The sequence below is a fragment of the Adiantum capillus-veneris genome, chromosome 26 (genome assembly GCF_014529385.1).
Source record: "Adiantum capillus-veneris isolate H3 chromosome 26, ASM1452938v2, whole genome shotgun sequence".
Taxonomy (NCBI): domain Eukaryota; kingdom Viridiplantae; phylum Streptophyta; class Polypodiopsida; order Polypodiales; family Pteridaceae; genus Adiantum; species Adiantum capillus-veneris.
This window is the reverse complement of record NC_140956.1, coordinates 53304646-53376734: the sequence shown is the minus strand read 5'-3', so window position 1 is coordinate 53376734 and position 72089 is coordinate 53304646. Positions and strand designations below refer to the sequence as shown.

The window sequence follows — 72089 nt, the reverse complement described above, 5'->3', positions numbered from 1 at the left end:
TTGTCCTCGAAAAGAAAAGTGGGAAACTTCTTCTTAAGAACACTAATGTTTTCCCAAGTGGCACCTTCTTTAGGTCAGTCTTTCCACTTGATGAAGGCTTGTTGACGTACGTGATGATGTGTACACAACTCATGATAATCAAGAACACGTTTAGGTTCATGCAGCAAGGTAGGAGGTTCAGTGAACCAAAACCTATTGGTCAATGACATTGTCGTCCCCATGTAACCGCTTACGTAAACGGCTTACATGAAACACCGGATGAATGCGATAATGTGAAGGTAGTAATAATTTGTAGGCACGATCACCTACTCACTTGAGTATTTTGAAAGGCCCACAATATCATGGAGATAATTTAGGCGTTGCCTAGTTTTCAGACTTTCGGAATGTTCTGGCACACACAAAAATACTTCCTCCCTTTCTTCGAAGATAACTTGCCGACGTTTCTCATTAGTGTACTTCTTATACCGATCCTGTGCTTGTCGGACATTCTAACGAGCAAGTTTCAGCATATCCATGTGGTCTTGGAGAAAATCCTTAACTTGTTGGAGTTTTTTGGTTGCCAACCCCCCCGTAACTGGTGACCTAGGTTGAAACCCGTACATAAGCATGAAAGGCCTAAAACCTGTTGTGACATGCTTAGCACTGTTGAAGGCAAACTCAAGAATAGGTAAGTATTCTTTCAGTCTGACTGTTTCTTGCTGACGTATGCTCTTAGCATATCCCCTAGCACCTATTTAACCTGTTCTGTTTGACCATCTGTTTCTAGATGATCAGATGTACTGAGGTTTAGTTGTGTACCCAATCTTTTAAATACAGCTCTCCAAAAGTGGTTGTTAAACTTGGAATCACGATCACTAACAATGTTACTTGACAAACCATACAATTTGTATAGGTTGTCCACAAATAACTTGGCTAGTTCTGGTGTCTCAACCATTGATTTGGTTGGAATAAACTTACATAGTTTAGTCAACCTGTCTACGACCACCCATACTGAGTCATGACCTCGTATAGTGGTTGGTAAACCTACAATAAAATCCATAGAGATGCTTTCCCATTTTCCATTGGGAATCTCCAAAGGATGTAAGAGTCCTCCTGCTTTCAGGCGCTCTGCCTTGTTAACTTGACATTTTTGGCAGTGCAAGACATAAGCTTGAACAAAGCCATGTAGACCTAGCCAGTAAAACTGTCGTCGTACAAGAGCATAAGTTTTTCTAATCCCCGGGTGCCCTGCACTTGGACTATCATGACATTCATAAAGAATCTGGCGCCGAATGTCTGTGTCTGTCGGTACACAAACTCTCCCCTTGTGGAGTAGGTACCCATTGTCGATGGTAAAATGCTTCCATCACTGTAGTTCATCACTTGATAAAGGAGAACTAGGTGTGGAGGTTAACTGTACTCTACCGTCATTGGAGTGAGAAGGATCCCTCTTTTGAACATGGCTCCACACTTTGGAATATGCTTCATCATGCTCATATTTGCCCTTGAGAGAATCTAAAAATTCACTACGAAGTTTCGAACAAGAGCGAATTGATCTCTGGCATTTAACTTAGAGCGTCTGCCACTACATTGTATCGGTCTTTGCGATACCACAGCTTGGCATCATATTCCTGAAGGATCTCGGCCCACCTAGCTTTTCGACCCTTTAAATCTGTTTGTTGTGTAAACCATTTGATGATTTCATGGTCAACCACAATCTCGAATTGAGCACCATACATATAATGCCGCCATGTTTTTAAGGCAGGCACTATTGCATAGATTTCACGTTCATAAGTAGAATAGTTATGCTGAGTTGCATCAAGCTTCTTGCTTTCAAATGCAATCGGCCGTCTGTCTTGTAACAGGACTGCTCCAATAGCACGGTCACTGGCATCCGTTTCCAAAACAAATGGTTTCAAAGGATCGACAATAGCCAGTTTAGGAGTTGTAGCTATTGCATCCTTGAGCGTATCGAAACTGTGCTGTTGAGCGGATCCCACTAAAAAGCTTTACCTTTGCCTTTTAGTTGATTCATCATAGGAATAACAATTCGAGCATAGTTTTTAACGTACCTTCGATAAAAACCTGCAAATCCTAAAAATATATGTAATTCTTTCATATTTTTAGGAGGAGGCCATTTCCTTATGGTATCCACTTTGGATTGATCCATGTATAGGCCATTAGCTGAAATAACATGCCCTAAATAATGAATTCCATCCTTTAGAAAATCACATTTAGATTCCTTGGCATATAACTTGTTTGTGCGTAACAACTCAAATACTTGCCTGTGATGTTGTAAGTGTTCTTCTTCAGAAGCACTATAGACTAGGATGTCATCGAGGAAAACAATGACAAATTTGTCCAAATATGGCTTCAAGACACTATCCATAAGTGTCATGAATGTTGCGGGTGCATTGGTTAACCCAAAGGGCATTACCAAAAACTCGTAGTGTCCAAACCGTGTTCGGAATGCAGTTTTAGGTATATTGGCAAGCCAAATACGGACTTGATGATATCCTAACCGCAAGTCGATTTTCGTAAAAATGCGAGCATGAGTGAGCTTATCAAGCAACTCATCGATTCTAAGAAATGGGTATTTGTTCTTAACTGTAACCGCATTTAAGCCCCGGTAGTCTATACACATGCGTATATTGCTGTCCTTTTTTGTTCACTAAGAGGATAGGCGAAACCCATGGCGAAGAACTGCGTTGTATAAACCCTCTACTAAGGTAGTCAGCAAGCTGATGTTCCACCTCAACAGCCTCTGAATAATTCTGTGCGCTCCTTGCCACACTGTCGAAGCAAGGGACTTGCCAATACACCGTATGCGAGCCACAAACGGCTCCAAGCACACAACAAGCCTAAACTAGTAAGCTCAAGAAAACAAAGGGTGTGTCACTCACCGCTCTACGCTCGCCTTCGTGATGGATTCCTCGCCGCGATGAAGAAGAAGCTGCAGTCGTGCCGCGCTCAACCGCTTCGCCGCCGTCGTGCCTTCGTAATGCTCGATCGCACACACACTCTCCCTCTCTCTCTCTCTCACACACACACACACACACACACACACAAGGAGGTGAAGAAGAAGAAGATGGAGATGGAGCAAGAGCACTCTTCAATTGCACAAATGAGAGAATGAGTAAAAATTAGGTTTAGTTGGCTTTTATAGGAGCTCACCCCATTCACACTTGGGCGCCCATGCTTAACCAACTAATCCCTTGAATGTCCAAGTTAAAGTGCGCCTCTCATCGACGATCACTCTACCTTTCCCTATTGGTCCGACAAGCCCGGTACCTGACTCTACCAAATACATAATACACGTCCGTCGTAGGTGATGGGGTGTCCGTGTGCCGTGAGGGTTAACATGCCCCCCTTCCTGATGTAGATTCCGTCCTCGGAAGCTATTGAGTTGAAGCTGGTTCGTCGAGGTGGAAGAGCATTTGAGATGAATGTCCTTAGCCTTCTTCAGTCACTGCAAAATCAAACAACATTGGCACAATAATGGCATTCTCTTAAAAAGCATATGCAGTTTGAGGTAGACACATTGATTGGTCAAAGAATTTCAAACAATTTGGTAGCAATGAACATTAAATTGCAATGTAATCAAATGCATAAACAGATGTAAAGGTAAAAAATTAAACAAGTCTGGGGTCGCTAATTTGACGGTAGAAAAGCACTATAGATCGAATATTAATACCATGGGTAAGCTTCTTAATTTTCTGTGGTCAATTAAGTTGTTTAATCGCGAGAGCCAAGTATTCATGTTCGAGGGCTGACTAGAGGCTATATCTAGAAAACCTTGTAGTTAAGCTACCATAAAAGGAATTTCTCATGAAATCATCGCCTGACTGATTACTTTTTCTTTGACCCCCCAAGGTCTTTTCACATTGATTCAATTATGATGTGTGTGCTTATTTTGTATGCCTTGGGTTTTTTGCTTTTCAAGGAAAAGCGCCCACGCTGGGAACCTCTAGGGCTCTAGTACCATAGGCGATACATGTGAGTGAAGTACCAAATCAAGCTGAGATTTCTCTTCCAGCTTAAAATTTTACATTGTGGCACTTTGATTTTTGCTTGTTCATTTTCAACATTTAAATTTTGTAACTTTGGGAGGTCATATAACACTGTTACATTCCCCAGGCTCATCACATTAGTAAACTCCCTTTATAATACTTAAGCTAAAGGTCGATACGGTTAAGCCCACTAGAAAGCCCTAGTACATTTCATACAATGCTGCCTAAATCGGATTAAGAACCTAAGTAACCATTGCTTATTAGGAAGGCATTCCCCATGGTATTAAGAGAAGATTTCTAATACCTAGCTTGGTCAAACTAGCTTAGTCGGACTGCTTGATTTTTACACCTAAACAAGTGATTATGACAAAAGATTGCATTGAATTAAATGTTTGATACTAAGCCAATGCGCTGAATAGTATGCTACCAATCACAATCAAAGCAGACAAACATGGATGCAAAAAGATAAGGGCAATGCTAATGGATAAGAAACACCTGTTTGTGTTGATGGTCGTGCTTGATTTGAAGGTTCCATGAAGATCCAAATCCTATCAATGGCAACACGCTCCTGTACACACTAGGAAACAAAAGAAATACCTCCAGGAGGCACATTAGTGGGAAAAGAGAACTTCGCTAATCTCTCAACTCTAAAACAGAAACACTCCTATCGTACTAATCTTACCTTACCCTCCATCACTCAAGTGATGAGGATCAAAGGTGTTTTATGGCATAGGTTTCTGTTTCACTGTACCAAATGTGACATGTGTAGGTCTGAGTCAATGTTTTGACTTTAATGTGCATACTCGTTTGCTAATTGCTCTTGCTCTTTATTTTTTTTTTGTGAGTATAAAGCTTTATATGTACATTCCCTAAGATCAAAGATTAAGAGGTCAGGGAAAAAGGTTGAGAGGGAAACAAATGAATGATGACTGTCAGCAAACACTCCCCCCTTCCTTGGGTAGATCATACCGTTTGAAATGACCTTGTCACCCTTTGAAACCAATTGTTCCAGTTGGTAATAGGTGTGGATTTTTGCCAGTAGTTTGCTATTACCCTAGGTGCCTCGTCAAGCTGCAAGGGTGGTAAGGTACTCTCCCAAGGTCGAACTTGAAGTGGTTCATTAGGTGATTCTTGAACACTGGGAGGTGTGGATTCTTTGGTAGCTTCATGGAGGTCCACTACTATAGATGGAGGCTGTGTAGAAGCTTTTACCTCTATGGATGTATTACATGAGGAGCTAGAATCTTCATGGGACTCCCCCCTTCCTGAGCTAGGTGGAACAAATCGTTCTTTCTTTGGTACCCAAACTAGCTCTAGAACGGGTGTATAACATTCCATGATTTTTTCCTTTCCGCGATCATTGATTCGTTTTGGAGCTACGGGATTGGGATCACTTGGGTCAGGTGATAGGTAAGAGCACAATCTACGTTTTGGCACCCAGATTTGATCATTTCCTTGATAGTAGCCTTGGGCTTCCAATAGTCGTTTAGGGATCCATCGCAACATTTTCTTACTTTTCTTGGAGCGAGTGGCAGGTTTCTTACAAGGCTTCTATTTTTTAGCACTAGCTATGGTCACTAAAGAAGCTTTAGGGACCCACTTGTATGTTTTCTTCGTGACATTAGGATGAGTCTTGTCGGAAGCGATATGCATTGCTTGTAGCATATTGAAGGGTACAGGAATTTCATCCCCCTCAGGTGTTACCCAGGTCGTCCCCCTATTTCCCCAAGTGTCTATGGTTGATGCTAGGTGGACCCAGTCTACATTGTCTGATTCCGTCATACCCGGTAACACATCCATGTAAGGAGAATCTTGGCCAATGTCTGTATCCTTCTTACAAGTGTAACAATATTGTAGTGGGGCCGAGTGAACTGTGGTGTCAGAGCGATGATCAATAATGGTTTTACTCCCTAAGGGGTGTACCTTACCAGTCACCAAATCCACTCTAAGGACAGAGTCTTGGAATTGCAAATAGACATGATTTTTAGACCAATCATGAACCATTTGTGCTTCCCTCATGAATGGTCGTCCTAAAATCATTTCATATGATATAAGGTGTTTAGAGAAATCCATTACAATGAACGTATGTCGTACCTTGTGTCCTAGAACTTTGATCTTAAGATCCTTGAGCATCCCCATAGGTTTGGCTATGGTACCATTTGCCATCTTTACCACAATGTTAGTAACACTGAGGCGGGGTTTTCCCATGGATTCCCAACAATCTTTTGTAACGATGCTAACTCCCGCACCACCATCAAGAATTCCCTTTATAGTTAATCCCTTGGTAGTGATGGGTAGGGTCGCATTAGACTCGTCGCCTTCAAAATACTGCCCTAATTCGTTAATGGGTACCTCGATCACAGACTCGTGTCCATCTAAGTCAAGTGATTGCACATGATTTTCCTCATCAATCATAATCGAGTCAGGCCTATTTGGTTGCGCAAACTGCGGTAATCCCGTTCGTAGCTCTCCGTTAAGGAATGCTCGAAGTGCAAGGAATAACTCAAGATCTCCATACAGCTTTGCTATGATCGTGGTTCGGACCTCAGAAGACATGAAGTCCACTAGTTTGGCAACATTCATTGGTTGTAGGTGTAGGTCCTTGACTAGGAACTGGTGAGGATGGAATCTCATATTCCTCAATGGGATCAGGTATTCCTTCATTAAACATCCTTTCCAACAAGAAGGGTGTATGCTCACTTTCTGATGTCCTGTCCTCACTCCCTTCTTGGATGATACTAGATATGGCTAACGGTCTATGGTTCATGTGGGGTGGATGAACTTGCATGGGAAACACTGTGTCATGAATTTTGACCTGCATGGGTTCTGGTTCTAGTTTTCTTTGAGTCTCCTCCACTAAACCTCTTAGATGTTTCACCTGCTCAATCTCGTCTACTGGGTTTGGGTACGTCCCAATCTTCTTTTTACGATTCTTCCCTTTTTGCCCCTGCGGTTTATCTTGGGGGTCTTGGATTGGATTTGGAAACACTTGTGGTGTTTTGAGAGGCTCTTTATGGTTTTCTCTCATTCGGTTTTCATTTGGTTCCATGTTACGGTTTTCCTTGTCGGTCTTTCCCTTTGTGGTATTGTTTCTAGTCTCCATTGTCTCGACTGAATCTGAATCATCCTCGAGGTCATTCATATACACGGGGTCATCTCCTGTTCCTATGTTTGTTTTGGAACTTGGCTTTGAATTTTCCGTATTCTGCGACTTCTTCCTTCGTGTCTTCTTTTTCTTTGCTTGGATAACTGACGCGGTATCTCTCTCTTCGAGGATATGTCCTGGCCCTTGAAGCATGGACCGTGTAATCGCATAAGCGGGTGCGACGGGTGGTATTGGCGACGTCACACTAGCAATTTCAACCAAATTCAGGGGTGTGATTTTAGGCGCATTTGGGTTATAGGGGCATTGGGCAATCAAGTGATCTATGCCACAACGATTACATGTGAGTATTGGCATTGCAGACGTTCTCCCTTGATTCATTTGCATCTGTGCAGCATTCTTTTGCAGCCTAATAGGGCACTCCGCTACTCGATGTGGTCCACCACACTCGTAGCATTGAAGAGGTGGCCTCCTAGCCTGGGTGTTGATATTTTGACCTCTGGATGCGAGAGCAGCAGCTTGATAAACCGGCTTGACTTGTCCCCAACAATCTTCCATGTAGTATATAGGACACTCTTCCAATGTATCAAGTCCGTAGGCAATACTAGTGTCTATTTCCTCCTCACAGCCATCTGCATAAGCATTTGATGGCTCACAACCCACTTGGTTCATAGGGGCGACTCTTGGATGCGGGGGCTGCGGTCCTAGCACAGGAGGTGGTAACGGTGTAGCTTGTACAACATTTTGAGATCTAGGGACCATGTGTTGCGGTAGTTGCTCAACAGGTGGAGTAGGCATCAATACAGGAGCTCGAGGTGCATCCGTCCAGGCTACAGGTGGTCTATTTGCCATCATACATTTGATCATTAAACAATCCTTAGCTTGGTGACCATACCTACCACATGCGTTGCAAGTTCCATTAAATTTTACTCTAAACGTAGGGCACTCACTAGTGCTATGTGGACCTAAGCAAATGGAACACCATTGTTGCTCCCTTCTTGGATACATGTGACTATTTTGAGGGGGTCGATTATCCTTAAGAGACTCTTGGATTGCCTTGGTGAGGTCTGTCAAGAATGTCTCAAATACCTTTGGCTCATTGGCAATGGGCTTTGCAGTCATGGGTTCATACTCAATGGCTTGTGAGCTAGTGGATCTCGTGTCAGTAGACACCCTCATGCCTGCTATCATCAAGTTGTCCTCTAATTGGATTGCATTGGCAGTGACATCTTCCCAGGTTGTGATACCTCTAATCACTAGTCCATTATAGATTCCTTCATTCCTCAACCCTCGAATGAATCGATCAAGCAGTTGGTTATTGTTGAAGCGCTCATTTACAGGACAGCGAGAGTTTAAGTGCTTTAGACGACTAATGAAGTCCCTTACTGACTCTCCTTCCTTACGTTCGGCCTTCTGTAGCTGAGATGCTACACCCCAAAGCACACCTTCTCGTATGTACTCCTTTAGAAACAACCTTCGAAGGATAGGGTAGATTGTTTTCTCGTCCACCCTTAGGGTTCTATACCAATCTCCAACCTTCCCACTTAATGTCAAGCTTAAGGCATTGCACTTATGTAGTTCGTTGCGTTCCCCTAAGGAATCACATACTTGTTCAAACACTTCAATGTGTTTCCTAGCATCTTCGTCCCCATTGAATTTTTGCGTGAGTTTGGCAATTTGTACTGCCTTACTTCTAGGCTCTCTATCAGATGCGTGACGCATATTTTCTGCGATAGATCGACCTATGGTTTGAGCAAACGCTGCCAAGTCACCTATGTGAGGAGGCAGGGCCGGTGGAGGTACTCTTGGAATCATATGTGGGAGAGGAACGGGTGCCGGTCTTGGCATATGTGTGGATGATGCAGGATATGGAACATAACCGGGCATAGGTCCACTCGGATAAGAGCTAGGGAGCGGCACTCGAGGAGCATAAGCAAGTGGTACAATTGGAGGTGTGGGGGCCATGTGTGCATAAGGGGCTAGAGGCACATATGGTCGAGGCCCCATATTAGGTACTACGACACTAGGTAGTGGCACTGCGCTAACCGTAGATGTCATCGGTACATTCTCTGTCAGGCTTATCCCTGGAGTGAGCACTGTGTTTTCCTTAATAGAGGGTTGAGCCAAGTTAGGGAAGCTAAAGTTTTCGCTCGGAGGCTCAGATTGCATAGAGACCCCAGGTGAAATGACGTAAGATGGGTCCATGGGGCTCATTAGAGGAGTCTCCATTTGTGATAGAGTAGGCTGTTGAGCCTTACTCGTATCCAGAAATCTCATGGGGCCAGTTGAGAGTATATTTACCCCTCGGTTTTGCCTTTCTAATTGAATAATGCCATGGATAACATTACAGATCATTTTCTGTTGATCTTCGATGCTCGTGGCACTAGAGGTGGATTGTACAATCTCTATCCATCCTACATGGTAGGCGTGGCCAGAGTGTAGATCCGTCAACACCTCAGTGTGGAGGTCGTATGTCCAATGATCATTAATGAACAATCCTTCTAGAGTCGACGTGTTAACGGTTTCTTGTGAGGTAGAAGCAATGTTGCTCCCCGTGGTTTTACTTGTCACCAACGGTACTCTAGAGGGAACTTCTGAAGGAGGCAGCTCAACAGGGCCTTTTTGGTAAGAAGTTGGTAGGATATCCACATGGACACTCTTTGGGGGTGTGGGGTCCACGTGCGATGTGAAAGGAGAGTCCACTTCCCCACCCCCTTCGTGTGCTTCATTTGCATCAGGTTCCGAGCGAGTAGCTCTACCTAATGTTTCCATGAAACGGCTAAACATACTAGTACTAGGCTGTGGAGCTTCGGGAGGTGCATGGCCTTCTCTCTCAGTGTTTTGGGTAGGGTATGCTTCCATGATTTCTGAGTCGGAGGAGGAATCACTAGCGGCTATTTTAGGGTCTTGGGTGGTGCTACCTTGTGTCCCCGCTGAGGGTCTAGATCCTATCGTGGATGGGTAATGGGTGTTCGTATGAACAGAGGCACTCTCAATATGCTCGTGTTCTAGCACCCGCCCAGAGCGTAAGTGCATGTGCTTTTGATACCCTAAGGTGTCAAAAAGCTGCTCTAGGAGGCCTTGTGACTAGTTTTTAGCGTGTTTTTTGTTTGTTTTTTTGCTAGATTTTTTAGAGCGTGTCGTGGAATGGGCCGTGTGATAGCTCGAAACGAGCGTATCGGTCAGAGGGTCGTGCCGTGCTTTACAGCCCTCCGTTTGGTCACTCTATGCCCTCGGAATCCCTAAAACTGTCAATTTCCAGTAGGGAACTAGGCCCAAACTAGAAAGTCTAAGGGTGCAAGTGGGAAGAGAAAGGAGGAGAGTGGAGGACTTGTCCCACATGCTCTCATTCTCTCTTGAGGGAGTAGGGTATATATATAAGAGTGAGTTTAGTACATATCATAAGATTGAGGACTGAGGCCTGGGCCTGGGCTTGGGCTTGGGCTTGGGAAAATGATCCCGATCCCGATCCCGATCTATCTTTTATACAAACCAACCCGTTCGTTTTAAGAGTCACGTTTTTAGCCGCCCGCTCGCTCGCGTTTTTAATTTCCGATTTTATTTTATTTTTTAATATTTTTTTCCAGAAATTTTTTTTTCTCTTTCTCTTTTTCCAGAAATTGAAAAAACGCAGAAATGCAGAAAATGCAGAAATTGCAAAAAATTAAAAAAAACGCAGAAATGCAGAAAATTGCAGAAATTGAAAACGCCGAACTTGAAAATGCAGGAATTGCAGAAATTGAAAAAACGCAGACAATAGCAGAAATTGATACTTGACAGCAAATGTAGAAAACGCAAAAAACAGAAATCTCCACACACTCCTTCCCTGCCTTTCCTATGATAGAAATTGCACCAGAAGAAAGCGTAAAGTGCTAACCGAGCTTAGTGTAGGGCATATCCCCGGCAGCGGCGCCAAAAATGTGCGCTCCTTGCCACACTGTCGAAGCAAGGGACTTGCCAATACACCGTATGCGAGCCACAAACGGCTCCAAGCACACAACAAGCCTAAACTAGCAAGCTCAAGAAAACAAAGGGTGTGTCACTCACCGCTCTACGCTCGCCTTCGTGATGGATTCCTCGCCGCGATGAAGAAGAAGCTGCAGTCGTGCCGCGCTCAACCGCTTCGCCGCCGTCGTGCCTTCGTAATGCTCGATCGCACACACACTCTCCCTCTCTCTCTCTCTCTCTCTCACACACACACACACACACACAAGGAGGTGAAGAAGAAGAAGATGGAGATGGAGCAAGAGCACTCTTCAATTGCACAAATGAGAGAATGAGTAAAAATTAGGTTTAGTTGGCTTTTATAGGAGCTCACCCCATTCACACTTGGGCGCCCATGCTTAACCAACTAATCCCTTGAATGTCCAAGTTAAAGTGCGCCTCTCATCGACGATCACTCTACCTTTCCCTATTGGTCCGACAAGCCCGGTACCTGACTCTACCAAATACATAATACACGTCCGTCGTAGGTGATGGGGTGTCCGTGTGCCGTGAGGGTTAACAAATTCATACGATAAGGTGGTTTACTAACAGGTTTACATCCTGCAGCCACGTCAATGCTATGTTGTACTGATCGTGTCGGTGGTAATCCAGATGGCAAATCATTAGGGAATACATCTTGAAATTCCTTTAATAATTTTTGTAATTGACTAGCAACGTTTGCTTGTTTAGAATTAGCAATTGGTTGAATTGAGGAGAGAGAAGCATGCGGCATTGAGGAGTGTTCAACATACTCAATGTTAGAAAGAACATGAGACAATGAATAACACAAGAAAACCTGATCTATTTCATTATAAAAAATGAGTTGCATAATCTCAGCGATACAAATCGGTGGGGTGATGAAGGGATATCTTTTTCTCCTAACAACAACACATGTGCGCCATGGGATTCAAACATCAAGCTGTTGTGCTCGTGGCTACGCTTCAGTGATGGTCCCAGGCTATGCAACCACTCCCTACCAAGAACCACATCATCCCTTTCCATGTTCATAACCTGAAAATCCAAACAAGTAGAGTACCCTTGTACCTCCAATGGAATAGCTCAGCATTGAGTATCCCATATTTCAGTATCATGTCCATTTATCATTGCTACCTTGTAGCGGTGGGTACTCGGAGTTTGAGGCAGTTTGAGCTTTTTCACCAATCCGTAATTGATGAAATTGTGCATAGCACCGTCGTCTACCAAGATGTGCACCTTGTGCCTTTGCAGATATCCGTGCATACGTACTAACTCATGTGGTCCAAAGGTTGGTTTCCACATGGAAGCTATGAGACAACATTCATACACCACCTCTATGTGTGTTACTTCTACTGTAGAGAATCTTGAGGAAGACTCGAGAGGCAGCAATTGCACCATGTGCATTGCTTTCTCCTTGCCTTGAGCAGCAGATTTCCCCTTGGGACAATCCTTTTTGCCATGACCTCTTCCTAAACATTGAAAACATAACTTTTCTTTCTTTGCTTTATCAAAATCCTCAAGAGAAAGAGGACCCCTAGACCCCTTGGGATTTTTAGATGCATCCGAATTTGCAACTAGAAATAATATTTTATTGTACCCATATTGAGTGCGTGTATTACCATGTATACTAGCAGGCACATGACTATTATTTGTTTTCTTCTCATCAAGATCATCATGAATATGTGATTTCACTATGGCTTCCTCAAGTGTTTTTAGGGTCTTGGGTCTTGACATACTTTTTAAGCTCGGGTGTCAGACCTTGTATGAACCCCCGTAGTTGTTGAAAGGTATCCAAGCCTTCCAACTTGAGGATAATGTCCCGATAGTGAGAGATTTATTCAAGGAGTGATGGGAATTGGTGCATGGAACATGTGTCCCAAGCCGTCCAATTTCGATCGGCCTCATTTGTAGGGAAAAATTCCTTGCTAAACATTGCTTCAAAAGCTTTCCAACTCTGTGGTATGATGTTCTTCTCCTTGAGAGACATCCACCATTTGTAGGCCTTGCCTTCTAGAGTTAAGCTCGTTTGCAGATCTCTGACTGCATTCGGAGTACACCGCAAGGTGTGAATTACATCCCACTTACTGAGAAAGATATTCACTGCATCCTTATTGCGATCTCGCTCTTCTGCCTTAAAAATTGGTGGTTTAAAGTTCTTTAACAGGTCATCCACCTCTTTGGCAGAGAGAGTATGCAATGTATCAGTTGTTGGGCCTTGCCCTTGTGTGTCAACGTGCTCATACATGTGGGTGTCAGTAGGACTCTTAGACTACTGATGCATTAATTGAATTACTAATGTGGATAGTTTAGTAACATTTTCATTTAAACATTTAAAATTTTCATCCATGACTGTCATGCGTGTTTGAAGTGCACAAAATTCTTGAATATCAAGCAATTCATAAGTATCTTCTCATGCCGTAGCGTCGCGGGTACTCTCCTTGAGAGGATCCGACCGCGGGCCATCATTGGTAGGATCAGGAGTACTTTGCTCAAAATCGAATGTCATATTGATATCTAAATCCATGGCTACACAGTGCGGTGAAAGAAATACTCAGAAAAAATACATGATAGTGAGAGCACTCGCAAAGTATAGAAGCCTTGCTAACTCCGTCAAAATTGAGAGTAATCCGGTGAAAATTTATTTGAATTGTCCGTCGTCTATGGAATTCCACTAGCTCTTGATAGTCGAATCAATTAGACTTGAAAGCGGTAATTGATGGCAACAAAAACTTGTACTGTCTTGAAATTTCTGAGTTTCTGCGTAATACGCAAGAAATTTTGTTGGAATGTGTGCCGGATTTGTTGATGCCGCCTTGCTCCACCTTGCTGTACTTGCACGTAGTGGAGTAGAGGGGGGGTGGGGCACCCACTGTGGGTACCACCCCTTAAGATTAAATTTATTGGGTATTGGCCACTACCCCTAAGGGGGTGGGCGCCCTTCAAGTGGGAAAAAACGAGCTCCACAGTCGGCTATGGCGAAATAGGCAGCGCGCATAAGCTTGAGAGGCCAGGGCGGTCGATGTGAAGCCCAAGGGGCTTCGGCCCTGTGTCGTAAAATCCCCAGAACGGCGTTGCACCACTAACGAGCCCAAGGGCGCTCACTCTGGTGATCCTGCACCCGGCGGTCCTGCCTTGCCAAGGTAGCGTGCCCACGGGCTGCGGCTTTGCCGTCTCCCTTGCTAAGGGGTGCTCCCCACTGTGTATGACCCCGACATGCAAGCCTTGAGTGGCTAGAAAGCTCCACACCCTTCCCCCTTTCCGAAAAATAGACCTAAGCTTTGATACCAGTGTGAGACAAGGGAAGCTAGAGCCTGAGATTCCACCACCCAACCACCCATTATATAGGCAATCCCCTGGCCCTTTGCCCTAGTTGGACTCCCCGTTCCACACCGCCTAGCCCGGCCCTGTCCTTGTCTAGTCCGGCCTTGCCAGTGTCCTGACATCCTGAACATGGCTACTGTCTGATTATCCCTTGTCTCTTTTTTTTTTGCGGTAAGTGGATACCCCCATGGCCTTTTTTTTATTTTGTGTTTTTGTTAAGGGGGTGTCTCATGCACCCTCTTATTTAAAAAAAACAAGGGAGAAAGAGGGAGGAGAGAGTAAGGGTGCGGACATGCACCCTCTACCTGCTAGTGCTCCCTCTACATGTGTGTGTTGGGCGTGTTTCTTTGATGTCGCCATTCTTGGCATCGACCAATCACAAGTCCACGTGTTCTTTTAGCAAAATGAATGTCTCATTCCCATTCCTCACATGAGATGAGCTCCATGATAGAAAATCAAGCTTTGCTCTGGTATTTTGTTTACCCTTGGCTTTGTTATTTATGTTGAACAACTACCCTTGACAACCTCAACATGAGGAAAAGACCTAGCTAGGCATGTTTTCAAGTATCATTTAGCAAACACATGCCTTTCTATCATTGAGAGAGAGAGGAGAGGACACCTAGAGAGAGAGAGAGAGAGAGAGAGAGAGAGAGAGAGAGAGAGAGAGAGAGGAAGGGGCAGGGGCTAGAGAGCATGAGGGAAAGAGAGAGAGTGGGAGAGGACTGAGAGAAGAGGAGGACCTTGAGTAAGGGAGGGTGGTTGGAGGAGGTGGTGGAGGAATGGAGGGTGGCTAGAGAAGGAGATGGATGAAGGAGGTAAAGGAGAGGGATCATGTTGGAGGACAAGCAAGGGAAGAGGAGGAAGCACATGGGCAATGAGAGGAGGAGGAGAGCTAGAGAGGGTCTCCCCAAAAAAAAACATCACACGATTAAGCTCGTTAGAACTCTTGACTCGTAACTCATCTGTCAACATCCTGATATTATTTGAGTTGTGTTTGGCATCACAATTTGACCCTTCTTACACATTTGTGGAAATTATATCTTGGAACTAGACATACTCTATTATTGGTGCCTTGATTGATGGAGTCCTTGACTTAAGCATCAAAGGGGGCCTCATAAAACCTAGCCCCAAACAAATTTTCTTCTCCCAGCTAACATTAGAAAATTTTGGAGGTCATTTGGAGGGCCTTTTAAGAACATTTTTTATTTCTCTCTCTAGAAAGTTTTCTTAAAATACTATGAGGGCCATGCCAAGGACCACTGGCTGCACCATCTCCAAATGGATGCACCACGATTCTTGACATCCCTCCCACTTGAGACCAACACAAAGACATGAATCCTCTTGCTCTTTGATCCAACTCAAGGGGGTGATAGAAGTCACTTTTTCTCATATGGAACCCTTAACCCTAAGATATCTTTCTTTATCGATTCAAAACTTTACAATCAAAGCCATCAGACAAAATTTGAACTCTACCTTCCCGGGGTCAACTCGTGAGAGTTCTCTAATTCACCCTTGGTTCAGGGTGACTAACACTTTTTTCTCGGATATGACCGAGCACAACCGTCAATGCGTCCCCCTAATACGAATGTATTTACTAGCTACATGAGTCCCTTGTTCTCAAGTTTGATCCCCACTCCGTAAATCAAAATCTCTTTCCCCGTTCTTAACTCAATGGACAACATAAAATTGGGTTTAACTTTCCGGCCAACAATTTAAATCTCTTGAATCCACTCTCCCTTGAACGGTTTGGTAAATGCACCTTTCCAAGGTAGTACTATGATACTAGGAAAACAATATTTCAAAAATGTCAAAACAAGAATACATTTCAAGGATTATCACATCGTTCCCACCCTTTTTTTAAACTTCCTTTTTTCTTTAGTATTATTAGAGCTATCTAGTTATCTTTCAAGCAATCACATATACATTTCTAGGCATATCCTTGTTATCGTCCTAGGACTTGGGTATCCTGCCTCTTCCACCACGTATGGAGGCAACGCCTTTACACAATTTTGAATTCTTATTTTTCATTATTTTGTTTCGGAAAGGCTTACAATTAATCTACCTTAAGTACCTTAAGCGCGCGCACACACACACACACACACACATGCACTCACTCATCTCCTTGGGTTTCATTGTAAGGTTTGCATAAGCTTCTAATCTTTGACATACTAGGGAGATTAAACACCACTTTTCCTCTAAAACAAACTTCTTTGTTATATCTTGTAGGTAGGTTCTTCAAATCCATGCTTATTGGAGGTGGGTAGTCTCATCATACTGTATTTTTTAGTATTGTTTAGTCCAAGTTAGATGAAAATACTTGCAAATTTGTACATAATATACTTAAAAAGTGTGTTTATTATACAACTTGCAAACGTAGAACTCATGTGTTTTTTTTTTTTGAGCAAGTCTCTAAACCTTCAGGGTACAACGTGACCTCTTACTATGTTAGTTGAGTGGTGGTCCTTGTGACAATGTCTCAAGCTATTGGCATAACATGGCTCACTTCTAGTGGCACAAAGCTCCCCTCAAGAAATTTCATTGTATAATTTAATGCAGCTCCAACCACAACAACCATTATGCTAACATGGAGGGATCCTTAGCAAGGAAACAAATAATCTTTCCTTGAGAAAAACATTCTTACCTAATAAGGAACACCCCCACCATAGATAACTTTATGTAATAGGTTACAATGAGTACACTATGTCGTGGAATGGATGCAATACTATGACTACATTGTCCCTTGTATAGTCTTCGTCATGACCATATCTTGATCAAGATGAATAAGAATTAATTTGGACTCTATTGTTTTTGTTGTTGTGCAAGAGTACCCTAACTCTACCATACTTTGGTTTGTCAATAACTTAAATTAGATTTGTAACATTTTAAGTATAGATTGCTTCTTGATTTGGCTATTTTGTACATAAAAAGGTATAATAAAGCAGAGTCCAATCTCTAGATGACATTTGAGGAATAAACCTTGGCAGAATCCCCACCATGCAATTGTGCCATCCAAAACTTAGCATAAACACAAGATGGGCTATCGATTATAGTGTTACACATTTTACATAGCATCATCATCAATGTCATGTAAAATCTTCAATTAAAGACGTTCGGGGACATTAGGAATAACAAGGCATTCTTGAGGGGCATGTGGCACTTGTTTGATTAGCAAGGTATATGCAATGCTAGGCAACACTAGATAGTACACCAAAGCCACCAACAAAATATCACACCCTAATGGTATGATGAACTTTGCTTACTTTTGCTGATAGAGGTGTGAAGCCCCAAGTGTTCAAATCCATAAAGAGGTTGTTTGTCTCTAGCATAATAAACTTAATAATGGAGATGCTATCAAGCTCTGAATGTAAGCTACAAGGACAATTTTATTACCATTTTATTGTTATGTTGGAGGCGAACCCTTGAAACGCCCACTCACCACTTGCACCTCCTATTTTAGTGATGTACATGTCCTTTGAGCCCATCCTTTTGCTTCCTTTAAGAGTAGAGGTTTGCATGTAGTGTGAGTAAATGAGAATAGGAGGAAGAGGATCTTGTTTCATGTTGCACAATGGAGGTCAGAGAAGAGGGAGGAGCTTGTTTGTTGCTACAATGGAGGTGGAAGAAAGCTAGTAGAGAGAGAATGTGTGACAATAGGGTGCATGTGGTTGTTGTAGCAAATGGAGAGTTTGGGAAAAGGTTTGTAAAGAGAGAAAATCAATTTTAAGCTATAGGACACATTTGGAGAGAATTTGGAGGGTGAAAAATTATGTTTTGAATTTTTTCAATATTTTTATTTTTTTTGGGTTTTTAAGTACACGATTTTACTTTTAAAGGTCAAGAAATGATTTTTTCACCATAAAATAGGTTTTGGGGGCTTTTAAGGAGGGAAAATACGAGTTTTTAGTTCTTTTTATAACTTTCAATTTTTAGTGTATTTTTGAATCCAGGCCAAAAAGTGAGGGAAAAGAAGTCAAAGTGGTCCCCTAGCCACCTCCCTTACCTTCTCACTAGGTAGGAGTATCACAAGAAGGGTGAGCGAAATATTTCGAGCGATTGAAAAACTCGGGCGAGTTCGAAAGCATAGAGAACCTCTTTCAAATGCAATCCTTGGCTCTAACTTTTTAACACAACACATTGATACAAACTGACAAATTTAATGTATCCAAAGATCAAACCATTAATCTTTCAACCTTGAGGCACACAATAATTTTACATTGCCAACTTTACAAAAAGAGTACATTGCAAAATTTCTGAAATTGGAACTTCTATAGGTTAAAAAATCTATCTTTGTTGTATCTCTTAACAAGTTCATTGTATATTAAGATCTTGGTTCTTGTCTTGAGTCCTTTTCTCTGATTTTTCTTGACAGATATAATTAAATTTATTCTTGGCTTTCTATCTGCATGCCATTCCAATAACTAAACGGACTCAAATAGCCACGAAACTTAAAGGGAAGCTATTTTAGGTCTAAGGGGATATGGTTACAAAGTCTGGTTGCAAACAAGCAAGCACATAAACTCAACAAGTGAATCATCACTCTAATACTGGAAAGTCTGCCTATGTCATATCTCATCGCTCTATGTCATCATGCCATTTTAATGACTAAATGGACTTAGATAGCCACAAAACTTTAAGGGAAGTTGTATTAGGTCTAAGGAGACATGTATACTAATTTTTGTTGCAATCTGACAAGGTAAAAAAATCATGATCCATCATATACTAGGTCACAAAACTGCAACAAAACAGCTCGAATGAGTTACCCTAAGGTCTAATACACTCTCCTACGGTCAAAATGTCAAAAAATAATGATGTAAGCACTTAAAACTAAAGAAAGGGTTCGCACACGTGTAGTCACTGACCACAACAAAACTTAATGTGCTTACACTTAATTGAAAGAGCAAGAGAAGAGGAACACAATGCAACTTTTGAAATTGAAATAGGATTGCACAATCATGAGAAAAGTTGATTACAAATCTAAGTTACTTGGCCGCTTGAGCATACATACACAAAGCTTCTTTTGTTCTCTAAAAGATAAGCCTCCCTTTCATACTAACGTTATTATCTTTTATACCTAGGGCTATCTAAATGGACAATGGCCAGGCTCACATGGGCTTTTACAAATATCATGAAAGAATTGCAGCTCATAGAATAGATCTATACTCTAGAATCAAGATCTACACATAGTATCGCTACACTAGCTCCAAAAAATAATAGAGTTTATTAAAATTGTGGTGTCAGGCTACGTGGGTGCATGTATGTTGAAATGGCCAAACACCTAGCTACATTTTAAGTTGATCAAAGGATCTTTGATACATAGATTCTCTTTTTGTTGTTCTTCAGACTTGATGATTTGTCTTTTAAGCTCTACCTCCAGACAATTAACATCAAATTGCTTGATGGGACTTTAGATCATTTGACCTATTGCATTAACAATGGTGTTCCACCCACCTAGATTGTGGTAACACATTTACCAAATACTGTGTTTGTGTCTGTCCGATCAGTCTCATAGGTGAGTACATGCATCTTATATGGAGTTTAAGATGTGTTTACAACTAAACTATCCATGTAGGCATGTCTATTGATGTTTCCACTAAAGAAGTCAACACCATAGTTTGTTCAGAGCCTAATTAGAGTTCTTCAGAATTTCAGTTATAGTTTTTTGTGGGGTTCTTGGAAGCATGATTGCTTTGTCAATTGAAGTTTCCGGGGTCTTACCGATGACTGGCATTGTGGTTGTCTAAACAATTGTTGGCATGGCTTTACTCTGAGCTCTAAGTTGGTCCCAAAATTCCTTTGTCGGGTTTTTCTTTTTGGATGTTGGCTCAGATGTTCCAGCCTTTGTGTATGCTAGACTCCTCTTCATTCCTATTGTTACTAGAGAAGTCATTGCTCTTGTTGGGATTCTAGACTAGCAGTCTGGTCCCTAGGTTGTTCCTCCATTAAGTTTTGCCAAAGCATTATGGACATTTACATGCACTAGTATGTTGGTTGGCCAGTAGGGAAAATGGCTGACATAGCAAGCTTTGAACAAACGTTGGTTCTGCACTTTGGTTGTTTGAGTAATTACGATGTTAAACAAGATTATACTCAAATTGATTGTTGCCTTTGTGTTCATTGTTCTGGTTAGTAACATATTGAAAAGGTTTTTAGAGACATAAGTGGGGTTATTTTTTAGGTTGATAGCTTCAACAAAAAACTTAAGTGTTGCTTTTTATTCCAGTGTTGAACCAGGATACCCAGACCCACGTCCTTTCACTTCTTTCTAGTCTGAGGGTTTTCTTCAAAAACAAATCTAATGCAGGGGTGATTGGGGTTTTAAATCAAAAGGAAAACTAAAAACATGGGCTAGTGCCACAACAATTTCTTGAAGGGTTTTGGCATTAATGCTAATTGTCCCTTTGTTAGAGTCCAAAGTGTCTATGACATGTTGAATCACAATAGCATCAAATGGAATTCTAGTGGCCTCCACAACCACCTCCGTACCCCAGATCTTCAATAAATCTCTCTCACTTTATTGAAATACCTACTTACTAATTCTTAGATGAGGCATAAAAAAATTTCTCTTACTGCTTGGAGTAACTCTTCAAGTTCCGCTACCTTCTTATCTATGATGGCCTTCATGGAATGAGGTAGAGATTGTCCTCTCTTACCCATGGCGGAGCTCTGTGAAAAGCTTTGTGTCAAAAACAAGAGCTTTCTTGATGAAGACAATGATGCAAACCAAGAGCAAGTAGGCATATTGGGGTGCACAATAGCAGTTGGGGAAGGCAAAGGTGATGCAACAAACAATTGGAGAAGGTGGAGGCAATGCAATAGGAAGCTCTACATGAGAGGGATCAATGCACTTAGGAGGCCAAGGAATGAGCAAAGGGTCGTGAACCCTCCTCATAGTAATCCAATTCAAGCCATGAATGCTCCACAATTTTTGTGTCTTGATGTTATGCCCATCGTAAATGACGTGTTGCCCATGTGTTGGTCTATCGTCCTAATGATTACTAGTAGGATACTCAAAAAGATTTGGTCTTTAATGCAATATAGTGACCTCTATAAAGTTTGTACGCCTTCAAATTATCCCCAATTTGGTGGCATCTAATAATCTTCAGGTCATCACACGTATTCTACCCCTCAATTGCCCCAATTACTTCTTATCTGATATTAAAGTTTTTGTCTAGCATAATATAGCTTGATTTTGGCCCCATTATAAACCCTAGGCAATAGCAAGACTAAGTCTTCTTTCTTTAACTCTTTGACATTCAGCTTACTGCCTTGCAAGTTCTTCCTTCTCTATTGAACCACTTCCTATTTTGGAATTGCCCTCTCTTTAATCTCATTTAGCTTCAATAGCTCATCTAGCCTATTATTTGGTGTTGAATCAAAATCTATGTCATGTTCAATGGCATCCTGAGCCTACAAACGACAAACTCCATAGGCAATACTTCCTTTGTACTGTATACCGTTCAAAATGGAGTCATCCTAATTGTTATCTTGTGAGTTGTTTTGTAAGCCCACATTGCCTTCAAAATCTTCCCATCCCAGTTATGGGGTTCCTTCCACACAACCTTGGTCAAAATGGTCTTGACACTATAATTACTACTCTTGGGTTTTCCATTGCATTTGGGATTGTATGTTGATTTTTTATTCTTGATTGAGAAGATTTTAGTCAGGATCTATATTGTTTCATTGATGACATGATTTCCTTGGTCAAAAAAGACCTCGATCGGACAACCATATCTGTAGACTACATGCTCATACAAGAACCACATTGTTGACTTTGTTATCTTGTTGGGAAATGCTTTTTCCTCTATCCGTGTGCTAACATAACATGTTTCCATCACAATATACCTATTATTCCTTGGGGTTACCTTCTTGAATGGTCCCATGAAGTCTAGACCCCACTTAATGAGAACCCTCAATGGTTTCATGGTGGACAAAGGCATCATATCTATTGTTGTTGGTCTTCCCATTCTATGGCAAATATCACAGGTTTTGCATAAATCCCTACCATTAGCCATCGTCATACTTTTCCACCATAACCCTACCTATAATATTTTCTTATAAGTGATTTCAATGGAAAAATTCCCCCTGAACTCCCACTATGAGCCTCTATAATGGCATACATCCTACCTTGCATAGGCATACATCTTATAAGTACTCCATCAATTCCAAGCTTGTATAATGATCCACCTATGATAGTGAATTTTATACTCTTAATAAATTAGTGCCTTTTTACTAGATTGGGACAATCCTTTGGAAATTCTTTGAACTAGAGGAAGTCATACACCTCTTGCCATTCTGGATCTAGCCCGCTCGTTCCCATAATTTGGAATAACTCAAAATCGATGGGCTCATCTCTTAGTGACATTGCTAAAATTCCCTTCATACTTCTAGATAAGAAATCTACACCGTAGTGTGTTTTACCTGGTTTGTGGAAGAGCTTGAACTCAAATTCCAACAAGAACATCATCCATCTAATTAACCAACCCTTAATCACCACCTTCTTAATAGAAAAGAGGAGTGCTTGATGGTCATCATAAAAGTGAAATAGCTTCCCCAACAGATAGTGTATGAACTTGGTTGTGTTGAATACCATTCCCAATGCATCTTTCAATCATGGAGTATCGATATTCAGCTACATAGAACCTGCGATTGGCAAAGTAGACTCTATAGTCTATCTTCCCATCAAGCTAGGCCGATATTGCTCCCATCACCATACCAGATGCATTCACATGAAATGGAATATCACTTCTTAGTCTGGTTGACAAAGAATTGGCTTCCTGCTAATTAATTTTTTAAGGAATTGGAAACTAGCCTCACATTCACTCCCTTCTCAGTTCATATAATGGGAGAGACTTGGTTGTAAAAATGTGAATGTACCTTCTTTGAAAGTTGACATACCCCAAGAATGAGGTCAATTCAGACACATTTGTTGGTGCTCTGGCCTACTGCACACATTGGACTTTGTCTTCAGCCACCTCGATGCCATTTTAGGAGACAATATTCCCTAGAAGCTACCCCTTCTAGACCATAAAGACCGACTTAAAAGGTTCAGACAAATTTGTTTCTCTTTGCATCTTTCAAATGTTATTTCCAACAATAGATACATATATTCCATTGAAAACACTATGAAATCATCCATGAATATAGCCAAGAATTTATGCAGGAACTCACTGAATATTTCCATCATACATCGATGAAACATTGCTAGAGCATTGCATAATCCGAAAGGCATGACTAAGTACATGATTGCTCCCCATTCATGTTTGCATAATTTTAAAGACATGACTAAGTACATGAATGCTTCCCATTTAGTAATGAATTTCATTTTTTCTCTATCTTCTGTTGTTATCCTTAAATGATTGTAGTCATTGTACCCGTCCATAAAATTGTACACCTTGTGGCTAGCAATCTTATCTAGCATCATATCAGTGAATGGAAGTAGAAATGGGTCTTTGATGGTCTGAGCTTCAACTTTTGATAATCCACACAAACCCTCAGCTTCTCATTCTTCTTTGAAACAGCCACTATAAAAAACAATCAGTCACACTACTTGCCACTTTAAAGATGAATCCTACTTTTAGTAAGTTGTTGATTTCTTCTTTCATCTTCTTGGTATATTTGGGATTTATCCTAGACATATGGAGCCTCACCAGTCATGTGTCTAATTTCAATGGTATCTTGTGTTGAATCCTACTTTTAGTAAGTTGTTGATTTATTCTTTCAGCTTCTTGGTATATTTGGGATTTATCCTAGACCTATGGAGCCTCACCAGTCATGTGTCTAATTTCAATGGTATCTTGTGTTGATATACCTCTAGATCTATCCCTTTCAAATTTGTATGTTCCCAAGAAAAATCATCTTTATACCTCTGAAACAGTTGCTTGTTTGTTTCTTTTATCTCTGATTTCAAATGTTTATTGACCTTCACCATTTTTGAATTTTTCTCTAAATCAAGATTCCATTTTTTCAATTTCTTGATCGTATGGCAATAATCAATTTGGTCCACCACCTTTCCTTTTTTCTAATGATTTTGCTTCCTTATTTGTCCTTATCCCTGCTGCATATTTGTTAAAGGGATTTCCCAGTTCATCTATTCACTATTTTTATTAATGTCATCTATGTTGGTTTGCTTGTGGCCCTCCTCTGATGTGAAATATTCAGTTGTCTGTCCCAATTCTTTTTGGAGTCCTCTCATCAAGAGTCACCAATCTTTCTTCTGATTAGACTTAGTGAAATTTTCTTGATATTGTTGGCATTGTCTTTCTACTCTATCCCAATCCAGTAGCACCGCATTCAAGTCAATTTGTACTCTAGGAAATATATTCATCAACGCGAGCATCCATCTCACTCTTTTTTTTACCATATTTCCTACACGCTTCCTTTGGGTGCATTGCTTTCTTCCAGCTTTTGGTGTTGTTTTTTTTTACTTGAATGTGTCTATTGGATCCCTGAATTGTCAATGTTTGGCTTGCATAATCATGGATGGATCCAGCACTCCTAAGACAAGGCCAACCTAATAACATATTATACACTCCTTGAACATGCAACACTAGAAAGTTGGCCTTGAATCTAAGACCGTGGGGAACATCACATGCAACTCTATGCCCAACCTTGCTATATATAGGCTTGTAGCCATCTAAATATAGCACCCCTTGAATGCATGTGAGTTATGGCCCTTGGCCTGACATTACTCCCCCCTTGGAGAAGCGTTTTTATCCTCAAAAGCAAAAGTGGTTATATCTTTGTAAGAACACTACTGTTTTCCACAGTGGCATCCTTCATGGATCCAATTTTCCATTTGGCCAGAACATTTCAGTAGGAGGTTCAATGAATTCAAGAAGAGAATCTTGATTTTTCACATTGTTGTCCATTTGCAACCGTCTTTTGTAACTAGCCCATATCCAACATAGCATATAGACTCCATTAAGAACTCATTTGAGTATGCTAAACGAGCTATCACAACTAAGGGGTCTCTAAAAGAATACCTCTTCTCACTTCCATGAAAGTAACTAGCTGACATAACTTGTCAGCAAACGTTAAGTCCTTTACTTGTTATCATTCTTCACCCCACCATAACTATTGATCGAGGTTGAGAGCCTAATTTAAACATGAAGGTACTACACTTAGTCGCAACACGTTGCAAGAAGCTTTGTCTAATGGTAAGAAAACTCCCTCTAGAGAGATAATCTTTCCAATCAGATTGTTTTGTGCTAACGTACATGCTTAGCATATCCTTTAGCACAAGGTTAACACTTAAAGTTTGCATATCCTCTCTCAATGAGAGGTGTGTTTCTCCATCATTTATAGACAGTTGTCCAGAATGACTGTTAAACAGAGATCACAATTTCTTGCCAAATTGCTGAGTAATAAAAAATGTTAGAAATAACCATCTTGCTTAACTTTAGTAAACTGATCTACAAGCACCCAAATCGAGCCATGACCTCTATTGGTGATTGGTAGATCTACAATTAATCTCATAGAGATATTGCACATATAGTGCAAAATGTTTTAGAAGCTACTAGTGTCATGAATGTGTATGATGCTCCAAACCAACGTTTTCTAAACACTAGGGCCCATAATACCTAGTATGCATGCATTTAGTAGAAATAGACCCAAACCTACATATCCATAACCGTACTTGTCAATGATTATGGCTAATGTTATGCTCACGGCTCATGGGAAAATAATGAAATACTTTCCACATGAAAATCATGCTAACATATTTGGACCAGGATAGAATGTGAAAATCTATCACATCTAGGTACCAAATGAACTAGTTCATTAACATAACATAGCTTTCCTAAGTGTGTAAACAACCATCTAATAAAGATGTTAAATTATACTTATAACCTTAACAAGTCTTACTAGGTATCCCGCAATTTTTGGCCACTAAAATTTTTCCTAATATGATGTGCTCAAAATAGTCTAACAAACGGATGCGGCCAGCACCAGGAACTCTATCGTGACACATAATTGAAATAATGGGCACCAGTCTTAGTCTCAGAGATTCATATTCTCCACATGTGAAATATGTTCATATAAGGATGTCCAAACAAATGACATCCATCAAGTATGAGGTGTACTTGTGTGTGGAGATAATTGTAAACGCTCGGCAACATGAGTGAGAGGGACTTTCACGAAATTTTCTCCACACTGGCTAAACCAAACTCCATGAGTTCCTAGACCATGTTGCACCCCTTGTGACAACATGTGCCAAACAAAACCCTACCATGTAGGTCCATAACTCAATAATGGCCCAAAAATATATCTAGGACACTATGAACCAAAATTCTTTGCTCTTACATAACCTTGTCATGTCTCTAAAGAGAAAAATGGATAAAAGCATTCAAGCTTATGCATCCTACTTAGAAAAGTCAATCAAACACTACAAGAGGTACTTCACATTAGCGACGCTCGCAGTGCGACGCTCAAAGGGAAAATCCATGGCGTCACTATGAGCGTCACTATTTTATTTGTTACATAGTGACGCCTATAGCAATGCTGATAGCGACGCCGACAGGGGTAAAAAATAAACCGAGAGCACTCGAAAACTCAGATCTCAAAATCTGAGTTTTTGGCACTCAAGCAAAGAGGTAACCCGCGCTCTCCCTCTCTCTCTCTCTTTCTTTTCCACACACACACACATACACGAGGAGAGGAAGGAGAGCCCAGTATGCTCCTTCCCTCTCCTCTCTCTCATGTTCCCTTCCCCTCTTTCTCTCTCTCTCCCACTCACACACACACACACACACATTGTGTCTTTGAGAGAGAGAGAGAGAGAGAGAGAGAGAGAGAGAGAGAGAGAACATGCATAAACAAAAAAAACACACACACACACATGCATAGACAAAGAATGCATGCACACACATTGAGAGAGGAAGAGAGAGAGAGAGAGAGAGAGAGAGAGAGAGAGAGAGAGAGAGAGAGAAAACATGCATAAACAAAAAAAACACACACACATGCATAGACATTGAGAGAGAGAGAGAGAGAGAGAGAGAGAGAGAGATAAAGTAAAGAGAGAGAATGAGAGAGAGAAAACATGCATAAACAAAAAAAACACACACACATGCACACACATTGAGAGAGAGAGAGAGAGAGAGAGAGAGAGAGAGAGAGAGAGAGAGAGATAAAGTAAAGAGAGAGAATGAGAGAGAGAAAGATATAAAACAAAGAGAGAGAGAGAGGAGAAAACAAAGAGAATGAGAGAGAGAGAATAAAAAACCAAAGAGAGAGAGGGGGGGAGAAGACAAAAGAGAGAGGTAAGGAGAGAAAACAAAGAGAGAGAGAGAGAGATAGATAGATAGATAGATAGTTCTATTATCGTCGTGGGAGGTCAAATATGACCTATGGGACCAAATGAACGTGTCACGTGGTGTGAGTGGAGTTCATAAGTGACTCTCGATGCTCAAAAATTGTTGAAATGAGCGTCGCAATAGAGAGTCCACATCGTGGTTGGGAGAGGAAGGTATGTAGGGAGAGATCATGGCTGAATATATGGGGAAAAGAGGACCTAATGTGGTCAAAAGCTGAGCACTCAAGTAGTGTGTGGTACTCACTCTCTCGCACTTGACGAGGGCATAAGGTGCAAAGTCGATGACACTCCTCGCCAGTGCCCCAACGTCCTGTCTCGCAGCGTAGAGAATGGGAGCTAAGACGAATGGAGGCAATGGTACGGATTGCACTCAACGGGATGGGCTCAAGGATGTAGGAATGGGTTCGGTTACCTCGTTCCGAGAAGAAGAGAGATTTTTAGTTTGGGGCAACGTGTGTGGTGTAATGGCTGAAGCGAGAACCTCTGGATTTCTCCCAAGCCATGATACATTGGCGTTGTAAGAAGGCCTCATTAACTTGGGAGTCGATCGACGTATCCTTGACCAAGTGACATGCATCTCATCTTCCAAACCATTTCTTGATATCAAGCATCCACCCCGAACTTAGTATTTTGCTCTTGCATGTCTTTTGAACCATTTGGCTTACTTCATATGCGATTCTAGGAAGTCGATGCAAATGCTACGTTGTGTCTTACGCATGTACTCCACAACCCTTTGCATGCCCAAGACCTCAATGGGAAGCAATCCGGACTCAAGAAGTAAGAGCATGTAGGGTGTTTGTGTCTTGACTTGGAGAAAGTTGGTGAGAAAACGCTTTTGGACATTCTCAAACTCTTTCCAAGTAGACTTCCCGATGCTTCCACCCCACACCTCCACTCCATAAAGAAGCACCGGTGTCACCAATGTGTCAAAGAGGTACTTTTTGAGAGCCCAACACTTGATCTCTCCTGCATTGCACATGTTCTCAAATGCATAATAGGCCCTCTTTCCGGCTTCCAAGCGACGCATTGCACAATCCTTCCATTTATGATTGGATGGAACCTCAAGGCCAAGGTACTTGAAGTGATCTACCACTTCAAGTTTCTCATTGTTATATACAATGCATGGATTTTCATCATTGAGGGTCTTTACAAGCATAACCTTGGTTTTGGATCCATACGATCAGCCCGCTATGTAGGCAAAAGCGTTCCAAGACACTCACAAGCTTTTGTGCATCTTCTAAGGTATGTGCCAAGAGCACTACATCATCGGCATAAAGCAAAAGCATGATCACCGCATTTCCAATCTTAACCTCTTCTATGCCTTCTTGCTGCATAAAGTCAAGAACCATGCATTCCAATTCATCAATGAGTAGCCCAAAGAGGGTTGGGGAAAGTGGGCATCCTTGTTTGACACCAATAGTGCTTGCAAAAAATTCTGAAATTCCATCTCCCATACGTAATTGACATATCACTTTTTGGTAGATGCGAAAGACTGCATGCATAAATTCTCTCGGCACTTGAAGGCTTTGCATACGTCTCCAAAGATTTCCTCGTGGTACCATGTCAAAAGCTTTCTTGAAATCCACAAAGCAACAATACAACTTTTTTCCTTTCAATCGAGACGCTTCCATAAGAACTCGAAGAGTGACAAGGTGATCAATAGTGCTATGATGCTTTCGAAAACCTGCTTGGCCAAGTGCATGTTTGCCATTCTTTTCAGCCCATTCACTTATCTTCATCTCCATGATACATCCAAATAACTTTGCCATGAAAGAACCAACCATTATAGTGCGATAGTTGTTCACATTGTTTACATCTCCTCCTTTGTGCAAAGGTTTGATCCAATTTGCACTCCAATCATGAGGCATGCCATACTGAAGTGCAAGGTTAAACATATCGCATATCCAATATCGTGTTTTCTTGCTTGTCCATTTAATCATTTCAGCCTTGACACCTTGAAGGTCACCTGCCTTGCGAGTAGCAAGTTTCTCAAGCGCACGGCATACATCTTCAATGGTAAAGAAGGGAGACATAAACGGAAGGGAGCTACAACACTCCATCTTATCAACATTGGGTTTCTCATAGAGATTCTTACAATGCATATACATATCCTCAAGAGTCAAGTCACCAAAGCTCTCAACGCGCTTGCCTTTTAGATTTTGCCAAAACTTGCCACATGCATGTGCTTTCTCTTGTGCTAAAAGAAGTTGTTTTTCGACTTCCCACCTTCTCCTCTTCTTTTGAACAAGTGCTTTGTATGTGTGTGAACATTCCAAGTAAACTTCCTTGTCTTTGATTGCATCCAATCTTAGCAAGTGTTTTCGGGCTTGACTACATTCCATGTCAAACCATTTCTTCTTGGTGCTACCCTTCTTAGACCTTTTGCAAGACATGTGTTTCACAGAAAAGCATTCCTTCGCACAAGAGAAAATTACTTCTTTGAAAACTTTCCACTTGCATTCTAATGTTGGGCTCTCTTGATGCTCTATCATGCTTAACATTTGGTCCACCATATCATCATATATAAGTTCTCGTTTGAAGTCTAGACGTAGGTACAAGTGATTCACATCATGATTGGAGGCTACATGCTCGGGCCGTTTACCACACTTGAGGTCAATACATAACATCCTATGATCCGATTCCGGATTCCATTCACCAAGTGTAAAGCTTTGTATGCATTCTAGAGTGGCTTCCGAGAACAACATATAGTCAATCACGCTAGCACCGTTGTGCTTTCTACATGTAAAGTCATTGGTGCCTTGCCATAGAGATACACCATTTGCAATGAGCATTCCGGTACTATTGCACATATGTAGAAGTGACTTTCCATAGTGATCCACTTCTTTTGCATCATTAGAACTTCGATTATACATGTATGAGTCATCCATTCTTCTTGAGACATGTGGCATGTCTACTTGTTGTGTGTCGTGTTGTAGCATATTTGTGCGAGCATTCATGTCTCCAAAAACAATGACTTCACCTTGATCCTTGTAATGAGCAATGTCTTCCTCTAGTTCAACAAAGGGCTGATCTCTATCCATATTCAAGCAAGCATAAAAGTTGGAGTCATAGTGAGGAATGTAGCAACCGGCCACAAGCATGACTTGACCATTTGGTGGGCTGATTTTCAGCCATAAGTAGCGTTTATACTTATCTTCTTTGAAAATGGAAACATCTTTCAAACCCTTTTTGGTCATACATGCAACGCCTCCTTGGCCTCTTCGTTGCTTTGCATTTTTGGCCCACATCAAAGAATGCACATTGTATTTGTCAAATCCAAGAATTCTTTGCGCATCATGCTCCCATGTTTCGACAAGAAGTATCACATCGGAGTCATTGGTAAGCTCATCAATGCCAATTCCCGCATTCCATGGATACCCGTTACAATTCCAAAAGCTTATTCGCAAGCGTGAGTTGGTCTCATAGATCATGTGTCCCTATTTGTTGGGTGGACTTGCATCCTCCTTAAGTGGATTTTCTTCTTGAGGTGATACCTTAAACTTCTTGCTTCTTTCCTCATATGCTTTGCGACGTACATTTTGTTGCATAATAGTGCGATCCTCATATACATTACAACCTGTTCCTTTGAGGTAGATCCAACCATTGTCAAGGATGATCTTTCTCTTTACCTCATCAGCCATGGTACATACAATAGGTCTTTCTCCCGAGCGAGGGACTCCTTGTTTTCCAACTCGATGTGCACCATAAGCCATGATTCCTGACATGGCAAAGTGTGTAGCAAAAAACTCTTCAATAGCAACTGCAAGAGATTGGGGTGTTTCCATGCTTTCCTCCTTGATTCCACGAATGACGATGTTCTTTGAGCGTTTTTGTCGTTCGTGCAATTCTTGAGTGTCCACATTCTCTACATTCCATGCTTCGACAACAGCTTGCGTGATAGGAGATGTAGAAACCACATTATCCTTACATATATCAGCCCATGATTTGGATGCATTTCTCATCTCACATACATCATGTCGTATTGTATCTATTGTTTCCTCTTTCAATACATGATCACTCTCAACTTTGCTCAAGCGCTCTTTCAATACATTCATGTCAACAAGAGAGCGTTTACATTCTTGAACTTCATTCTCAAGATGCATCAAGCGTGTTGTTTGCATTTCAAGAACCTTCTTGAGGTGCTCATTCTCTACAACGAGAACTCTTAAAGTACCATTCTCCATTGCAAGTGCGCGCAACTCTTCACCTTGTTTGTTGACAGTTTCTTGTAACGAGATCAAGTAAGCCATGATCATTGCTTCCGTTGTTGTAGATGATGTGGTTGGATTAGCATCCAAATTCCTTGGAGATTTTGCATCATTCTCCATGGCGAGTGTGGCTTTTCCGCCCTTGCGAGTTTTGTCTGACATTGCCTTCAAGTCGGCAACAAAAACGCAAAGTTTTGACAGTTTTTTCAGTTCTGAGATGCTGTTACAGCAAAGCCTTCCATTACACAGAAAAATTCTGTCTTTACATCAATACGTAGAGGGATTCGTGCTCTTCGATTGAGGCTATAGATCACCTAAATCGGAGTTCTGATGAGCAAGTTATGGTCAAAAGAGTGAACTGCTGTCTACTAGGTCAAAAATCGGCTGAGAGAGAGAGAGAGAGAGAGAGAGAGAGAGAGAGAGAGAGAGAGAGAGAGAGAGAGAGAGAGAGAGAGAGAGATAAAAGATGGAGGATGCCAATAGAAGGTTAAATTTATGTCCAGGTTATAAGGTTTTTACCCTCATTATGAGTAGTGACGAGGATGTGGGGCCGTCCAACCGAAACACCTATCTCTCAATAAGGATCTTATGTCCTTGTAATCAATGCAAGCATGTTGTGTGATGGACAAGACACATTTCTTTGCAGAACGTTCACAAATTTGGCGAGTTCAATCCATCTATTATAGATCGAGCTGTTGCCAATTATAACTCGTCGAACTCTGACGCTGGCCAACAGGCAGCAATCTTGCAACCCAATAGACGTGTTCGCAGGCGCTTTGGTCAAGCAACATACGTTGTCAGGAGTTTTTTGGAGCAACAGATTGCGCATATGTACATACACATGCATGGTGCATCGAATAAAGGATTGCCCATTTTCCATAGCCAGGTGGTTACGTGGGGCCCACATGTGTATAGGTAGGGCAACATGTACATAGTGCATCGATTTTCACTATTACTAGTACTAGTGTGTTTTTTCTATAATAATGAGGAGTTGGTAGCGCGTAAAACTTCTCGAGGAAGCTATCTACAGGCCAACGACATGAGGTAAGAAGGTGCGTCAGATGGCATCTAGTGGTGTCAGGACGTCGAATGGGGTCAGTACTTGCACGCGGAGAAGTACGAACACGACATGGGTGTTTTCTTGTGATACTTATGCAGAAAGGTCATCATGAGGAACACTTTTTGGGGCCACTTCACGTGGTTGCGGGATGCATTATTGAAACAAGTCGAGTGCCAGGTGTGCGTATGGATGCAAAAAGGTGACAACTATGCACTGTGAGGTCAGTTTTTGGCCTGTTCGAGGTCCGTTTGAGGTCATCTAAAAGGCCAAGGGTGCCCAACTAATAAATCTAAGTGTGGGAACTGAAAAAACAGAGAGAAGACCAGAAAAAACATGGAGAAGAGAGGAGGAACAGCCGCAGGTGTGTTTTTGCTCATTTTGGAGTCTGTTTTGGCCGTAAACTGCTCATCAGAGGTCGGATTTGAGCACTTTGACATTGTAGACTGGGGTTTTGGGCCGTTCCGGACGTGATGGCGCTGTCCATTTTGCCAAATTCCTCCCTCTTTTTCTGTTGTTTTGGCTGTGTAAGTTTCTCCTATGAGCGAAGTTTCTGCTCCAGTTTGTGATTGTATCTGGCTTATTTTACCCATATTGTGTGAGCTATTTGCCCCATTGGTGTTGGCCCAAACTCAATTGTATCTAAACATCAGAAATTCTCCTCTTTTGAGCTGTGTTTTTTGGGTGTGTGTGTGTGTGTGTGTCTGTGTGGAGTGGGCAAGTGGATAGTCTCTCTCCTCTCACTCCAGAGGTGTGTTCCCTGTCTCGGCCAGGTGTGTTGTCTAAGCCGAGTGGTGCCCCATAGTGTGTGTGTGTATCTTCCCAAGAGTGTGTGCCGGGTCGTTATAGAAGCGTTGTGTGTGTTTTCATCCCGCTCACAACGTGAGGCCACAAGATCTAGCCTCTGACAGCTTGGAGGATGATCATGTAAACTACATTCCCAACAAGGTAATGTTTGAGTCCGAGATCGATGAGATGATTGAGACGATCATGGATTCAAAAAGGCTTATCTATGATGATATGAAAAGTGAAGCCGATACGCCATTGTATGATGGAGCACGTGTGTTTAGATTGAAGGCGCTCTTGGTTCTTCTCAACATGCAAGCAAAGTTCGGATGGAGTGACACTAGCGTCACAACGCTTTTCAGGTGATCTATTACAATGTGTTTACTTTAATAAAAAACTCTAGATGTATAATGATCTGATAGATTACTTACACAAATGTACCACTTTTTTTTATATATGTAGATTGCTCAAAGATCACATACTACCAGCTGATAATGTGATGCCAGATTCCAGAGATGAAGCAAGAAAGATCTTACAAAAGTCGGGGATAGATTACAATTCGATTCACGCTTGTCCTAACGACTACATTATTTTCAGAGGGGAATACATAGACATGGAGAAGTGTCCGAAATGGGACTTCGAGAGATATCGAGTAGATCTCTACGGAACAAAAATTCAACAAAAGGTTTTGCTACATTTTCCTCTGCTTCCTCGCATCAAGCATTCCTTCGAATGTAAGTCCATGGTCACCCTAGCATCATAGCATGAGGAGAATAAATCTTCGGATTGTGTGCTACGGATTCCTGCAGATTACGTAGCCTGGAAACATATAGATGAAACATGGTCGGATTTTGCCAGGGAAGCTCAAAATTTGCACCTAGGCCTGGCTATGGATGGCATAAATCCATTTGATCAAAGATCAATATCTTACAGTGTATGGCCCATTGTCATCGTCAACTACAACATTCCCCCATGGTTGACTACCAAGATGGGGCACCTGTGGCTAAGCTTGATTGTGTCAGGGCAGTATAAAGTGAAGAATATGGATGTGTATCTTCGTCCACTATTGGAAGAGCTACAACAATTGTGGATTGGCATAGAAGTGGTGGATATGAGCCGACACACAGGTCAACGGAATGCTTTGATCAGAGGCATTCTAATGTGGACCATGCATGACTATCCCAGACTAACAGAATGCTCAAGTGATTTACACTCAAACTCAAACACTGTAAATCTTGGTTTTTCTCAAGCTTATCTATTGTCATGTGTATACATGCAGAGCTTCAAGCAAGAGAATATAGAGCATGTGTCACATGTGGACCTAGACTGAATGCACGTAGGGTGCCCTCATTGAAGAAGCAAATCTACGAAGGTCATCAAGCATATCTTCTAGAGAATCATGTGTTACACGACTGCTTTTTGGGAAGAGAGCCACCAAGGATGTCTGCACAAGCATGGTTAGAGCAAAAGGAGATGTGTGATGACGGTTTGCCCCCGGGGATGAAGAGACTCTCTCTATGGTACGAGTTACCATATTGGCCCCGACTCATGATCAATCACTTGCTCGATCCAATGCACATATTCAAGAGTGTGGGTAATCTTCTATGGGACCATCTAACCGGTAAGAAAGATACTTTAGGAGCCAGGGTTGACCTTAGAAATGTGGATCGTATCGAGCAATATTGGCCACAGACAGCATCTGATGGATCGATAAAACTCCCTAAAGCGCCATGGATTTTCACAGGACCCCAAGAAGGCAAAGTAAAAGAGACCATTCGATATGTGTGGACCTCCACTGGCGTAATGCACTCGCTCCGAACGTGTTTTACTAAAGAAGGAAAGCTTATCGGTTTGAAGTCACACGACTGGCATAAAACGTGTCAGGTATGTTTGAAGTGGAATATATCATAGTGGGAATGTGTAACAAATTTGTGTGTGGACTTTAATATCATTGCTAGACGTGTTTTGCAGTTTATTTTATCGGTGCATTGAGGGATGTTTGTCTCTTGACGTCCGTAACACAATCTACAAACTTGGAAAGTTGGTGCAATGGATCTCACAAGATGATGGAAGATCTAGAGGCAAAAATCAACCGATTTTGCATGCTTCACAATCCAATGATGCAAAAGTGGATTTCACAATATGAGGATGCAAAGCAAGAGCGACAAAGGGCATGAATCGAGTGGAGACGGAGAAGACGACCACTGATGCATTATCCGGCGAGTTTGGAGAGCCTACCAACATTCATGAGCGTAAGACGGTTGCACAACCAATTGAAAAGTGCACAACAGTGCGGTGAAGAAGTGACTAAGGAGGAGTGGGAGTACTCTCGGGGTTGCGCGACCAAGGTAAGTTTGCAATGTACGACTAGTGACTTTCTAGATGTTTGAACGGCCACTCATAATATTTGTTGGTTGTAGTATAAGTCATACACAACAACATGGCGTAAAGGTCGACATTTTAGGGTGGAACGGATCGATAAAAAGTTTTTTTCTCAAGATTGTGGAATCATGGCAAAATTTCAACAGTCTAGTCCCAACGGTCCTTTGATGCAGATCCTGTGGTGGTGGAACTCACTTACTTCGGCACGCTACAAGAGATTTTGAGGATCGATTATAGAGGATTTTTTGTCGACTTGTTCGACGTGCAATGGTTCAAGATAATCATGGAGGGTCGCAACGCTACTGTGCATAGAGGAGAGTCCGGTTTCCTTGAGGTGGATTCAACTAAGAAATGGACCGACCTAAGAGACACTTTCGTACTACCCGAGCATTGTGAACAAGTAACTATGTAAATAGTTAACATTGCTTGGAAGCTCTCATGTAAGTTATGTGGCTCTCGCAGGTGATATTTCATCCTACAAAGTCTACATCAAACTGGTGGTACATCATAGAGGTAGCCCCTCATAGTGCATGGTAGTATGAGGGCTACCATGTGCCAATCACAACGGCATCAATGGAGGAGATCGGAGAAGATGCTCAGTCAGAAGCCACTGAGGTGGTGCCAGACGAGCATGAAGCTGCTACTCTCTATGGGGTGCATGCAAAGGATCTAAAAAATGAAATGGAGGACATCTGTCTAAATGGAGATCTCCTTCCTTCAACCTGGTTAGTTAGGTCCTCTCGTGCAAGAATCAAGTATCTCATCTGCCAGAGTCCTAGAGGCATTGTGACTAGATCCACAACCCATTTATAGTGCATGGCTAGTGGATATGTAGGGTGCAATCCATCACGATGTCGAACATTTGAATACACTTGACAAGTTACACATGTCTCTACAAATTGAGATACATCTTTATACATACCCTTCCACCAGTATTTTCCTTTCAACTTGGAGAAGGTTGCCCATACATCCCTGTGTCCAGCCCATAGACTCTCATGAAACTCTTGCATGAGCTTTACTTGAGTCTCTTTTTTACATATAACCCTTTGTGGTGTAGCACCCTTTTGTTTAGGATGCTTCCACAAGTAACCATCCCTCAAAAAGTACCCATATGCTTTCCTGCGTATCCTCTTGAATTCTTGTTCAGACCAATCATCCTGTTTTGTTAGAGTACTCAAGTAGCTTCCAATAAGAAGCCAATCACCTTCATAAAGATCTTTCAAGAATGATTCAAGTAGATTAGTCATGTAGACATTGTTACCTTTGACATGAGAGATAGAAAAGAACTTTGTGCCTACATCATCTCCCTCGTCAATCATTTGTGACTCATCTTCATACCTTGCCCTTGATAGCATATCTGCCACTGTATTGTCTTTACCTGCAATGTGCTTAAACTCAGGATTTAAGGACTTAATGTAGGCAATCCACCGCAACATAGCAATGTCTGAAGTTGAGTAGCTTGTAATCATCCCAAGAAGTGGTAGACACTCTGTTTCTACAACCACACATGCACCAATTAGGTACTCTTTCCCACTTTTCAAGGCTGTAACCATACCCCATAACTCTCTCTTTATCTGTGGATAGTTTCTTTGGCGAGCACTTAGCACCTTTGCTCCAAATCTTACCACATACCTGTGTCCTTCTTTGTCATCTTGCCCTATTGCCCATCCAATCCCTGTAGGGCTGGTGTCTACTGTCACAATTACTGGCCTTTGACACTCATAGTCTACCATTCTCAAAGTGGTTGCTGACTGGAGCAACTCCTTTAGCCTTATCATGGATTTTACATGTGCTTCTGTCCATTTAAACTTCTGATTCTTTCTAAGTAGCTGATAAAGAGGATCAGCTACATGTGCATAATGTGGAATCCAAATAACATAGAAGACACATGCTCCCAGAAACCTTCTAACCTCAGTGATGCTAGTGCACGTTTCTTTCATTCTTTGGATGGCATCTACCTTTGTTGGACAAGGTTTCCTACCATATGGCCCGCACATGTGCCCCACAATAAGCACTTCATTGACACCAAACATACACTTTTTCCCTGACAATGTAAGATTCACTTCTTTCAACCTAGACAAAATTTTATCACAATCATTTATGTGATTTACCACAAACCTGCGACATCCCTTGAGATCCAAAGCTTCATCTTTGTCACTTTCTTCACATCCTTTGATAGGAAAATCATCAATGAAAGGCATTGTGATTTGAGGAATAAAGTCACGTAAGACCTTATTCATCCCATTCATCATATGTGCAACCGAGTCGGTTGCTCCCTGTGGCAAGGTACACATCCTTACCAAACCCAAAGGTGTCCTCATGGTTGTCAAGTCTCTCCTTTCGATTGCAAGCTGAAATTGATCATACCCTGAGTAGAGATCCCCCATTGAGTAGACTGCCCTCCCTGCAAATGCCTCTGCAAACTCATCCACAATTGGACCTGTACCTACATTTCTAATTGTCACCTTGTTCACTGGTTGCATATCTTGGATGAAGCGTAGAGAACCATTCTTCTTCGGAACTGTGAACCACCTGTTTGAGTATGGAGCACAAGAAGGCTCCAAGATTCCCATTTTGATTTTCTCATTCAGTAGCTCTACTAACTTTGACAAATGAGCCTTTGGAACCGGAATAGGCCGCAGATTCCAAGGCACATGAGGTATTGTGAAAATTACCATAGGAGCTACATTAGAAGGATCAACACATCCTATCTCATGTGGCTCAAATGCAAAAGCCTTACCATGATTTGAAAGCATTTCTTTGAAGCACTTTGTCTCCTCCTGTGTTAGAAACTCCTTGCGACCAATCTGCAAGTCTTGGAATGACTCCTTTGTGAAGGTATGCCCAATCTTTTTAGGATTCCTCAAACTTGGTTGTAATGAAGCCTGCTCAATCTTTTCCCTGTTGTTGGGTGGTAAGGGTGAAGCTACTGGTTTCACCTTCTTTGCTACACTCTTGTATTTAGTTTCAACATGGAATTCTGGGCCAACTATTTGGCTTTCTTTAAAGGCTTCTATTACTTGATACATTTCCATAGAGCAAACTTCCACAACTTCATTTTCAAGATGCAAATTAGACCCATTATAGCATCAAGCTCACCCATAGTATCTACAAAAGAAACTTGTTCACACAAACCCAAAACATTTTCAGTAGGCTCTAGCAACCCACTCTTTTTCATGCCTATTTGTACATGATGCACATATTGCCTCTCACATCTCTTCAAATCTTCAAGTTTTGTAAAACATACTGATGCATTATTTGTTACCAAGGAGCTCGTTGAAAACGTTTCACCTATCTTTGGATTAGGCAAGACCCTTTTTCTTTCTGTACCACTGCAATCCCGCTTTACAATGGTACTTGGCCAAAACCCATCATTCCTCTATGATCATGAAACTCTTTGCTCACCTTTGGTAGAGGATGTTCTCTGAGGTTGTCACGATTTCTTTCATGGTTCACACAAACTGTGAGAAATTGGACAGCTCGTTTACCATATTTGCTACGTATCCTAGCATATGCTGAACCATCATCCATTACCTTTGTTTCCATTCGAACTCCCACAATGTAGGGCTGTCCAAGGATTAGATGATATGAAGATGTATACTGTACAAATAAGTTTTGGTCAATCTTTACATCACCTATTGTTACCTTCACACCTGGACATGCTGCATACAATTCATCGGATGAATTGTTTGCCACTTTTACCATCCAGCCATGATCTGTGTCCATCAGCCATTTGCACTTGTTGTAGAGACTCTTTGACATTATGTTTATTTCTGAACCATGGTCAATCAAGGCAACAAATGGCTCTTCAAGATCACCTACCTTGACCAAAGTTTCTGTAGTAGCCCTTGCCCAATGACTTCGTGAATAGTAACTCCTAGGAATATCTTCAACTTCTTCATCATCATTTGAGAAATGCACTTGCTTCACTCTCCCACTAGATTGGTAGCATTCTACCACAGCTCCATCATTCTCCTTATTTTGCAGTTGCATCCCTTGTATCTTTGAGGTTTCCCGTTCAACCTGTGGACGAGAAACTTCAGCAAGGGTTTGCCTTTTCCTCTTGATGATGTCAATGATCTCCTCATGGAATTCACGCTTTGCAATGCCAAGAACTTCTCCCAGAGTAAACTCAATCTTGCTATTCAAGATCCTTTCCTCCAAGACTTTCTTTAAATCTGTAGCAACCTCAATATCAAATTGTAGTTTATCAGTTGGGCCTTTTGTCTTACCTTTCGTTGGCTCTTTCTTCTTTCTTGTTGTAGACTCCTCCATGAGTACTTCAGGTGGAGATGCTCCTTGTTTTGAGGGTGTTTGAGAAGGCATTGAGTCGCTTCTTCCCCCACTTCTAGAAGCTCTTTTTGATGGTCCTTCATCAGCATTCTCACGTCTGCGCTTCTCTTCTACAATTGCCTCATTTTGTTGGCATTTTGTAATGTAGGCATGCACTGACAATGAGTCCACTGGATCATTCCATCCTGTTTCTAGACGTATGCAATCACCTGCTTCATGTAGAATCTCTTTTGTAAGCTTTCCCTTTTTAGCTAATTGCATGACATTTGGCCAAATTTGACCATGATGGTCACTCACCTCTTCATCACAAAAATGTTCAATTTTTACTCCAAAAGTAGCTGCCTCAACTGAAGAGGTGGCATGCTTAGTTGCCATATCTTCAACTAAGGTTTGCATTCCCCACTTCCCAAAGTTAGTTCTCAAGGGTAGACCTGTCTCTCTTAAGTGGATTTTACCATCCTTAAAAAAGACAGCATCTTTTCACAAAGCATCACTAAAATCATCACAATCCCTTCTTACACGGTCTGTACTATCACACCAAATACATCTATTAACAAACCCTTCTTTGGGCTGTTGTCTTTGCCTAGGAAGTGGCCCTGATGGTTGGCCTTTTTCTTCAAGCTTTGCAAACTTCACCTTCAAGTCACGCATTCCCTTCACAAGCTCATCTAGCATGGACTCATCAAACTTAGGAGCAATAAAAGTAAGCTTTACCATTTTGTCAGAAGTTGAGGTGGAAGGACTTGTAGTGTTTACTACCATCTTGTCCCTTCTTCTTTGTTGTTTGGCAAGCAGTGAGACAGCACCTTCAACCTCATTCCAGTCGGTCTTTAGTCCTTGCTCAGCATCTTTATCTTCAAGAAGAAGATCCAAATTTTCTTGAAACTCTTTACCTGCACCTTGTAAGAAAATATATGTCTTCTCTGCATCTAGTGTGGCCCTTTCTGTCCTGGTGAGTTGTGCATAGCGCCGCTCAAATTCCCTAAGTAGCTCTGTTATTGATAGTCCTTGCTTTGGCTTGACTACCCATTCTAAGAATGTTCTTTTGGTCACTCTCTCAGAGTCCTCCATGAAATATTCCTCCTTTAAAGCTACTTTGAGTTCTTCCCAATTTCTCCCATGCCCATCTTTAATTACCCTAACATGCTCTCTAATTTCTGGAGCAACAACTAGCTCAAAGCTTTGAATCATCTCACCTTCTGACATGCGATGCAGCTCCATCTCCTTCACATACTCGCGTAAGTACTTGGTTACATCTTTGCCATTGAACTGATCCATTCTATTGACGACTGCTTGTATGGACTTCGTTGCTGAAATCTCCTTTCTTTCAGTGGCATGTTGTTGTTGCATGAACATTGAAAATGCTTGAAACATTTGCATTGTTGCTAGGTCAAAATGCATACCCTGTTGCTCAACATGATCACCCATGGTTACCCACAAAATCTCACCCTGGCAGTTTCGCGTCGGGTTCACCAAAAATATGTCAAGAAATTTGCGGTCTTGCCAGGAAAGCATTGGGCTTATGGCTGTGAGAGTTTGTGAGAGAACTCAACAAAAACTATATGAAGGAGTTAAACCATAGATGCCATGAAGACTAAGGTTTGGAAAGAAGTGCAATCAAAGAAGACTCACTCTTTCTCTCTTGCACTCACACACACAAAGAAAGAACACAAAAGAGAATGTCAAAACAATACGAAAATGAAAACATCAAGGCTATGGTCATATCGTATCATGGGTAATATGAAGGGTTAATAGATGAGTTAATGGCATTCAATCTTGGCTAACCAAATAGCCTACGAATTGTTCTTTGGAATTGTAGTTTTGTGCTTACCATAATATATATATTTTGTCTAGTGATTGAGATTAATTGTGTGTACAAATCCTCTTGGTTCATAGCAAGATAACTACGCTTACGTCAAAAGAAAAGTTATAGTCTATGAGAGGTAGTATGATGGGATCCGGTGATAGAAGTATTTCATTAAGCCTTTCTGGGCCAAAGAGAAACACTATACGGTGTTGAAAGTGTATTTTACGGCTTATCTATACGTTAATTCTAATAGATCGTACAGAGTGAAAGCGATAGAAATTATCATCATGTGGGTTATTCATCTAGGATATTATGTGAGAAATGTAGATATACAAGAAGTAAAAAGATGAGAAGTTTCCCTCCCAAGCCCTATTCTTGCCCGTAGGCAATAAGGATACTGCGGCGAGAGATGTACCTGTAGAAAAGAGAACCTAGAATTTGCAGAGAGGATGAATTACTAAGAATGAAAGAGATAGGTTTACTTAAGGAGATGAGATTAGATACATATATATATGTTGGATTAGAGATGAAAAAGAAAACAACAAGAAATCAAGAAAACATCAATGTAGAACACATCTTACTTGACAAACCCTTCGGCACCATTATTGATGGAGAGAGAAGAAGAGTGGATAATTTCACTTTGATTGATACACCAAGTGCAAGACCTTCTTTGATTAGAGTTGATCTTCCAAGGTTAGCTTGTTGCAAGAATGGCTAGTCTCCCTCTAGGAGACAGTGTAGGCTTGGGCTTATATTAATGGCTAAGTACAATTAGGCATTACTACTCACTCCCTCAAGAATTCCTCTCATCAATGGCTTGAATGCTTGAGTTCCTTTCAAGGAAGAAGAGGTTCCCTTTTATAGGTGAAGGGAACCCCCAAGGGTTTACACAAGAAGAGAGGAGCCAGTGTGAATAGGAATTGGAAAATTTGGAAATGAGCTGTCCCTGCATGATGTGGGCAGACTGGGGTCCAATATTTTGATCATATCTCCTCAACCATGGCTCCAAATAAAAAAGTAAAAATATGGGCAAAAACTTCAGCTCATTAGCTACAATTTTCATTGTTAAATAATTTTCCAATTCGGATTGGAACCTTGTGTAAAAAATTCATCAAAATAGGGTCCATTTTTGGCAGCAAAAGTCTTCCCGTGGTCCCCTTAGCCTAGACTTTCATTTAATTCCAAAGGACACCTCATGCCATATGAAAGCATGACATTGCTCCTTGACAAAGTTTTGTAATCATGCTTGCAATAATGCATTAAAATAAGTGTATCTTTGAAATCATGCCACCTAGTGTCCCACTAGGATTTGATTCCCTCCTAGTAGCTATTTAAAAAGAAATATAAGAAAAGTATAAAAAATACATAGAATATATATATATTGGAGTTTACCCTAGATATAGGATCTAGCTAGGGTGTGAGATGATAATGAGATAGTAGAAATAAAGAATCAATGCTTTTTGCCCCAAGTTAAAGAGGCGGAGCTATCGAGCTTTTCCCATAGTATTTTCTGATGGTAAAGTAAGGATAGGTTACCCTTGAGAAAAATAATAGGATGAGATAGAAGGCTTATTATTATACTTAAATATGCATATGTACATTATAGGAAAGATAATTATGTATCTAAAAAGTTACAAGATAGATCTTGTAGCATGCGTTCCCACTATGTACGTGTTACAACACAACAACGGGATGATCGTTTCAATGAAGACCTGGTAAAGATTTGAACGCGCGAATACTGCAAGCACAAGCATTCTGAAGTGCAAAAAGCAATAAAGCTTGGGTGGAGCAGACTAGATTGGTTGGCCAAAGAAGATTGGAAGAATGCAAAGAAAGCAGCACGCGAGAATCCTGACAAGTGGAAGCAACAAAAGGAGGCACCAAAGCGCGAGTAGAGGCAGGGAGCTCGCACCACTTGGGGAGCAGTGGGTGGGCATCATTTGAGGCCGATTTTGTAAGTGTTTTCGCATTGCTCTTTAAGTTTGATAGTTTAGGGTTTAGGGGTTTTTAAATGGATTCTTTGTATGTTTTGAACAGTGGTTGATGACAGGACGTGACCCCACACTGTACGAGCGCGAGTACGTAGGCAAGAAGGGCTTAAACGTCCTGATGGACATTCTGAGTTTTCATGGCGGCATGGTTAGTATTAGGGTTTACTCTTTTCTATTTGTTGTATTGTTTTGTAAATTATATGTTTATACTTACAGAAAGCTGTCTTATTGCTTTTTTTTTTTGCAAAATCCGACAGATACGCCGCTTGGACGCGATGAGACGTCTGATTAGACGACATCAGTCTAGTTGTAGCTAGATAGCATTTTCTTCCTTTTGTCATAGCATATGTATCATGAGATGACGTGTATACATCTTTTTGTAACTATTGGAAAACCATGTATATTTTCTCAATAATGACAATGGTGTTGTAACTATTACATTTGCAAAGCTTAACAATCAAGTTATTTTTCCTATGATGTGTACAATTGTCATTGATTTACTTTTGTCAATTTTGTATCTTTATTCTGCAAACAATACTATGGATGATGGAGTTAATGGTTATATTGTCTTGTGGGTGACTACTTTGGGTCTATACCTAAGCTTGCACTTTCTTTCAAAGGTGAATCTGGGCTTATCTTGGATTCATTTAGGTTTACTCTATTATTGAAACTTCAATATGGTTGATTGCCCTGCCACCAAAAAAATTTACTCTCGGGAGTCACTATATAAGGCTCTTCAACATCGCTATAAGCCTCGCTATAGGTAGCCTGTAAGTGTCGCTATAACCGTCGCTATATAGTGAGGGCGATAGCGACGCATATAGCGACGTGTATAGCAACGCTCATAGCGACGTTTCCATATTGACGCTTTTAGCGACACTCTTAGTGACGCCCGAGAGTATAAAAACCCAATGTATTTCCGTCGTTAAAAACGCACACAACCTCTTGTAGTGAAAGCATATAAAAAGTTTAAATAAAACCAAATCATATGCATACTTGGAGGTTGAACATAGTCTTCACTTACCCATAATCAAATGCACATGACCAAATCTCCTACTTGAAACAACTTAGGAACAATAATTGAGATATAAGTGAAAAATCAAGTAGTAGTACCTTGGTTAAAATCTTGTAATATCAAACCCCTTGGTTAGACTCTGTATGAAAACTGCTCAAACTAGCAGCCAACGATGACCAACACAGTCTACCGTGTTTGATATTGATTGGAATCAGCTTGGAAAGTTGAAATTTTCCACTACCTCTTGGCAGATTGCGGACTTCTTTCCTTGAAACAATTGTGATGGGATCAAACTACGATCATCAACACTTATGGAGTGATTACATATTAGCTACACCATTAAAATACCACTCCTAGAGACATAATCATTGTTGCAACTAAGCTACCAATATTCTCAAGTTGAAATCTTATTCACAACTTTTTTTTAATAAAAACTATACCCCAGAAACACACGTTATACAAGGGGTACTAAATAGTGCACCCTGAATAGTGCACCCCCCGAGATTAGTCACTACTACGAATGAATGACTCCAAATATGAAAATGGGTTTCCATTCAAATCAACATAACTAACAAGTTCTAAAAGGTGATGGGAAAGGGAGTTAATCATAGCTTAATTACACTTCAATCATGACAAAATCATGGCAATCATACTAGGGGTATGTTAGTTCAACGAGCTAAAACATTCGAGCTACAAATGACGAGCTTCCATATAACGATCTTATCTATTTATGGATTTCCATTAAAAATATACATGTTGAAAAGGTTGTTTGCAGGATTGTGTAGATGGTATTATTGCATAACTACATAACTTTAGCAATGAACATAAGAAAGTATACATTGACACTTGTCAAAAAAACATGATATCCCATGCAAGCAGTGTTCAAATTTCACACACTAATTATAATATCCAACCCAAATTTGTGGGCATTTAAGTAAGCTAAACAAATATCAATGATGATAGATAAAATTCCAATGCTCAATACCAAAACTATACCATTTATGCAATGAAAGCTGGCATACATGCATTAATAATAATGTGAAATATAAGTAGCAAGACCAAAGGAAATCACAATCTCCATTACCAAAGCCTAAATTACACAATGTCCATTACCAAAAATATTATACATTAATAATAATGTGAAATATAAGTAGCAAGACCAAAGGAAATCATAGTGTCCGTTACCAAAGCCTGAATTACACAATGTGCATAATGAAATATTTCACCAACCATATACTTGCCATTAAGTCAAATAGAAATACTACACCAAACATATACTTGTCATTATGTTGAATAAAAATACTATACCAACCACATACTTGCCATAAAGACAAATATAAATAGCAAATTCCAAATGCATCTACAATGTCCAATATAAAACATGACCTCTAATCAATCTAAGAGAATGAGTTCTACCGTAGCCCGAGCAAGTGTGAGCGAGCATACAAGAACCCGAGCGAATATCTATGATGGTGTTGTTGTCAATGCATATGGCCTAACAACAAAACTATGCAAAACACAATATTAGTTTCTTTTAAAAAATGGATATAGTTTCCTTTGTACATGGATCAATATTTCAAAACAAACCAATAGCCATTTAAGGCACCACACATGAGCATTTGAAATTCTAACCAAATTGTTCCAAAGAGTAAATACTTCTCATCCAGGACTCAAAACATTAGAACATCAACTCAAAAGTTTTCATCAAAACATGACAAGAACCATATGAAAATAACAAGACATCAATTTCAATTCTAACATCAATGCTACAAATTTCTCAATTCTTATGATTAGTCACATTCATTGTCGATGTAGACTTTCCCCCTCCAATGTATTGTCAATGCATATGACCTAACAATAAAACAAAGAAAACATAATGCTAGTTTTGAAAAAAATTGGACAGAGCTTCCTTTGTACATGGATCAATATTTCAAAACAAACCCATTAGCCATTTAAGGCGCCTCACAGGAGGATTTGAAATTCTAACCAAATTGTTCCAAAGAGTAAATACTTCTCATCCACGACTCAAAACATTGGAACATCAACTCAAAAGTTTCCATCAAAACATGATGAGAACCATATGAAAATAACAAGACATGAATTTCAATTCTAACATCAATGCTACAAATTTCTCAATTCTTATGATTAGTCACATTCATTGTCGATGTAGACTTTCCCCCTCTAATGCATTGTCAATGCATATGACCTAACAAGAAAACAAAGAAAAACATAATACTAGTTTTTGAAAAAATTTGGACAGAGCTTCCTTTATACATAGATCAATATTTCAAAACAAACCCATTAGCCACTTAAGGCACCTCATAGGAGGATTTTAAATTCTAACCAAATTGTTTCAAAGAGTGAATACTTATCATCCACGACTTAAAACATTAGAACATCGACTCAAAAGTTTCCATCCAAACATGACGAGAACCATATGCTACAAATCCCTCAATTCTCACACTCATCATCGATGTAGACATTCCGTCTCCGACGTGTCTCACATATTTCAGAATCGTATCGCATGTCCGCTTCCATGCTCCGAGTCGTCTCCTCTGCGTAGACCAGCATGGAACTTCCAGACATGCGATGGCATATCACCCTCATCATCAATATCTAAGGAGGTGGAGGGGTCCTCTCTGCTCCGCTTTCTACGACGGAGTAATGGTAGCACATATCCTGAAATCAATGGCTCATCAATGTTGAGCGCAACACATGTCCGTCTTGATCCCACACAAGCCGCCAGTGCAGGGGCTGTACTACATCCAAGCTCCAAGCAAATACCTCCACACCGACAAAGGAGCTCCATAAAGCATGCAACAAAAGAATGGCTCCGCTGCAATCCACCTCGCAATGGCTCGCTTGATGATGATCTAGCTTGAGAGAGCTCCGGAACATGATGCATCATAAAAGAATCCGATGACTGCATGCCAAGGCGAGAAAATAGGATAGTGCTCTCTGCTACAAAGCACGGTGGACACATACCTACTCGATGAACCATAAATAGCACAGAGCAAAGACACTGTAACAAAAGAGGCATAGTTAAAGAAAGCAACAACATAGATAACTGGAGTATTAATACAAAGCAAGTATGTCACCTCAATAGGACCACCAAAACTCTCAAAATGACCATAGGCTCCATGATGGATTACTACAATACGTCGATGAACAACCATCCCTGCAACACGACAAAAACTCTCCACCCACCCAATGGCCTCTCCTGTTCAAAGCATTAATTATTATAAACACTTACAATGATTATTACTATCTTATGGCATGATCATAAACAAAAGGATCTCACCCGCCGTAGACACCATGATTAGAGGCCAGCCTGAATCTGCTAGTGTCGAGAATGCCAAATGAACTCCAACACGTACATGATCCTCACTACAAATGTCCCAGTGAGGTAGAGTAGAGGAGCCTACTAGAGACCCACCAAAGGGGAGATCCAAAGAAAATGAAATCAGCAGCCCATGGAACGGCTCTCCCCCCGCGCGTATATAGCGTAGCCTCCCAACGTGCCCGTGAAAGATGCTCATGTACAGGGATCCATATGGGATTCCGGACTCTCGCTCTGAAGTCTGCAGCAATGGAAATGTAGTCCCCCACTATGGCCATGCACCGTGTGTCACCAAAACTAGATATGTTTTGTAGTGGAGACTCCACAAGATAAACAAATGAGATAGTCTTCCTAGCCATGACGGTGCCAGAAGACACTGGAGCATCACAACAAGATAAAATTAGTCATTTATGAAGCATATATTTGGAAAGCATTAACAAAATTTTATAAGACACACCAAGCATTGAGCCCACATGCTCCTCTACGATCGTATCCACAAATGTTTTCTTTTCCTTTTGAGAGTTGCGTGCATCTTAAACAAAACATTTTAAGTCAAAATACTACTACTTATGGTTGTTTGGCATGCCAAAGAGTGAAACATACCTGCATGTCTCTCCTCTAGTCTATCTGTTGGTGGATTTTGTATCACAGCATCCCTCGACATCGTGTCATGCAGCTCTCTTTCACGACCAAGAACATGTCCTTTTTCCATATCTATCCACCATGGACAATTCTCAATCTCCCATGCACTCAAGGTGTGCATACTAGAGGGGTGCATGCATGTGTCTTGAGTAGCCATTTGAGTCCACTGTCTTGCCAAAAAAGACATGGCAGGTAATACATTCTTGGATACCAAAAACATAAGGAGTCTACAATGAACAGCTAACAAGTTACATGAAGCTCATCACATAAACATAACAAATTAATAAAATTGCAATTAATAAATTGTTCAACTGAAAGACAAACGTTGTGATGCCATTCGTAATGTATCTACCTTCTTCAATGCCTGCTTCTCCACATCCTTCGTCTTTGCTCCAAGAGACACTTCAATTGGAAACAAAAAGGTCCTGGCTTCAAATTTTATCTCCTCAAAATAGAATGTGAGGGTAGAGTCATGTGGCAAAGGCACAACGCCAGGCACATCCATAAGATCTGACACAATTTGAAATGCCCTTTCAAAGACTCGTGCCAAAAAACCCTCTCTATGAAGCCACCTACAATCCCAAAAAGAGGGAGAGAAAAAAAGACAGTACAACAAATTTAAGATTAATTATCCGCGATAATCTTACATGCGGAAGACGTGATCTCCTTTCTTAAGACCATATGCACCCCTTGTAATCTTGTCCGCTTCAAGCAAAGAAATCCAATGAATCTTGTTTTGAACGGGAGCATCTTGTAGTGTTATTAAGTTCAATTTCTTCAATGTAGCCCAGCTATCATTACCCCATTTCAGAGACAAAACCCTTGCTAGCCAATCCGTCCCAAGGTTGGGATCCACAATGTTAAGTAACTACAATATGAGTATAAAAATGACAATTCCTCTAATTACATATTGTACCATTCGCCGCAAATAAAGAGTAGATGCAAACAAATAAAGTACCTTCCCAATACGATCTTGATATTTGTGTGTGATCTCTTGGTGAATTCTCTCCTCTTCCTTTTTGAAGTCTTCGTCAGACAAAACATGCTTCACATTCGACATTCTCTTCTCTTTCTCTTTTGTCATTTGAATCTAAAATCCAAAATAAGCAAGATTATATTAATAATCACGTATACCAATGACAAAAGAAAGCATTTAATTTGATTCATACATCATAGACCAATCTACCAAGGTAACGTCGAGTGAGCGGATACCAAGGCTCGGAACCTTTGGCATACTTTTTTCGTACGGTGGCAATAAGATTTTGATCTTTTTTGGGTAAACCGTTCAAGTACATCACATGATCCGCCGCACAAATGTGTGCAGTATTAACGATCTCATCACGAAGATGAGTGGCAACCAGAGCATGAGTATTCATGCTACATTGATATATCATGTTAGCATTCAAATATAAGATAACTTAAATACTAGCAAAGTTGAACAAGCGAAACCTTACAAGTTCATTCTTTGCAAACTACTTAGCAACGCAATCTCAGGCACTTTGGTAGGATCTATGATAGTGCACAAAACACGACAATGCTTCTCCTTCGAAGTGGAAAACCTTTCTTTAATTGCCTCTGTCCATGCCACAGTACAATGATTCCCTTCCCAAACATAGAACATTTGATTGACAAGATCTTGAAACTTTGGTTTCTTTTTCACTTCACATCCGAATTCATCATTGATCTCGTTCCATAGAGATCCCCATGTTGCTTTGATCTCATCTTGAGTACACACTTTAAACAAAATCCAAAGAATGTGAACAATGGAAAAAAGACAGAAAGTATTGACATACCTGTCACAAGGCTCTCCTCTCTTTTGCATGTCAATAAAAAGACAATAAAAGCTCCTTTTTTTGGCATATAGCCTTCTTTTGCGAAGGAAAACTTCAACCCACTAAGATCGTCTCTCAACCCTCTCACCCTTGCATATGGAATCAATCTGCACAAGGGAATAGAGGGACAATCAAAGAAACTAAATATACGTGTGCTCTCAAGCATATCTGCTCCCCTATGCATGAAGATTTTTTGTTCATCCTCCATTTTTGTGACTGCACTAACCTCGTCCCTTATCTCCCATGGTACTATCTGCAACCCATCCTCCTCAGGGGCTTGTGTCTCATCTATCTCATGTAAAGATCCCTGCCCCATGTCCATAGATAGAATCTCCTCTTCTTGTGTTTCTAGCTCCTCTATCATGATAGTAGCTGAAATAGAAGAGACTTAGTCACTAATGTCCACCTGGTCATAAGAGATTTGGTCACTACTCCTCCCTCTCCGGGCACGACCACAGGATCTAGGGCTGATCCAACATAAATAAACAATTCAACATTTTTAGTAACCTTCAAAAAGAAATCAGTTGTTGATGGAAACACATAATGAAACATAAAGTATTGTTATGGAATAAAAAAATGTAACAAAATTTAATTTAGAGCACTATTTCAAATACTATGCATAGCCCATGAGATACCTCTCCAGCAGATTTTAGAAACCAAGTCTATCTAATTATTCCAACATTATTAAAAAATGTAAAAAATTCATAAGAATATTTAATTGTAGATATTTAAAACTTTGAAACACCTGGCAAGAGGATGCCCTCTTCGATTAGATGTACCATTTTTTCCTGCCATCAATTGCCCTTGTTGTGAATTGACCTACACAAGTCAAAGCTAAACTTTAAACTTGCAGACATGGCATAAGTAGCAAAAAAAAATAAAAAATGCACAATCTCTATTTGGTTGGACATAATGATACATCATTTAACACCATTCAGTGGGAAGAAATTGGCTAAGCAAGCCAACCACGAAAAAATTTCAAGCCAGTTGGATAGGGCCACGCGCCGGCGTTCGATCATTGCGACAACCCGCAAAGAGTAAATGTTTAGAAATTAGGTCACTTTTTACACAATTTTTTCCTCTATTTTAGGTTGGAATTTCTCCTTTTTCCCTTGTGCTCAGCAGTAATTTTGGAACTTTTTTCCGAACACTTGAGGCTCTCTCTCTCTCTCTCTCTCTCTCTCTCTCTCTCTCTCCCTCTATTAACAAAAGCACACAACAATAGTGCATCAGTATATCTTTAAATTTTCCCTTGTATTTAATTGTTACCAGTATGTATGTGAGCTTTTGACAATTTAAGTTTCGCATTTCAATTATCATTTTTCACACAAAATATGCATGCATTCCCATATATTTGGAAAAAAAGTCGAGATCACTTAGCTCTATTAATTGTAGCTCCTTTTCTCGTGATATCCATGCATAGTTGCAATACCAAGATCATTTCCAAAGCTCTGATACCACTGCTACAAATGGAGAACGCGTGGCCCTGCAAAATAGAAAAACATAGCATGTTGCAAGCCATACATTGACAAAATTGAATACCTGGCAACCATCCTTGCACATATTCCACACCATACGCGACATAGAGAGACATAGAGTGAGAGAGAGTAGAAGAGCACGTGCAGATGCACCTCCTAGAGTGGAGTGCTACACCGGCACGGCGAGAGAAAAGAGAGGAGAGGAGAGAAGAATAGACACGAGCACTGGGTGCAATCTCCCCCCGTGCAAGAGTGACCATTTCCCTCTTGCACGTATTTGATTTATAGATTTCTTGAATGGTCAAAGTGAGTACAAACTGGCCAGTCGATCATAAATGGCCAAAGCTCATAAAGAGCACTTAAATCATAAAATGCACATAAACTGTATATCCTTTCGCATAGTTTAATAACTATTGTTGCTTTTTCCACCTGTCAACTGCAATAAATAGGTAAATATCAATTCCATTACAATAAGAATCATTACCTCGTATATCTCTAGCAGTTATAAGCTTTGGTCTTCCCGTTTTTGTAGGTAGTTACTCCTATTGCACCTTCTTGGCCTCTAAAATTCTTCTTTGTTGTTCTTGCACTTGTCTTAGTGTATCTTAATCCATATTTCCAATTGACCCCGAGTCTGATCTACACTCTCCCTTCTGATGCTTTGCATATGCATCATTTTCTTCCTCAATACATCATCCTTTTGTCATGTCAACCCACCATGGACAATGCTTTCTTTCACAATCACTAAGAAGAATACACTCGACAACTTTCTATCCTCTCTAAAAATAGTGGAAGTATACATGCAAAATGATGGAGGTGAAATCATTGGCCATGCCTTACAAATATGTGGAAGATTGTGTATTTTATTGCTACTCAACAAGGATAGGAGAAACCTTCAAAGAAAGACATTGAAACTTAAATTACATTTATTACTATCATAAACAATCGACTTGTTTTAGAAAACCAAATTTACATATCTATAACCAACTCTTAGGGAAACATTTGGTAGATCAACTTGCTTGATTGCTGGACTTTCCATTGTCTCCTGCTTTGCAAGAGGCTCAAAAAGAGTATCCCTATATCAAAACAAAATATCATTGAAATACTCTGTCAAAGTCGGATGTTCTAGTAAAGTCAGTTGCTCTCCCCCAATATTTTTGTCAACCACTTGAAGAGGCATTCTTGAGGCTTCCATCAGTAGTTACTCCATCCACACCTCTTTTGCACACCATCTTATGAAATCATATCACCTCCAAGAATACCATAAGAACTTTTCAAATTATCATCCATACCAAGCAAAGCAAGCATAGAAAGCTTCTTATCTTGAGAGCATGCTGCAACTAAAATTTGATACAATTTATCCAGTGTGATCTTCTTAGTCGTATCAAACATTGGAAAACCCCAAAGAACGTCAAACCAAGATTTTCCCAAGCTTGGATTGACAATACACAACATCTGCAATTATGATATTATTATTATCATAGTATAAATGTCAATCATGATAGCGTTAAAAATCACTCCATAAAAACTTACTCTATGAATCTTTCGCACAACTTTTTGGTCACTGCCTTTCTAATCAACATTCGCTTGTGCTCTTGCTCCTTTTTTGGTAGTCCACTTGGAATATTTTTTTCCTCTTTCTTTGTACACTCTTTTTGTAGCTTGCCTAATTTTAGAAGCATATATCAATAGAATAAGATAAAATCAATTCAGTTTACAAGACCATCAAATCAACTTAAGACACTCATCAAAAACACCATTCAAGCAAGAAAATATTGTGTAAGAGGATACCAACTTTATGACCTCCCAAATCTTCATTCACGCGCATAGGCATCTTCTCAATTTGTGTGAAATCCACCATAAATCATCAACATTGCACAAGCAAAGAGTACTAGTGTATTGCAAATAGTCTCGTAAACTTGTGAGAACAATGGCATTCTCATTCATTTTGCAATAAGGTTCACCATTTAAAATGAGAACATCAGATTTTTAAGTCATAATATTTTGAAGAGAAGGAGAACTTACAAATTGAATCTCTGAAGAAACAGCCAAAAGTTCGACTTCATCTTTTGGTTCAGGATCAATGAATTCAAATTTGATTCTAACATATCTCTCTTTATCTCTAGACCATACTTCTTTTATAAATCCAAGATGTCGTTGGATGATTTTCTTCCCAAATGTAGAACATATTTCCAGAAAAACAAGCAAATTGGATCTCCCTCAATTTCTTTTTCAAACTCCTCATTGACCGAATGCCAATGCTTGTCCATGTGAGCATAATTTCAACATCCACAGATTAGTTGTGCCATCGGGTAGATGTAAAGAAAGAATGAAAATACCTTTAATGGGCACATATCCTTCATGAGTAAAAGCCCTTTTCAGATCACAAAGGTCTGGTCTCAATTCTCGCACCCTTGTGTTAATAAGACTACGACATGAAGTATCTCAGGAACTGGCTCACCCCTATGCATAGTAAGTGCCTTCAAAACGTCTGAGCCCAAAGGTTTCTCAATGATAGCACGCACATGGTCATCCACATGCTCAAGATCTTGGATTTGGGTTTCACCTTCAGCCTCCATAGCTACCACTTTCTCAATTCTTTGAACTTTTCGTGGCCTTCTTTGATTTAGGTTAAGCACTTGAACTGGCTACTCTCTTCCCCTTTTTTTTTTGGCTACCTACACGGGTCATTCTGATACCTACCAAAAATATCCTAACCATCAATATCTTAAACCATATATATGACATAGTAATATGCATTAACAATTATATACATTGCATTATAGCAATTTTTTTTAAAAAAATCACATTATGATATGAACATTGGAACAGAGATCCATCCTCCCATAATTGTGACATCCATTCAATTTTGTTGGCAAAATACATCATAAGTTTGAAAAGCAAGAGACTTCCAAATGCATATTAAAATTCATCCCATCAACTTTCCTTAAAAACACATAATTAGTTGGTAAGCATTGCCATGCCTAATAACATCTCTATCCATATTGGTGTGTAATAAAAAATCCATCACTACATACATCTCCATTAGAACCGATAGTTCCAAAGCTATACAAGGTTCTAATAAGTGCTGCTCCTGAAGCATCAAGATGCTAATGGAATGAGCCACAAGTAAACATAGCATGGCTTAATCAAAAGCATGGCTATGAGCCAGTTGTAAGGGTGGGCAAAGCAAGATATATATGGATGGAGGGAGAGAGAGAGAGAGAGAGAGAGAGAGAGAGAGAGAGAGAGAGAGAGAGAGAGAGAGAGAGAGAGAGAGAGAGAGAGAGAGAGAGAGAGAGAGGATCTTGGAAGTTGGATTTAAGATAAGGGAGTTTTCTTTATCTTTGTAGACAATCAAGCAAGGAATGGGACCTTATATACAAATGATACTCAATTTTGCTAGCGAAATATCTATATAAGAGATAATTTCACAAATCTTGTGCATCTCAATATATCATAGATCTTTAACATTTCACATACATATAAATACTAGGTAACTCGCAAATCTAAGGCATCCATTGAATTTTGATGGAAAAAGATGAAGGAAAAAATCACCTTGAAAGCAGCTATAAGATTAATCACCCCATTTTTTACAAGTACTTATAATTAGTTTTCACATTTATGAACATTGAACATTTAAAGGATTCAATATCACGCCCCTGCAATCCTAAAATCATCAAGCCACTTTAAAAAGCAATTGAAGAGCACTACTTGTGTTATTTGATGAGCAGCCGATGGTTTCACATCCAATTCCGTTGGCAAAATTCAGCAAAAGACAACCCCCTAGAGTGGTTGGAAAATATAACACAAATATGGTTGGCAAGCCTCAATTATAATTTTGTTGGTTTACAATAGAATAAATGCATCTTTTAGTTGACATCATTAGTTGGTATTCGTTGGCAAAATCTAGCATTCGATAGGCTTTTGGCCTCATTGGTTGAAGGCCTTATATGCTATAGTGGGGGCCGGCGAGAAGCTGAGTGAGAGCAAGTGGGGATTTAGCGACTTGTCTACTTTTTGTAGGCTTTAGCGATAGGTCTGGTTTTTGTAGGTCTTGTCTGATTTTTTCACGTAAGTTTAATTAACACTGGCATGGTAAAATACTTAGTAGTGAGTGGCTTCAGCATCAGATCTCCCCAATTGCAGGCATCGAATATAACTTTGCTAGCAAAATTCAAGAGTGGATGTGCTTTAGAAGACACTTAGAGCCATTTCGCTGACAAAATTCACGGCTTCAACCGACAGTCATTTTGCTAGGGTTTCAGACGATACTCATAGCCATTTTGCTGATGAAATTTAACCACATATTGAACTTCAGTATTGAGTTAGAGTATCGCAGTCTCAAACATCCCAACTTTCCCGACTTGCTATATCTTGAGCTCAGATTCTATGCAAATCTTGGCACCGTAATAACTACAGTGTACACATGTTCGCTTGCATATCTATGCTAAGTTTTTTGTTTTCTATGCCCACTTATTCATTCTCTCTCTCTCTCTCTATCTCTCTCTCTCTCTCTCTCTCTCTCTCTCTCTCTCTCTCTCTCTCTCTCTCTCTATTCATGATAATTCCCCTAATTCCTCTTTTTATTTCATGCACAAACAATTCTGAGCGTCCATTTTCATCCTTTAAATAACTCCCCCTCGTTATTATGCCCATTTATTCATGATTACCCCTTCTTTATTATGCCCACTTATTCCTCATTATATCTATCTACTCATGATAGCTTCCTATTTATGGAGACTCCCCTGTTTATTTCAAACAAAAAGATATAAGCGCGGATTTTTCATATTTTAACTACACAAGTCGTTACCTGCCTCCATTGAATCTTCTCTCAAACGGCAGAGATACTCAAATGGCATGTATTAAGGATTCCAATGGTTTGCAACTCAATGTTGAGTGTCTTCAGTCTTGCAGCCGGCGGTCGATATATGCGTCAGAATATCCGTCGATATGTGCGTGGAAGTATCGACGCAGTATATATCGACGGCCATACCTTTCCACACGTATATCGGCGGATATTACCACGAGTATATCGACGCAAATTTCGAGGCAAAAAATTGAGGGAAAAAAAAGGGAAACCCGCGCGCAGGCGGCCGTTTTCGCCTGCGACGCGCTCAGATCTCTTGTCCGAAACCTGCTGTGCAGTATTATGAAACCCCCCCCCCCCCCCCCTCCCCCCCCCCCCCAACCTCTCTCTCTCTCTCTACATCGTGCGTGTGTGTGTGTGTGTAGGAAAGAGAGAGAGAGAGAGAGAGAGAGAGAGAGAGAGAGAGAGAGAGAGAAATGTGTGTGTGTGTGTGTGTGTAGGTAATCAAAGAGAGAGAGAGAGAGAGAGAGAGAGAGAGAGAGAGAGAGAGAGAGAGAGAGAGAGAGAGAGAGAAAATGTATGCGTAGGAAATTAAAATTAAAGAAAGAGAAATTAAAGAGAGAAATGAAAATGAAATGAAATGAAATGTTATATTAATGTCTTCAAAAGGCTAAAGTGACCTATGAGACCAGAAAGTTACAATGTGGTGGATCTGATACAAAGTCAGAGTAACAAGATGACAAAATGACAAAATAAAATATTATGGAATCCTAAACTACTGGGTGTGGACTAAGCAGCTAAAAATAGCTAGCTGGGATAGGTACATCATAGGAGATTCAGCATCGGTCGCTGGCGGATCTCATCAATCTCCTCCATGGTCAGTAGTCGGACCAGGCGTTGTGCATGTCGAGCCAAAGTGACCTGGATCCTCTGATGCAGTCTCTGTCGATGTTGTGTAGTCCTCTGCAGTCGTGGGCGTCTGCATCTCCCTAGCTTAGTCGCTCGTTCGATCAGTATGCCTCTGGTGTAAAGCGACGAGCTCTGTTGTGGTAGAGAGGGAGAAAGAGAGAGATGTTCGTATAAATTAGAGAGAGAGAGAGAGAGAGAGAGAGAGAAATAAAGAGTGATATATATATATATATATATATATATATATATATAGAGAGAGAGAGAGAGAGAGAGAGAGAGAGAGGGAATTAGAGAGAGAGAGAGAGAGAGAGAGATAGAGATAGGAAAATAGAGAGAGAGAAAGAGATAGAGAAGAGAGAGAGATAGATAGATAGATAGATTTTATTATCGTCCTCGGAGGTCAAATATGACCTATGGGACCAAAGTTACATGTGATGTAGTATGTGTATGGCTGATGAGTGACTCTCGATGCTCCAAAATTGTAGTGATGAGAGTCGCAATGGAGAGCCCACACTTTGGCTGGGAGAGGAAAGTGTGTAGGTCTAAGTTATGGCTGAAAATGTGAGAGAAGCAAGTTCGGATGTGATCAAAATCTGAGCACTCTAGTAGTGTGTGGTACTCAGACTCTCGAACTTGCAGTGAGCATAATGTGCACAATCGATTTGACTCTTCTCCATTGCCCCTACGCCCTATCTCGCATCGAAGGAAATGGGAGCTAAGCCGAATTGCTGCGATAGTGCGTATCGTGGACAAGGGAATAGGCTCAAGCATGTAAGTGTGAGTACGGTTTCCTCTCTCAGCGAAGAACATGGTTTTGTAGTTGGGGGCAATATAGGTGGTGTAATGTATGAAGCGTGACCCACCGGATTTCTCCCAAGCCGTAATACATTGGCATTGTAGAAAAGCTTCATTCACTTGAGAGTCAATTGAAGCATCATGTAGCAAGTGTAATGCATCCCATCTCCCAAACCACTTCTTTATGTCTTGCATCCATCCCGTGCTCAAGATCTTGCTTTTATGCGTCTTTTGAACTTTTTTGCTTGCTTCCCATGCAATTGTAGGAAGTCGATGTGAGAGGTTTTGACGCATCTTCATCATGTACTCCACAATTACCCTTTCCATGCCCATAACCTCAATTGGAAGAGATCCCGACTCAAGAAGTAAGAGCATATATGGTGTTTGTGTCTTAACTTGGAGAAAGTTTGTAAGAAAACGCTTTTGGACATTCTCAAACTCTTTCCAAGTAGACTTTGAGATGCTCCCGCCCCACACTTCAACTCCATAAAGAAGAACCGGTGTCACCAATGCATCAAAAAGATACTTCTTGAGAATCCAACACTTAATGTTTCCCGCATTACACATGTTCTCAAATGCATAATATGCTCTCTTTCCCGCTTCCAAACGACGCATAGCACATTCATGCCACTTGTGATTGGATGGAACCTCAAGGCCAAGGTACTTAAAGCTCTCAACAACTTCAAGTGTCTCGTTGTTGTACACAATGCATGGCTTCTCCTTATGGTTGGTTTTCACAAGCATAACCTTTGTTTTGGATTCATTTACAATCAGCCCACTATGCAAGCAAAAGTTCTCAAGGACAACCATAAGCTTTTGTGCATCTTCTAAAGTGTGTGCTAGAAGCACTACATCATCCGCATACAACAAAAGCATGATTACCGCATTGCAAATAGTGACCTCTTCAATGCCTTCTTCTTGCATAAAGTCAAGTACCATTTGTTCCAATTGATCGATGCATAGACCAAAGAGAGTTGGTGACAATGGAAATCCTTGTTTAACCCCAATAGTGCTTACAAAAATTTCCGAAATTTCTCTTCCCATGCGCAATTGACAAATCACCTTCTCATAGATTCGAGAAACCGCAAGCATAAACTCCCTTGGCACTTGGAGTTCTTCCATCCTTCTCCACAAATTGTTACGTGGAATCATATCAAAGGCTTTCTTAAAGTCCACAAAACAACAATACAATTGCTTGCCTTTCAACCAACTTTCCTCCATGAGAACACGAAGAGTGACAAGATGATCAATGGTGCTATGGCATCGACGAAAACCCGCTTGTCCCTTTGCACGCTTGTCATTCTCTTCAGCCCAATCACTCAATTTCATCTCCATTATGCACCCAAACAACTTTGCCATAAGAGACCCAATCATTATAGTCCGGTAGTTGCTTACATTCTTTACATCCCCTCCTTTATGCAAAGGCTTAACCCAATTAGTACTCCAATCATAAGGCATACCATGTTGAAGTGCAAGGTTGAACATATCACACATCCACTCATGGGTAAAATCTCCCGTCCATTTGATCATCTCCGGCTTCATACCTTGAAGATCTCCCGCTTTGCGAGTGGCCAACTTTTCAAGCCCACCGCATACATCCTCAATAGTAAAAAAAGACGGCATACATGGGAGTGAACCATAAAATGGCATTTTTTCAGTATTTTCTTGCTCATATAATTGCCTACAATGTGTGTACATATCCACTAGACTCAAGTTACCAAAATTCTCAATCCGCTTGCCTCTCAAGTTTCTCCAAAATCTTCCATATGCATGTGCCTTTTCTTGGACTTGAAATTCTTGTTGCTTTTCTTCCCATCTTCTTCTCTTCTTTTGAATCAATGCCTTGTATGTATGCAAATGACTTTGATAGTTGTTTTTGTCCATAGTTGCATCAAGCTTTATCAAGGACTTTCGAGCATCTTGACATTTTTTATAAAACCACCTTTTGCGTGATCTATCTTTGTTGATACCATGGAGATGATTTATGGCAAAGCATTCTTCCGCACAAGAACAAATAGCTTTCTTGAAAGCTTCCCATTTAGTTTCCAATGGTGCATCACATTGCAGCTTTGTCATCCATAATTTTTGTCAACCATTTCAATGTACATTGGTGCCCGTTTGGAATCCATACATAGAGAGAGAGAGAGAAAGAGAGTGATATATATATATATATATATATATAGAGAGAGAGAGAGAGAGAGAGAGAGAGAGAGATAGGGAAGTGGAGAGCGAGACAGAGAGAGAGATAGGGAAATAGAGAGAGAGAGAGAGAGAGAGAGAGAGAGAGAGAGAGAGAGAGGAAAATAGAGAGTGAGAGCGAGAGAAAGAGAAAGAGAGATAGCGAGAGCGAGAGCGAGAGATAGGGTACGTAGAGAGAGAGAGAGAGAGAGAGAGAGAGAGAGAGAGAAAGAGAGATAGTGAGAGCGAGATCGAGAGACAGAGAGAGAGAGAGAGAGAGAAAGAGAGATAGCGAGAGCGAGATCGAGAGAGAAAGAACGAGAGATAGGGTACGTAGAGAGAGAGAGTGAGAGAGAGAGAGAGAGAGAGAGAGAGAAATAGAGAGATAGAGAGTGATATATATATATATATATATATATATATATAGAGAGAGAGAGAGAGAAGAGAGAGAGAGAGAGAGAGAGAGAGGGAAGTAGAGGGAATAGAGAGAGAGAGAGAGAGAGAGAGAGAGAGAGAGAGAGAGAGAGAGAGAAAGAGAGATAGTGAGAGCGAGAGCGAGAGACAGAGAGAGAGAAAGAGAGATAGCGAGAGCGAGATCGAGAGAGAAAGAACGAGAGATAGGGTACGTAGAGAGAGAGAGAGAGAGAGAGAGAGAGAGAGAGAGAGAGAGAGAGAGGGAGAGAGAAATAGAGAGATAGAGAGTGATATATATATATATATAGAGAGAGAGAGAGAGAGAGAAAGATAGATAGATAGATAGATAGTTCTATTATTGTCCTGGGAGGTCAAATATGACCTATGGGACCAAATGAACATGTCACGTGGTGTGAGTGGAGTTCATAAGTGACTCTCGATGCTCAAAAATGGCTGAAATGAGCGTCGCAATAGAGAGTCCACATCGTGGTTGGGAGAGGAAGGTATGTAGGGAGAGCTCATGGCTGAATATATGGGGAAAAGAGGACCTAATGTGGTCAAAAGCTGAGCACTCAAGTAGTGTGTGGTACTCACTCTCTCGCACTTGACGAGGGCATAAGGTGCAAAGTCGATGACACTCCTCGCCAGTGCCCCAACGTCCTGTCTCGCAGCGTAGAGAATGGGAGCTAAGACGAATGGAGGCAATGGTGCGGATCGCACTCAACGGGATGGGCTCAAGGATGTAGGAATGGGTTCGGTTACCTCGTTCCGAGAAGAAGAGAGATTTGTAGTTTGGGGCAACGTGTGTGGTGTAATGGCTGAAGCGAGAACCTCCGGATTTCTCCCAAGCCATGATACATTGGCGTTGTAAGAAGGCCTCATTAACTTGGGAGTCGATCGACGCATCCTTGACCAAGTGACATGCATCCCATCTTCCAAACCATTTCTTGATATCAAGAATCCACCCCGAACTTAGTATTTTGCTCTTGCATGTCTTTTGAACCTTTTGACTTGCTTCATATGCGATTCTAGGAAGTCGATGCAAAGGGCTACGTTGTGTCTTACGCATGTACTCCACAACCCTTTCCATGCCCAAGACCTCAATGGGAAGCGATCCGGACTCAAGAAGTAAGAGCATGTAGGGTGTTTGTGTCTTGACTTGGAGAAAGTTGGTGAGAAAACGCTTTTGGACATTCTCAAACTCTTTCCAAGTAGACTTCCCGATGCTTCCACCCCACACCTCCACTCCATAAAGAAGCACCGGTGTCACCAATGTGTCAAAGAGGTACTTTTTGAGAGCCCAACACTTGATCTCTCCTGCATTGCACATGTTCTCAAATGCATAATAAGCCCTCTTTCCGGCTTCCAAGCGACGCATTGCACAATCCTTCCATTTATGATTGGATGGAACCTCAAGGCCAAGGTACTTGAAGTGATCTACCACTTCAAGTTTCTCATTGTTGTATACAATGCATGGATTTTCGTCATTGAGGGTCTTTACAAGCATAACCTTGGTTTTGGATCCATTCACGATCAGCCCGCTATGTAGGCAAAAGCGTTCCAAGACACTCATAAGCTTTTGTGCATCTTCTAAGGTATGTGCCAAGAGCACTACATCATCGGCATAAAGCAAAAGCATGATCACCGCATTTCCAATCTTAACCTCTTCTATGCCTTCTTGCTGCATAAAATCAAGAACCATGTATTCCAATTCATCAATGAGTAGCCCAAAGAGGGTTGGGGAAAGTGGGCATCCTTGTTTGACACCAATAGTGCTTGCAAAAAATTCTGAAATTCCATCTCCCATACGTAATCGACATATCACTTTTTGGTAGATGCGAAAGACTGCATGCATAAATTCTCTCGGCACTTGAAGGCTTTGCATACGTCTCCAAAGATTTCCTCGTGGTACCATGTCAAAAGCTTTCTTGAAATCCACAAAACAACAATACAACTTTTTTCCTTTCAATCGAGACGCTTCCATAAGAACTCGAAGAGTGACAAGGTGATCAATAGTGCTATGATGCTTTCGAAAACCTGCTTGGCCAAGCGCACGTTTGCCATTCTTTTCAGCCCATTCACTTATCTTCATCTCCATGATACATCCAAATAACTTTGCCATCAAAGAACCAACCATTATAGTGCGATAGTTGTTCACATTGTTTACATCTCCTCCTTTGTGCAAAGGTTTGATCCAATTTGCACTCCAATCATGAGGCATGCCATACTGAAGTGCAAGGTTAAACATATCGCATATCCAATATCGTGTTTTCTTGCTTGTCCATTTAATCATTTCAGCCTTGACACCTTGAAGGTCACCTGCCTTGCGAGTAGCAAGTTTCTCAAGCGCGCGGCATACATCTTCAAAGGTAAAGAAGGGAGACATAAATGGAAGGGAGCTACAACCCTCCATCTTATCAACATTGGGTTGCTCATAGAGGTTCTTACAATGCATATACATATCCTCAAGAGTCAAGTCACCAAAGCTCTCAACGCGCTTGCCTTTTAGATTTTGCCAAAACTTGCCACATGCATGTGCTTTCTCTTGTGCTAAAAGAAGTTGTTTTTCGACTTCCCACCTTCTCCTCTTCTTTTGAACAAGTGCTTTGTATGTGTGTGAACATTCCAAGTAAACTTCCTTGTCTTTGATTGCATCCAATCTTAGCAAGTGTTTTCGGGCTTGACTACATTCCATGTCAAACCATTTCTTCTTGGTGCTACCCTTCTTAGACCTTTTGCAAGACATGTGTTTCGCCGAAAAGCATTCCTTCGCACAAGAGAAAATTACTTCTTTGAAAACTTTCCACTTGCATTCTAATGTTGGGCTCCCTTGATGCTCTATCATGCTTAACATTTGGTCCACCATATCAGCATATATAAGTGCTCGTTTGAAGTCTAGATGTAGGTACAAATGATTCACATCATGATTGGAGGCTACATGCTCGGGCCGTTTACCACACTTGAGGTCAATACATAACATCCTATGATCCGATTCCGGATTCCATTCACCAAGTGTAAAGCTTTGTATGCATTCTAGAGTGGCTTCTGAGAACAACATATAGTCAATCACGCTAGCACCATTGTGCTTTCTACATGTAAAGTCATTGGTGCCTTGCCATAGAGATACACCATTTGCAATGAGCATTCCGGTACTATTGCACATATGTAGAAGTGACTTTCCATAGTGATCCACTTATTTTGCATCATTAGAACTTCGATTATACATGTATGAGTCATCCACTCGTCTTGATACATGCGGCATGTCGACTTGTTGTGTGTCGTGTTGTAACATATTTGTGCGAGCATTCATGTCTCCAAAAACAATGACTTCACCTTGATCCTTGTAATGAGCAATGTCTTCCTCTAGTTCAACAAAGGGCTGATCTCTATCCATATTCAAGCGAGCATAAAAGTTGGAGTCATAGTGAGGAATGTAGCAGCCGGCCACAAACATGACTTGACCATTTGGTGGGCTGATTTTCAGCCATAAGTAGCGTTTATACTTATCTTCTTTGACAATGGAAACATCTTTCAAACCCTTTTTGGTCATACATGCTACGCCTCCTTGGCCTCTTCGTTGCTTTGCATTTTTGGCCCACATCAAAGAATGTACATCGTATTTGTCAAATCCAAGAATTCGTTGCGCATCATGCTCCCATGTTTCGACAAGAAGTATCACATCGGAGTCATTGGTAAGCTCATCAATGCCAATTCCCGCATTCCATGGATACCCATTACAATTCCAAAAGCTTATTCGCAAGCGTGAGTTGGTCTCATAGATCATGTGTCCCTATTTGTTGGGTAGACTTGCATCCTCCTCAAGTGCCTTTTCTTCTTGAGATGATACCTTAACCTTCTTGCTTCTTTCCTCGTATGCTTTGCGACGTACATTTTGTTGCATAAGAGTGCGATCCTCATATACATTACAACCCGTTCCTTTGAGGTAGATCCAACCATTGTCAAGGATGATCTTTCTTTTTACCTCATCAGCCATGGTACATACAATAGGTCTTTCTCCCGAGCGAGGGACTCCTTGTTTTCCAACTCGATGTGCACCATAAGCCATGATTCCTGACATGCCAAAGTGTGTAGCAAAAAACTCTTCAATAGCAACCGCAAGAGATTGGGGTGTTTCCATGCTTTCCTCCTTGATTCCACGAATGACGATGTTCTTTGAGCGTTTTTGTCGTTCTTGCAATTCTTGAGTGTCCACATTCTCTACATTCTTTGCTTGGACAACGGCTTGCGTGATAGGAGATGTAGAAACCACATTATCCTTACATATATCAGCCCATGATTTGGATGCATTTCTCATCTCACATACATCATGTCGTATTGTATCTATCGTTTCCTCTTTCAATACATGATCACTCTCAACTTTGCTCAAGCGCTCTTTCACTACATTCATGTCCACAAGAGAGCGTTTACATTCTTGAACTTCATTCTCAAGATGCATCAAGCGTGTTGTTTGCATTTCAAGAACCTTCTTGAGGTGCTCATTCTCCACAACGAGAACTCTTAAAGTACCATTCTCCATTGCAAGTGCGCGCAACTCTTCACCTTGCTTGTTGACGGTTTCTTGTAACTAGATCAAGTAAGCCATGATCATTGCTTCCGTTGTTGTAGACGATGTGGTTGGATTAGCATCCAAATTCCTTGGAGATTTTGCATCATTCTCCATGGCGAGTGTGGCTTTTCCACCCTTGCGAGTTTTGTCTGACATTGCCTTCAAGTCGGCAACAAAAACGCAAAGTTTTGACAGTTTTTTCAGTTCTGAGATGCTGTTACAGCAAAGCCTTCCATTACACAGAAAAATTATGTCTTTACATCAATGCGTAGAGGGCTTCGTGCTCTTCGATTGAGGCTATAGATCACCTAAATCGGAGTTCGGATGAGCAAGTTATGGTCAAAAGAGTGAATTGCTGTCTACTAGGTCAAAAAACGGCTGAGAGAGAGAGAGAGAGAGAGAGAGAGAGAGAGGAGAAGAGAGAGAGAGAGAGAGAGAGAGAGAGAGAGAGAGAGAGAGAGAGAGAGAGAGAGGGAATAGAGAGAGAGAGAAAGAGAGAGAGAGAGAGAGAGAGAGAGAGAGAGAGAGAGAGAAAGAGAGTGATATATATATATACAGAGAGAGAGAGAGAGAGAGAGAGAGAGAGAGAGAGAGAGATAGGGAAGTGGAGAGCGAGACAGAGAGAGAGAGAGAGATAGGGAAAGAGAGAGAGAGAGAGAGAGAGAGAGAGAGAGAGAGAGGAAGAGAGAGAGCAAGAGCGAGAGAAAGAGAAAGAGAGAGAGTGAGAGTGAGATTGAGAGATAGGGTACGTAGAGAGAGAGAGAGAGAGAGAGAGAGAGAGAGAGAAAGAAAGGAAACTAAATAGAGAGAGTGAGAGAGAAAGAGAAAGAGAGATAGCAAGAGCGAGATCAAGAGAGAGAGAAAGAGAGATAGCGAGAGCGAGATCGAGAGAGAAAGAACGAGAGAAAGGGTACGTAGAGAGAGAGAGAGAGAGAAATAGAGAGATTAGAGAGTGATATATATATATATATATATATATATAGAGAGAGAGAGAGAGAGAGAGAGAGAGAGAGAGAGAGAGAGAGAGAGAGATAGTAGATAGAGAAAGTCGGCGTGAAAGAGTTAGGTTGGCTGACCAATTGTGTGAAAAGGACAGAAACTCTCTCCCTCTAGAAGAAACTATGGAACTAAAAGAGGCAAAGGGGTTTTGCCCGCTACATCCGGGCGCTACATGCATTGCCATGTACACCTGGGAGTGCACGTATGTGTCTACCCATATAGGATTTGACCAATAAAGACGAGATTTTGACCGGTGGTCCTGATCTCCGTACACCTCCGGACTGAGGTGTATGGAGATCGGGCAAGACTAGAGAATGCGAGGTAGTTTACATTGTGAGGAGTATATATATTAAAACAACATTCATAATCATTGTAGATGGCAACGCCATCAACTAACATGGAGGAAAAGATTGCATGCTCGTGCACGCTCTGCAAGTATCAAATCTTGCGCATGCGTAGGATATGTAATGAGCATGTGCACAAGTACGGAGAGTTTGCTAGAGAAATCATACAAAATCTACGATACGACTCCTACGGAACGGGCATTGATTTTCGCGACATAACACCTACATTTGAGAGAGAGAGAGAGAGAAAAAGGATTATGCGTGAAGGTCCGACCAATATAGAGCCAAGGATGGAAGCAGAAAAGGGCTTACAGACAGAAGACGACCGCATGGAGGAGATGTTGGATGCCTTCTTCCAGACAAGCGAGGAGAACGCTAACGAAGCAGCACCAAAAGCCGTGCGCCTATCTCCTGAAGACATGTTGAGGAAGTTGGCATGACAACCAATCTATGAAGGCGCCAAAATATCTGTGCTTCGTACTTGTCTGGCGTTTTTGAATCTTCAGTCAATGTACGGGTGGTGAGATGCAAGCGGCACTGCTTTGTTTAGGTACGTATACTACAACCAAACAATCTGTCATCGACGCATATATCAACGCACGGCATCGATATCTGCGTCGATCTAGACGTCCCTGTGAACCTGTTTCTATTTGCGTTGATATCTGCATGGAAAGGCTTCATTTGTGATGCAGATATCGACGACCATAACAGAAAAAATTTTCTTGGACAGAGGGCAGGTAGCCTGGCCTGTGCCCAGTGAAAAGATGGACACAGCCACCACAGCCAGACTTTCTGCCCTCTGCCCAAGAAAACGAGCAGCACCAAAATCAACCGTGCTCCCGCAGAAATTTTGGCAGAGTTCCCTTCGTTTTTACATAAACTTTTCAAAAAAAAAAATCATGTATACGCCTCCTACATGCTATCCATGTAGGATCTCACATGAGATTTAAGGCCAATGACCATAACGAACCATAACCATAACTTAAAAGCATAACCATAACGAACCATAACCATAACTATATATGTCTATACAAGAATAGGAGAAATAACCATGTCTATACAATGACAATGACAATAACCATGAGGGTCAGGAAAACAATAACTGTCTAAACAATAATCATAACCATATATATATGTCTATACAAAAGGAGACACATAAGCGTGTCTGTGTCTCACAAAGCGTATATATAAAATCCGGTCCACTGATGACTAGGCGTCACAACCTGCACATAGGACAACTCACAAAATTAGTATTGATATTACTTCACATATAATTACTTAATTAAATCAACTCACACATATTAACGTCTCACCTCAAGCGATCAGCGAGACTGTAAGGCCGCCCAGTCTACGGGCTCTCCTGAAGCATCAAGATCATTCAATACTTCGTTGATACCTCTGCGATATCCATCTGACTCCTCCTGACGTGTCGGAACTCAATGCATCGCAAGATTCTGCGTTTATACAAAAATCAGAGTAATAAGAATACATGATTCATCGCGTTTTAAAAAACGCCATAGTTAAGATTGGATTAGAAACTCACAAACTCATAACGAAAGGTGTCGAAGCCTCCGCTACCAAGATGAGATGTCGCCTTGGTCGTCTGTCGTATCTGCGCGGCCTCACGCTGCTGTGTGAACCGCGTGGCCGCTGTCCGCTCATCCTCCCTGATTTGCAGCTACATCTCGTGTGGGATGCCCGAAGGCTTCGGCGAGCCGGTCCTGAAAGCCTTCCGAGCTGCATCTCGTCAATGTTTCACGGTGTCCCGTGCAACACCCTTGATCCACCTCCTCAGAACAACGTCTGAACCCGGAGCAAGCTGGTACTCTCTCAGGATGGTCTCCACTATGTAAGTGACTTTGTCCTTTTCCTGCTGATCCCAAGACATCAGAATGCTGGTCGAAAATTGTAGCTCCGTGAGCTGGCGAATCCGCTGTCTCATCTCAGTCCCGACAGTATAGAGCTTGGAGGCACTAGGATCGTGTGTCCCCCAAGGTGTCCGAGGTGTGCCAAGAGGTGTGTCGAGAGGTGTGCCTGGGTAGGACGGGGGTCGTGAGCGAGGAGGGGTCGAAGCATCTATGGACCCTCCTCCACAGCAACCACCATCTCCACCTGATGATCGCCGAGATCGACGAGTGCGCCTGTGCTGCGGAGATGAGGACATACCCGCCTCTGTCCCACCCCTAGGTGTCGAAGCGGCCGTGATGGGAGAAGCAGGCTTCGTACCCATAGGCGTCCCCCTCCCCCCCCCCTAGGTGTCCCCCCCTAGGCGTCGGACCCTCGAGTGTGAAGACCGGAGGCGTATTACCCGTGCCTCTGGCTACCCAGTACTGAGAAGCCTCTGCCATATGAGCAGGCGTCATCCGTGTAATAAAGCCCGTGAATGCATCTGCACTCATAGAAGCGAGATCTGGAAACTGGTCTACCATACTAAAGTCCTGCACAAAGAAAGTAAAATAAAGCATCAGAACACAGTTGTTTAAATTAACTTTAAGCTTAATTTTAAATCAAAGTCTTTACACAAACACTTACAGGCCTAGGCCTCGACGAGTGAGGCATCATCGATAAGATCTTGCACCGTTTCATCGTCTACCTCTAATTGCAAACATAACTCTGCCCCAACTCGTTCTGGCAGATTGTCTTCATCCATTGCATCTTCATCTACAAGTGTCAATTCTGGCTCGTCTGCGTCATCCCTCGTATATCTGTCAGCTTCCTCTGCCATACCTTTGTCCATCTCATCTAATGTCACAGTGGTATGGACGTCGTCTGACTGACTTTCCTCTAGCAGATCTTGCCCTTCAAATACTTGTTTATTTCTTGGAGCAACCTGAACCACAAACCACCACTGTCACTCTCGAGGGTCCGGTACAAAGACCACTTGCTTGCAATGTTCGGGGAGAGCAAATGTGTCGCTCGCATCTGTCCAAACCTTTGTAGAATCTCTTTGCACAAGTTTGTTTCCATCTCTGCGTACCGTTGCATTGCGACCAGAAGTAATCACCTTGAACCACTTCACATCCAACAAAAACATATCAAACGGCCTGAAGCTTACTTTCAGGATATCTGACACCAGACCACAGTAATCTAGGTTGCTAGTGCTCTCATTCGTGTCTCTGGCACTAGCCCTGCTCTTTTGCATGAAACTAACCATTACCCCACTGTCAAACGTGTTTCTTCTGCTGTCAATTTGTTGTGTTCTGAAATGCTTTCCATGCGACCACAGTGCCATGTATGTATGATACTTCCAGTCACATCCAATAGCCAGCTCTTCCTCTTCTAGAGATATGGGTTCTCCGATCTGTCGAGCTACTCTCACTGTCTTGTCCAACCATGCCATTGTAGGGAATTCACGTAGAGGAGCGAGATAGTCTGGCAAGGGTAAACCTCTAGTCGTTCGGCTTCGCCAGAAATCCTATCGCTCCCTATTACGTCTCTCTTTCTCTTCTTCGTACCTTTCAAGCCATTTTTGCATCCGCGCTGAATTTAGTATACAGAACTTCATGATCTTTTCTCGCATGGCATCATTCATTTTCTTCGGCACCCCTTGCCCTTGCGGCTCCTCTCCCCCCAGTCTTGCATCCTCCTCATCGCTCCACAGTCGAGGCATTTCTGGGTCAGAAACGGATAGAAATTCGGTCGTCAATACAAGAGACTCTTGCACCAGCCATCCTTCTACCATGCTCCCCTCTGGACGCACTTTTTGGCGAACAAAACCCTTAAGTGTTTTCATGAACCTCTCTAGAAAGAACATCCAACGGCTGTGGACTGTACCTGCCACTGCAACCTCATCTACTACATGGACGAGCAAGTGCATTTGGATAGTTAGGCAGCTCGTGGGTAGATACTTCTCAATCATGCAAACTGCCTCAATGGAGTTAGCCCTTGCGAGTGCAATAGATTCCTCCTGTATCTCCTTGGAAGAGACCCATCGCACTAGCTCTGAAATCTTGTATATGCAGGTCCACACTTCCTCTGTTAAACACCCCTTGATCGCAATTGGAAGAATGAATTGCAAGAACTTATGCCAGTCGTGAGATTTCAGTCCTGACAGTTGATCGTCACGGGTGAATGCTGTCTTGAGACATCGCATATATCCTGTTGGCGTCCGAACTCTGAAATCACCCTTTTAACTTGTCGCTCTTCGTTTTTTAGCAATACCCATGGAGCTCTTGGAAGTTTTGTTTGGCCAGCTACATTGGTCAAAGGCCACAGCTCTGGTATCTTTCCAACTGACTGCAAATCATCTCGTGAAGCTCGATTGTCTTTCATTCCCATGATTGTCTTCCAGAGGAGCTCTCCCACATTCTTGAATATATGCATTGGATCCAGCAAATGGTCAATTAGTAGATCACCCCAGTACCGCAACGAATGGAGAATGGACAAACGTTTCATTCTTGGAACAGGTTGCCCCTCATGTTTCTCCCATCGGCGACGCCACTCTTGTACATGCATAGGACAGCATTCGATGCGACCAAGCTGACCTTCGTGCAAGTGATGGCCATCTGGAAGATAACGGTGGTGGCCTTGATAAATTGTCTTTCGAAGAGAGGCAGAATA

The 72089-nt window shown here is 41.3% G+C and overlaps 1 protein-coding gene and 1 pseudogene across 1 annotated transcript; both read right to left on the bottom strand.

Annotated features, from left to right (window-relative positions):
• Nucleotides 1-47730: 47730 nt before the first annotated feature.
• LOC147423464 (uncharacterized) lies at nucleotides 47731-52610 on the bottom strand. The gene is made up of 15 exons (XM_086501485.1): nucleotides 52578-52610; nucleotides 52468-52521; nucleotides 51815-51854; nucleotides 51442-51502; nucleotides 50997-51016; nucleotides 50658-50925; nucleotides 50486-50506; nucleotides 50373-50385; nucleotides 50162-50293; nucleotides 49851-50071; nucleotides 49516-49763; nucleotides 49165-49443; nucleotides 49019-49093; nucleotides 48883-48937; nucleotides 47731-47872 (listed from the first exon to the last, which is right to left on the bottom strand). Exons 1-15 carry the CDS (start codon nucleotides 52608-52610, stop codon nucleotides 47731-47733), a joined length of 1662 nt encoding a protein of 553 aa, XP_086357611.1.
• A 313-nt stretch (nucleotides 52611-52923) lies between these two features.
• Nucleotides 52924-54332, bottom strand: LOC147423463 (uncharacterized; annotated as a pseudogene).
• Between the last annotated feature and the right edge of the window lie 17757 nt (nucleotides 54333-72089).

Excerpts from the sequence above, each read along its gene's own strand:
- LOC147423464 (XM_086501485.1), bottom strand. The coding sequence starts at position 52,610 with ATGGTGTGGAATATGTGCAAGGATGGTTGCCAG. Across the intron at positions 50,507-50,657 it reads AGTTTGCAAAGAATGAACTT|ATCATGTGATGTACTTGAAC; the intron begins GTAAGGTTTCGC and ends TTTGTGCGGCGG. Across the intron at positions 49,094-49,164 it reads ACTAGAGGAGAGACATGCAG|ATGCACGCAACTCTCAAAAG; the intron begins GTATGTTTCACT and ends GTTTTGTTTAAG.